The sequence below is a fragment of the Hypanus sabinus genome, chromosome 1, assembly GCF_030144855.1.
Source record: "Hypanus sabinus isolate sHypSab1 chromosome 1, sHypSab1.hap1, whole genome shotgun sequence".
Taxonomy (NCBI): domain Eukaryota; kingdom Metazoa; phylum Chordata; class Chondrichthyes; order Myliobatiformes; family Dasyatidae; genus Hypanus; species Hypanus sabinus.
In genome coordinates this window covers 134,664,019-134,736,107 of record NC_082706.1, presented here as the reverse complement: position 1 = coordinate 134,736,107, position 72,089 = coordinate 134,664,019, and positions in this window count along the sequence as shown.

Sequence of the window (72,089 nt, the reverse complement as noted above, 5' to 3'; positions counted from 1 at the left end):
TGTCAAACTGCCCTGAACTTCATTTTTCTAACTTCACTGCACTTGATTTGACTAACTGCCCTGAAGTTCTTTCTTCAAACTTCTCTGCACTACTTTTGTCTAACTTCACTGCACTTCATTTGTCTAACTTTGCTGCACTTCATTTGTCTAATTGACCTTCACTTCATTTGTCTGACTTCGCTGCACTTCATTTGTCTAACTTCACTGCACTTCATTCGACTAACTGCCCTGCACTTCATTTTTCTCACTTCATTGCACTTCATTTGCCTAACTTCACTGTATTTCATTTGTCTAACTTCTCTGCACTTCATTTGTCTAACTTCAGTGCACTTCTTCTGTAAACTTCACTGCACTTCAGTTGTCAATCTGCCTTGTAGCTCATTTGACAAACTTCACAGCAATTAATTTGTCTAACTTCACTGCACTTCATTTGTCTAATTTCGCTCTCTTAATTTGTCTAACTTCGCTGCGCTTCACTTGTCTAATTGACCTTCACTTCATTTGTCTGACTTCGCTGCACTTCATTTGTCTAACTTCACTGCACTTCATTCCACTAACTGCCCTGCACTTCATTTTTCTCACTTCATTCATTTGTCTAACTGCCCTGCCATTCATTTTCCTCACTTCATTCATTTGTCAAACTGCCCTGAACTTCATTTTTCTAACTTCACTGCACTTGATTTGACTAACTGCCCTGAAGTTCTTTCTTCAAACTTCTCTGCACTACTTTTGTCTAACTTCACTGCACTTCATTTGTCTAACTTTGCTGCACTTCATTTGTCTAACTTTGCTGCACTTCATTTGTCTAACTTCGCTCACTTAATTTGTCTAACTTCGCTGCACTTCACTTGTCTAATTGACCTTCACTTCATTTGTCTGACTTTGCTGCACTTCATTTTTCTAACTTCACTGCACTTCATTCGACTAACTGCCCTGCACTTCATTTTTCTCACTTCATTCATTTGTCTAACTGCCCGGCAATTCATTTTTCTAACTTCATTGCACTTCATTTGCCTAACTTCACTGTATTTCATTTGTCTAACTTCTCTGCACTTCATTTGTCTAACTTCAGTGCACTTCTTCTGTCTAACTTCACTGCACTTCAGTTGTCAATCTGCCTTGTACCTCATTTGACTAACTTCACAGCAATTAATTTGTCTAACTTCACTGCACTTCATTTGTCTAATTTCGCTCACTTAATTTGTCTAACTTCGCTGCGCTTCACTTGTCTAATTGACCACTTCATTTGTCTGACTTCGCTGCACTTCATTTGTCTGACTTCGCTGCACTTCATTTGTCTAACTTCACTGCACTTCATTCGACTAACTGCCCTGCACTTCATTTTTCTCATTTCATTCATTTGTCTAACTGCCCTGCCATTCATTTTTCTCACTTCATTCATTTGTCAAACTGCTCTGAACTTCATTTTTCTAACTTCACTGCACTTGATTTGACTAACTGCCCTGAAGTTCTTTCTTCAAACTTCTCTGCACTACTTTTGTCTAACTTCACTGCACTTCATTTGTCTAACTTTGCTGCACTTCATTTGTCTAATTGACCTTCACTTCATTTGTCTGACTTCGCTGCACTTCATTTGTCTAACTTCACTGCACTTCATTCGACTAACTGCCCTGCACTTCATTTTTCTCACTTCATTGCACTTCATTTGCCTAACTTCACTGTATTTCATTTGTCTAACTTCTCTGCACTTCATTTGTCTAACTTCAGTGCACTTCTGCTGTCTAACTTCTCTGCACTTCATTTGTCTAATTTCGCTTACTTAATTTGTCTAACTTCGCTGCGCTTCATTCGGCTAACTGCCCTGCACTTCATTTTTCTCACTTCATTCATTTGTCTAACTGCCCTGCACTTCATTTTTCTCACTTCATTCATTTGTCAAACTGCCCTGAACTTCATTTTTCTAACTTCACTGCACTTGACTTGACTAACTGCCCTGAAGTTCTTTCTTCAAACTTCTCTGCACTACTTTTGTCTAACTTCACTGCAATTCATTTGTCTAACTTCAGTGCATTTCTTCTGTCTAACTTCACTACACTTCAGTTGTCAATCTGCCTTGTACCTCATTTGACTAACTTCACAGCAATTAATTTGTCTAAATTCACTGCGCTTCACTTGTCTAATTGACCTTCACTTCATTTGTCTGACTTCGCTGCACTTCACTTGTCTAACTGACCTTCACTTCATTTGTCTGACTTCGCTGTACTTCATTTGTCTAACTGCCCTGCACTTCATTTTTCTCACTTCATTCATTCGACTAACTGCCCTGCACTTCATTTTTCTCACTTCATTGCACTTCATTTGCCTAACTTCACTGTATTTCATTTGTCTAACTTCTCTGCACTTCATTTGTCTAACTTCAGTGCACTTCTTCTGTCTAACTTCACTGCACTTCAGTTGTCAATCTGCCTTGTACCTCATTTGACTAACTTCACAGCAATTAATTTGTCTAACTTCACTGCACTTCATTTGTCTAATTTCGCTCACTTAATTTGTCTAACTTCACTGCACTTCATTCGACTAACTGCCCTGCACTTCATTTTTCTCATTTCATTCATTTGTCTAACTGCCCTGCCATTCATTTTTCTCACTTCATTCATTTGTCAAACTGCCCTGAACTTCATTTTTCTAACTTCACTGCACTTGATTTGACTAACTGCCCTGAAGTTCTTTCTTCAAACTTCTCTGCACTACTTTTGTCTAACTTCACTGCACTTCATTTGTCTAACTTTGCTGCACTTCATTTGTCTAACTTCGCTCACTTAATTTGTCTAACTTCGCTGCACTTCACTTGTCTAATTGACCTTCACTTCATTTGTCAGACTTCGCTGCAATTCATTTGTCTAACTTCATTGCACATCATTTGCCTAACTTCACTGTATTTCATTTGTCTAACTTCTCTGCACTTCATTTGTCTAACATCAGTGCACTTCTTCTGTCTAACTTCACTGAACTTCAGTTTTCAATCTGCCTTGTACCTCATTTGACTAACTTCACAGCAATTAATTTGTCTAACTTCACTGCACTTCATTTGTCTAATTTCGATCACTTAATTTGTCTAACTTCGCTGCGCTTCACTTGTCTAATTGACCTTCACTTCATTTGTCTGACTTCGCTGCAATTCATTTGTCTAACTTCACTGCACTTCATTCGACTAACTGCCCTGCACTTCATTTTTCTCACTTCATTCATTTGACTAACTGCCCTGCACTTCATTTTTCTCACTTCATTCATTTGTCAAACGGCCCTGAACTTCATTTTTCTCACTTCATTCATTTGTCTAACTGCCCTGAAGTTCTTTCTTCAAACTTCTCTGCACTTCATTTTTCTCACTTCATTGCACTTCATTTGCCTAACTTCACTGTATTTCATTTGTCTAACTTCTCTGCACTTCATTTGTCTAACTTCAGTGCACTTCTTCTGTCTAACTTCACTGCACTTCAGTTGTCAATCTGCCTTGTACCTCATTTGACTAACTTCACAGCAATTAATTTGTCTAACTTCACTGCACTTCATTTGTCTAATTTCGCTCACTTAATTTGACTAACTTCGCTGCGCTTCACTTGTCTAATTGACCTTCACTTCATTTGTCTGACTTCGCTGCACTTCATTTGTCTAACTTCACTGCACTTCATTCGACTAACTGCCCTGCACTTCATTTTTCTCACTTCATTCATTTGTCTAACTGCCCTGCACTGCATTTTTCTCACTTCATTCATTTGTCAAACGGCCCTGAACTTCATTTTTCTCACTTCATTCATTTGTCTAACTGCCCTGAAGTTCTTTCTTCAAACTTCTCTGTACTACTTTTGTCTAACTTCACTGCACTTCATTTGTCTAACTTCAGTGCATTTCTTCTGTCTAACTTCACTGCACTTCAGTTGTCAATCTGCCTTGTACCTCATTTGACTAACTTCACAGCAATTAATTTGTCTAACTTCACTGCACGTCATTTGTCTAATTTCGCTCTCTTAATTTGTCTAACTTCGCTGCGCTTCTCTTGTCTAATTGACCTTCACTTCATTTGTCTGACTTCGCTGCACTTCATTTGTCTAACTTCACTGCACTTCATTCCACTAACTGCCCTGCACTTCATTTTTCTCACTTCATTCATTTGTCTAACTGCCCTGCCATTCATTTTTCTCACTTCATTCATTTGTCAAACTGCCCTGAACTTCATTTTTCTAACTTCACTGCACTTGATTTGACTAACTGCCCTGAAGTTCTTTCTTCAAACTTCTCTGCACTACTTTTGTCTAACTTCGCTCACTTAATTTGTCTAACTTCGCTGCACTTCACTTGTCTAATTGACCTTCACTTCATTTGTCTAACTTCACTGCACTTCATTCGACTAACTGCCCTGCACTTTATTTTTCTCACTTCATTCATTTCTCTAACTGCCCGGCAATTCATTTTTCTAACTTCATTGCACTTCATTTGCCTAACTTCACTGTATTTCATTTGTCTAACTTCTCTGCACTTCATTTGTCTAACTTCAGTGCACTTCTTCTGTCTAACTTCACTGAACTTCAGTTTTCAATCTGCCTTGTACCTCATTTGACTAACTTCACAGCAATTAATTTGTCTAACTTCACTGCACTTCAATTGTCTAATTTCGATCACTTAATTTGTCTAACTTCGCTGCACTTCACTTGTCTAATTGACCTTCACTTCATTTGTCTGACTTCGCTGCAATTCATTTGTCTAACTTCACTGCACTTCATTCGACTAACTGCCCTGCACTTCATTTTTCTCACTTCATTCATTTGTCTAACTGCCCTGCACTTCATTTTTCTCACTTCATTCATTTGTCAAACGGCCCTGAACTTCATTTTTCTCACTTCATTCATTTGTCTAACTGCCCTGAAGTTCTTTCTTCAAACTTCTCTGTACTACTTTTGTCTGACTTCGCTGCACTTCATTTGTCTAACTTCACTGCACTTCATTCCACTAACTGCCCTGCACTTCATTTTTCTCACTTCATTCATTTGTCTAACTGCCCTGCCATTCATTTTTCTCACTTCATTCATTTGTCAAACTGCCCTGAACTTCATTTTTCTAACTTCACTGCACTTGATTTGACTAACAGCCCTGATGTTCTTTCTTCAAACTTCTCTGCACTACTTTTGTCTAACTTCACTGCACTTCATTTGTCTAACTTCAGTGCATTTCTTCTGTCTAACTTCACTGCACTTCAGTTGTCAATCTGCCTTGTACCTCATTTGACTAACTTCACAGCAATTAATTTGTCTAACTTCACTGCACTTCATTTGTCTACTTTCGCTCACTTAATTTGTCTAACTTCGCTGCGCATCACTTGTCTAATTGACCTTCACTTCATTTGTCTGACTTCGCTGCACTTCATTTGTCTAACTTCACTGCACTTCATTCGACTAACTGCCCTGCACTTCATTTTTCTCATTTCATTCATTTGTCTAACTGCCCGGCAATTCATTTTTCTAACTTCATTGCACTTCATTTGCATAACTTCGCTGTATTTCATTTGTCTAACTTCTCTGCACTTCATTTGTCTAACTTCACTGCACTTCATTTGTCTAACTTCAGTGCACTTCTTCTGTCTAACTTCACTGCACTTCAGTTTTCAATCTGCCTTGTTCCTCATTTGACTAACTTCACAGCAATTAATTTGTCTAACTTCACTGCACTTCATTTGTCTAATTTCGCTCACTTAATTTGTCTAACTTCGCTGCGCTTCACTTGTCTAATTGACCTTCACTTCATTTGTCTGACTTCGCTGCACTTCATTTGTCTAACTTCACTGCACTTCATTCGACTAACTGCCCTGCACTTCATTTTTCTCACTTCATTGCACTTCATTTGCCTAACTTCACTGTATTTCATTTGTCTAACTTCTCTGCACTTCATTTGTCTAACTTCAGTGCACTTCTTCTGTCTAACTTCACTGCACTTCAGTTGTCAATCTGCCTTGTACCTCATTTGACTAACTTCACAGCAATTAATTTGTCTAACTTCACTGCACTTCATTTGTCTAATTTCGCTCTCTTAATTTGTCTAACTTCGCTGCGCTTCACTTGTCTAATTGACCTTCACTTCATTTGTCTGACTTCGCTGCACTTCATTTGTCTAACTTCACTGCACTTCATTCCACTAACTGCCCTGCACTTCATTTTTCTCACTTCATTCATTTGTCTAACTGCCCTGCCATTCATTTTTCTCACTTCATTCATTTGTCAAACTGCCCTGAACTTCATTTTTCTAACTTCACTGCACTTGATTTGACTAACTGCCCTGAAGTTTTTTCTTCAAACTTCTCTGCACTACTTTTGTCTAACTTCGCTCACTTAATTTGTCTAACTTCGCTGCACTTCACTTGTCTAATTGACCTTCACTTCATTTGTCTGACTTCGCTGCACTTCATTTGTCTAACTTCACTGCACTTCATTCGACTAACTGCCCTGCACTTTATTTTTCTCACTTCATTCATTTCTCTAACTGCCCGGCAATTCATTTTTCTAACTTCATTGCACTTCATTTGCCTAACTTCACTGTATTTCATTTGTCTAACTTCTCTGCACTTCATTTGTCTAACTTCAGTGCACTTCTTCTGTCTAACTTCACTGAACTTCAGTTTTCAATCTGCCTTGTACCTCATTTGACTAACTTCACAGCAATTAATTTGTCTAACTTCACTGCACTTCAATTGTCTAATTTCGATCACTTAATTTGTCTAACTTCGCTGCACTTCACTTGTCTAATTGACCTTCACTTCATTTGTCTGACTTCGCTGCAATTCATTTGTCTAACTTCACTGCACTTCATTCGACTAACTGCCCTGCACTTCATTTTTCTCATTTCATTCATTTGACTAACTGCCCTGCACTTCATTTTTCTCACTTCATTCATTTGTCTAACGGCCCTGAACTTCATTTTTCTCACTTCATTCATTTGTCTAACTGCCCTGAAGTTCTTTCTTCAAACTTCTCTGCACTTCATTTTTCTCACTTCATTGCACTTCATTTGCCTAACTTCACTGTATTTCATTTGTCTAACTTCTCTGCACTTCATTTGTCTAACTTCAGTGCACTTCTTCTGTCTAACTTCACTGCACTTCAGTTGTCAATCTGCCTTGTACCTCATTTGACTAACTTCACAACAATTAATTTGTCTAACTTCACTGCACTTCATTTGTCTAATTTCGCTCACTTAATTTGACTAACTTCGCTGCGCTTCACTTGTCTAATTGACCTTCACTTCATTTGTCTGACTTCGCTGCACTTCATTTGTCTAACTTCACTGCACTTCATTCGACTAACTGCCCTGCACTTCATTTTTCTCACTTCATTCATTTGACTAACTGCCCTGCACTTCATTTTTCTCACTTCATTCATTTGTCTAACTGCCCTGCCATTCATTTTTCTCACTTCATTCATTTGTCAAACTGCCCTGAACTTCATTTTTCTAACTTCACTGCACTTGATTTGACTAACTGCCCTGAAGTTCTTTCTTCAAACTTCTCTGCACTACTTTTGTCTAACTTCACTGCACTTCATTTGTCTAACTTTGCTGCACTTCATTTGTCTAACTTCGCTCACTTAATTTGTCTAACTTCGCTGCACTTCACTTGTCTAATTGACCTTCACTTCATTTGTCAGACTTCGCTGCAATTCATTTGTCTAACTTCATTGCACATCATTTGCCTAACTTCACTGTATTTCATTTGTCTAACTTCTCTGCACTTCATTTGTCTAACATCAGTGCACTTCTTCTGTCTAACTTCACTGAACTTCAGTTTTCAATCTGCCTTGTACCTCATTTAACTAACTTCACAGCAATTAATTTGTCTAACTTCACTGCACTTCATTTGTCTACTTTCGCTCACTTAATTTGTCTAACTTCGCTGCGCATCACTTGTCTAATTGACCTTCACTTCATTTGTCTAACTTCACTGCACTTCATTCGACTAACTGCCCTGCACTTCATTTTTCTCACTTCATTCATTTGACTAACTGCCCTGCACTTCATTTTTCTCACTTCATTCATTTGTCAAACGGCCCTGAACTTCATTTTTCTCACTTCATTCATTTGTCTAACTGCCTTGAAGTTCTTTCTTCAAACTTCTCTGCACTACTTTTGTCTAACTTCACTGCACTTCTTTTGTCTAACTTCAGTGCATTTCTTCTGTCTAACTTCACTGCACTTCAGTTGTCAATCTGCCTTGTACCTCATTTGACTAACTTCACAGCAATTAATTTGTCTAACTTCACTGCACTTCATTTGTCTAACTTCAGTGCATTTCTTCTGTCTAACTTCACTGCACTTCAGTTGTCAATCTGCCTTGTACCTCATTTGACTAACTTCACAGCAATTAATTTGTCTAACTTCACTGCACTTCATTTGTCTAACTTCAGTGCATTTCTTCTGTCTAACTTCACTGCACTTCAGTTGTCAATCTGCCTTGTACCACATTTGACTAACTTCACAGCAATTAATTTGTCTAACATCACTGCAATTCATTTGTCTAATTTCGCTCACTTAATTTGTCTAACTTCGCTGCGCTTCACTTGTCTAATTGACCTTCACGTCATTTGTCTGACTTCGCTGCACTTCATTTGTCTAACTTCACTGCACTTCAATCGACTAACTGCCCTGCACTTCATTTTTCTCACTTCATTCATTTGTCTAACTGCCCTGCCATTCATTTTTCTCACTTCATTCATTTGTCAAACTGCCCTGAACTTCATTTTTCTAACTTCACTGCACTTGATTTGACTAACAGCCCTGATGTTCTTTCTTCAAACTTCTCTGCACTACTTTTGTCTAACTTCACTGCACTTCATTTGTCTAACTTCAGTGCATTTCTTCTGTCTAACTTCACTGCACTTCAGTTGTCAATCTGCCTTGTACCTCATTTGACTAACTTCACAGCAATTAATTTGTCTAACTTCACTGCACTTCATTTGTCTAACTTCAGTGCATTTCTTCTGTCTAACTTCACTGCACTTCAGTTGTCAATCTGCCTTGTACCTCATTTGACTAACTTCACAGCAATTAATTTGTCTAACTTCACTGCACTTCATTTGTCTAACTTCACTGCACTTCATTCGACTAACTGCCCTGCACTTCATTTTTCTCACTTCATTGCACTTCATTTGCCTAACTTCACTGTATTTCATTTGTCTAACTTCTCTGCACTTCATTTGTCTAACTTCAGTGCACTTCTTCTGTCTAACTTCACTGCACTTCAGTTGTCAATCTGCCTTGTACCTCATTTGACTAACTTCACAGCAATTAATTTGTCTAACTTCACTGCACTTCATTTGTCTAACTTCAGTGCATTTCTTCTGTCTAACTTCACTGCACTTCAGTTGTCAATCTGCCTTGTACCTCATTTGACTAACTTCACAGCAATTAATTTGTCTAACTTCACTGCACTTCATTTGTCTAATTTCGCTCACTTAATTTGTCTAACTTCGCTGCGCTTCACTTGTCTAATTGACCTTCACTTCATTTGTCTGACTTCGCTGCACTTCATTTATCTAACTTCACTGCACTTCATTCCACTAACTGCCCTGCACTTCATTTTTCTCATTTCATTCATTTGTCTAACTGCCCTGCCATTCATTTTTCTCACTTCATTCATTTGTCAAACTGCCCTGAACTTCATTTTTATAACTTCACTGCACTTGATTTGACTAACTGCCCTGAAGTTCTTTCTTCAAACTTCTCTGCACTACTTTTGTCTAACTTCACTGCACTTCATTTGTCTAACTTTGCTGCACTTCATTTGTCTAATTTCGCTGCACTAAATTTGTCTAACTTCGCTGCACTTCACTTGTCTAATTGACCTTCACTTCATTTGTCTGACTTCGCTGCACTTCATTTGTCTAACTTCACTGCACTTCATTCGACTAACTGCCCTGCACTTCATTTTTCTCACTTCATTGCACTTCATTTGCCTAACTTCACTGTATTTCATTTGTCTAACTTCTCTGCACTTCATTTGTCTAACTTCAGTGCACTTCTTCTGTCTAACTTCACTGCACTTCAGTTGTCAATCTGCCTTGTAGCTCATTTGACTAACTTCACAGCAATTAATTTGTCTAACTTCACTGCACTTCATTTGTCTAATTTCGCTCTCTTAATTTGTCTAACTTCGCTGCGCTTCACTTGTCTAATTGATCTTCACTTCATTTGTCTGACTTCGCTGCACTTCATTTGTCTAACTTCACTGCACTTCATTCCACTAACTGCCCTGCCCTTCATTTTTCTCACTTCATTCATTTGTCTAACTGCCCTGCCATTCATTTTTCTCACTTCATTCATTTGTCAAACTGCCCTGAACTTCATTTTTCTAACTTCACTGCGCTTGATTTGACTAACTGCCCTGAAGTTCTTTCTTCAAATTTCTCTGCACTACTTTTGTCTAACTTCACTGCACTTCATTTGTCTAACTTTACTGCACTTCATTTGTCTAACTTCGCTCACTTAATTTGTCTAACGTCGCTGCACTTCACTTGTCTAATTGACCTTCACTTCATTTGTCTGACTTCGCTGCACTTCATTTGTCTAACTTCACTGCACTTCATTCGACTAACTGCCCTGCACTTCATTTTTCACACTTCATTCATTTGTCTAACTGCCCGGCAATTCATTTGTCTAACTTTACTGCACTTCATTTGTCTAACTTCGCTCACTTAATTTGTCTAACTTCGCTGCACTTCAATTGTCTAATTGACCTTCACTTCATTTGTCTGACTTTGCAGCACTTCATTTGTCTAACTTCACTGCACTTCATTCGACTAACTGCCCTGCACTTCATTTTTCACACTTCATTCATTTGTCTAACTGCCCGGCAATTCATTTTTCTAACTTCATTGCACTTCATTTGCCTAACTTCACTGTATTTCATTTGTCTAACTTCTGTGCACTTCATTTGTCTAACTTCAGTGCACTTCTTCTGTCTAACTTCACTGCACTTCAGTTTTCAATCTGCCTTGTACCTCATTTGACTAACTTCACAGCAATTAATTTGTCTAACTTCACTGCACTTCATTTGTCTAATTTCGCTCACTTAATTTGTCTAACTTCGCTGAGCTTCACTTGTCTAATTGACCTTCACTTCATTTGTCTGACTTCGCTGCAATTCATTTGTCTAACTTCACTGCACTTCATTCGACTAACTGCCCTGCACTTCATTTTTCTCACTTCATTCATTTGTCTAACTGCCCTGCCATTCATTTTTCTCACTTCATTCATTTGTCAAACTGCCCTGAACTTCATTTTTCTAACTTCACTGCACTTGATTTGACTAACAGCCCTGATGTTCTTTCTTCAAACTTCTCTGCACTACTTTTGTCTAACTTCACTGCACTTCATTTGTCTAACTTCAGTGCATTTCTTCTGTCTAACTTCACTGCACTTCAGTTGTCAATCTGCCTTGTACCTCATTTGACTAACTTCACAGCAATTAATTTGTCTAACTTCACTGCACTTCATTTGTCTAACTTCAGTGCATTTCTTCTGTCTAACTTCACTGCACTTCAGTTGTCAATCTGCCTTGTACCTCATTTGACTAACTTCACAGCAATTAATTTGTCTAACTTCACTGCACTTCATTTGTCTAATTTCGCTCACTTAATTTGTCTAACTTCGCTGCGCTTCACTTGTCTAATTGACCTTCACTTCATTTGTCTGACTTCGCTGCACTTCCTTTATCTAACTTCACTGCACTTCATTCCACTAACTGCCCTGCACTTCATTTTTCTCACTTCATTCATTTGTCTAACTGCCCTGCCATTCATTTTTCTCACTTCATTCATTTGTCAAACTGCCCTGAACTTCATTTTTCTAACTTCACTGCACTTGATTTGACTAACTGCCCTGAAGTTCTTTCTTCAAACTTCTCTGCACTACTTTTGTCTAACTTCACTGCACTTCATTTGTCTAACTTTGCTGCACTTCATTTGTCTAATTTCGCTGCACTAAATTTGTCTAACTTCGCTGCACTTCACTTGTCTAATTGACCTTCACTTCATTTGTCTGACTTCGCTGCACTTCATTTGTCTAACTTCACTGCACTTCATTCGACTAACTGCCCTGCACTTCATTTTTCTCACTTCATTGCACTTCATTTGCCTAACTTCACTGTATTTCATTTGTCTAACTTCTCTGCACTTCATTTGTCTAACTTCAGTGCACTTCTTCTGTCTAACTTCACTGCACTTCAGTTGTCAATCTGCCTTGTAGCTCATTTGACTAACTTCACAGCAATTAATTTGTCTAACTTCACTGCACTTCATTTGTCTAATTTCGCTCTCTTAATTTGTCTAACTTCGCTGCGCTTCACTTGTCTAATTGATCTTCACTTCATTTGTCTGACTTCGCTGCACTTCATTTGTCTAACTTCACTGCACTTCATTCCACTAACTGCCCTGCCCTTCATTTTTCTCACTTCATTCATTTGTCTAACTGCCCTGCCATTCATTTTTCTCACTTCATTCATTTGTCAAACTGCCCTGAACTTCATTTTTCTAACTTCACTGCGCTTGATTTGACTAACTGCCCTGAAGTTCTTTCTTCAAATTTCTCTGCACTACTTTTGTCTAACTTCACTGCACTTCATTTGTCTAACTTTACTGCACTTCATTTGTCTAACTTCGGTCACTTAATTTGTCTAACTTCGCTGCACTTCAATTGTCTAATTGACCTTCACTTCATTTGTCTGACTTCGCTGCACTTCATTTGTCTAACTTCACTGCACTTCATTCGACTAACTGCCCTGCACTTCATTTTTCACACTTCATTCATTTGTCTAACTGCCCGGCAATTCATTTTTCTAACTTCATTGCACTTCATTTGCCTAACTTCACTGTATTTCATTTGTCTAACTTCTCTGCACTTCATTTGTCTAACTTCAGTGCACTTCTTCTGTCTAACTTCACTGCACTTCAGTTTTCAATCTGCCTTGTACCTCATTTGACTAACTTCACAGCAATTAATTTGTCTAACTTCACTGCACTTCATTTGTCTAATTTCGCTCACTTAATTTGTCTAACTTCGCTGAGCTTCACTTGTCTAATTGACCTTCACTTCATTTGTCTGACTTCGCTGCAATTCATTTGTCTAACTTCACTGCACTTCATTCGACTAACTGCTCTGTACTTCATTTTTCTCACTTCATTCATTTGTCTAACTAACCTGCACTTCATTTTTCTCACTTCATTCATTTGTCAAACGGCCCTGAACTTCATTTTTCTCACTTCATTCATTTGTCTAACTGCCCTGAAGTTCTTTCTTCAAACTTCTCTGCACTACTTTTGTCTAACTTCACTGCACTTCATTTGTCTAACTTCAGTGCACTTCTTCTGTCTAACTTCACTGCACTTCAGTTGTCAATCTGCCTTGTAGCTCATTTGACTAACTTCACAGCAATTAATTTGTCTAACTTCACTGCACTTCATTTGTCTAATTTCGCTCTCTTAATTTGTCTAACTTCGCTGCGCTTCACTTGTCTAATTGATCTTCACTTCATTTGTCTGACTTCGCTGCACTTCATTTGTCTAACTTCACTGCACTTCATTCCACTAACTGCCCTGCCCTTCATTTTTCTCACTTCATTCATTTGTCTAACTGCCCTGCCATTCATTTTTCTCACTTCATTCATTTGTCAAACTGCCCTGAACTTCATTTTTCTAACTTCACTGCACTTGATTTGACTAACTGCCCTGAAGTTCTTTCTTCAAACTTCTCTGCACTACTTTTGTCTAACTTCACTGCACTTCATTTGTCTAACTCTGCTGCACTTCATTTGTCTAATTTCGCTGCACTAAATTTGTCTAACTTCGCTGCACTTCACTTGTCTAATTGACCTTCACTTCATTTGTCTGACTTCGCTGCACTTCATTTGTCTAACTTCACTGCACTTCATTCGAATAACTGCCCTGCACTTCATTTTTCTCACTTCATTGCACTTCATTTGCCTAACTTCACTGTATTTCATTTGTCTAACTTCTCTGCACTTCATTTGTCTAACTTCAGTGCACTTCTTCTGTCTAACTTCACTGCACTTCAGTTGTCAATCTGCCTTGTAGCTCATTTGACTAACTTCACAGCAATTAATTTGTCTAACTTCACTGCACTTCATTTGTCTAATTTCGCTCTCTTAATTTGTCTAACTTCGCTGCGCTTCACTTGTCTAATTGATCTTCACTTCATTTGTCTGACTTCGCTGCACTTCATTTGTCTAACTTCACTGCACTTCATTCCACTAACTGCCCTGCCCTTCATTTTTCTCACTTCATTCATTTGTCTAACTGCCCTGCCATTCATTTTTCTCACTTCATTCATTTGTCAAACTGCCCTGAACTTCATTTTTCTAACTTCACTGCGCTTGATTTGACTAACTGCCCTGAAGTTCTTTCTTCAAATTTCTCTGCACTACTTTTGTCTAACTTCACGGCACTTCATTTGTCTAACTTTACTGCACTTCATTTGTCTAACTTCGCTCACTTAATTTGTCTAACTTCGCTGCACTTCAATTGTCTAATTGACCTTCACTTCATTTGTCTGACTTTGCTGCACTTCATTTGTCTAACTTCACTGCACTTCATTCGACTAACTGCCCTGCACTTCATTTTTCACACTTCATTCATTTGTCTAACTGCCCGGCAATTCATTTTTCTAACTTCATTGCACTTCATTTGCCTAACTTCACTGTATTTCATTTGTCTAACTTCTGTGCACTTCATTTGTCTAACTTCAGTGCACTTCTTCTGTCTAACTTCACTGCACTTCAGTTTTCAATCTGCCTTGTACCTCATTTGACTAACTTCACAGCAATTAATTTGTCTAACTTCACTGCACTTCATTTGTCTAATTTCGCTCACTTAATTTGTCTAACTTCGCTGAGCTTCACTTGTCTAATTGACCTTCACTTCATTTGTCTGACTTCGCTGCAATTCATTTGTCTAACTTCACTGCACTTCATTCGACTAACTGCTCTGTACTTCATTTTTCTCACTTCATTCATTTGTCTAACTAACCTGCACTTCATTTTTCTCACTTCATTCATTTGTCAAACGGCCCTGAACTTCATTTTTCTCACTTCATTCATTTGTCTAACTGCCCTGAAGTTCTTTCTTCAAACTTCTCTGCACTACTTTTGTCTAACTTCACTGCACTTCATTTGTCTAACTTCAGTGCACTTCTTCTGTCTAACTTCACTGCACTTCAGTTGTCAATCTGCCTTGTAGCTCATTTGACTAACTTCACAGCAATTAATTTGTCTAACTTCACTGCACTTCATTTGTCTAATTTCGCTCTCTTAATTTGTCTAACTTCGCTGCGCTTCACTTGTCTAATTGATCTTCACTTCATTTGTCTGACTTCGCTGCACTTCATTTGTCTAACTTCACTGCACTTCATTCCACTAACTGCCCTGCCCTTCATTTTTCTCACTTCATTCATTTGTCTAACTGCCCTGCCATTCATTTTTCTCACTTCATTCATTTGTCAAACTGCCCTGAACTTCATTTTTCTAACTTCACTGCGCTTGATTTGACTAACTGCCCTGAAGTTCTTTCTTCAAATTTCTCTGCACTACTTTTGTCTAACTTCACTGCACTTCATTTGTCTAACTTTACTGCACTTCATTTGTCTAACTTCGCTCACTTAATTTGTCTAACTTCGCTGCACTTCAATTGTCTAATTGACCTTCACTTCATTTGTCTGACTTCGCTGCACTTCATTTGTCTAACTTCACTGCACTTCATTCGACTAACTGCCCTGCACTTCATTTTTCACACTTCATTCATTTGTCTAACTGCCCGGCAATTCATTTTTCTAACTTCATTGCACTTCATTTGCCTAACTTCACTGTATTTCATTTGTCTAACTTCTCTGCACTTCATTTGTCTAACTTCAGTGCACTTCTTCTGTCTAACTTCACTGCACTTCAGTTTTCAATCTGCCTTGTACCTCATTTGACTAACTTCACAGCAATTAATTTGTCCTACTTCACTGCACTTCATTTGTCTAATTTCGCTCACTTAATTTGTCTAACTTCGCTGAGCTTCACTTGTCTAATTGACCTTCACTTCATTTGTCTGACTTCGCTGCAATTCATTTGTCTAACTTCACTGCACTTCATTCGACTAACTGCTCTGTACTTCATTTTTCTCACTTCATTCATTTGTCTAACTAACCTGCACTTCATTTTTCTCACTTCATTCATTTGTCAAACGGCCCTGAACTTCATTTTTCTCACTTCATTCATTTGTCTAACTGCCCTGAAGTTCTTTCTTCAAACTTCTCTGCACTACTTTTGTCTAACTTCACTGCACTTCATTTGTCTAACTTCAGTGCATTTCTTCTGTCTAACTTCACTGCACTTCAGTTGTCAATCTGCCTTGTACCTCATTTGACTAACTTCACAGCAATTAATTTGTCTAACTTCACTGCACTTCATTTGTCTAATTTCGCTCACTTAATTTGTCTAACTTCGCTGCGCTTCACTTGTCTAATTGACCTTCACTTCATTTGTCTGACTTTGCTGCACTTCATTTGTCTAACTTCGCTGCACTTCTCTTGTCTAATTGACCTTCACTTCATTTGTCTAACTTCACTGTATTTCATTTGTCTAACTTCTCTGCACTTCATTTGTCTAACTTCAGTGCACTTCATTTGTCTAACTTCAGTGCACTTCAGTTGTCAATCTGCCTTGTACCTCATTTGACTAACTTCACAGCAATTAATTTGTCTAACTTCACTGCACTTCATTTGTATAACTGACCTTCACTTCATTTGTCTAACTTCGCTGCACTTCATTTGTCTAACTGACATTCATTTCATTTGTCTAAATGCCCTGCATTTTATTCGTCAAACTGCCCTGAACTTCATTTTACTAACTTCACTGCACTTCATTTGTCAAAATGCCCTGAACTTCATTTTTCTAACTTCACTGCACTTGATTTGACTAACTGCCCTGAAGTTCTTTCTTCAAACTTCTCTGCACTACTTTTGTCTAACTTCACTGCACTTCATTTGTCTAACTTTGCTGCACTTCATTTGTCTAATTTCGCTGCACTAAATTTGTCTAACTTCGCTGCGCTTCACTTGTCTAATTGACCTTCACTTCATTTGTCTGACTTTGCTGCACTTCATTTGTCTAACTTCACTGCACTTCATTCGACTAACTGCTCTGTACTTCATTTTTCTCACTTCATTCATTTGTCTAACTGCCCAGCAATTCATTTTTCTAACTTCATTGCACATCATTTGCCTAACTTCACTGTATTTCATTTGTCTAACTTCAGTGCACTTCTTCTGTCAAACTTCTCTGCACTTCAGTTTTCAATCTGCCTTGTACCTCATTTGACTAACTTCACAGCAATTAATTTGTCTAACTTCACTGCACTTCATTTGTCTAATTTCGCTGCGCTTCACTTGTCTAATTGACCTTCACTTCATTTGTCTGACTTCGCTGCACGTCATTTGTCTAACTTCACTGCACTTCTTTCGACTAACTGCCCTGCACTTCATTTTTCTCACTTCATTGCACTTCATTTGTCTTACTGCCCTGCCCTTCACTTGTCTCACTTCTCTGCACTTCATTTGTCTAACATCACTGCACTTCATTTGCCTAACTACACTGTAATTCATTTGTCTAAATTTAAAGCACTTCATCTGTGTAAATTCACTACATTTCATTTGTCTAACTGACCTTCACTTCATTTGTCTAATATCGCTGCACTTAATTTTTGTAACTTCACTGCACTTCATTTGTCAAACTGCAATGATCTTCATTTGTATAACTTCACTGCACTTCATTTGCCTAACTTCACTGTAATTCATTTGTCTAAATTTAAAGCACTTCATCTGTGTAAATTCACTACATTTCATTTGTATAACTTCACTGCACTTCATTTGTATAACTTCACTGCACTTCATTTGTCTAACTGGCATTCACTTCATTTGTCTAAATGCCCTGCATTTTATTTGTCAAACTGCCCGGAACTTCATTTTACTAACTCCACTGCACTTCATTTGTATAACTGACCTTCACTTCATTTGTCTAATATCGCTGCACTTAATTTTTGTAACTTCACTGCACTTCATTTGTCAAACTGCAATGATCTTCATTTGTATATCTTCACTGCACTTCATTTGTCAAACTGCCCTGATCTTCATTTTACTAACTTCACTGCACTTCATTTGTCTTACTGCCCTGGCCTTCACTTGTCTCACTTCTCTGCACTTCATTTGTCTAACTTCACTGCACTTCATTTGCCTAACTTCACTGTAATTCATTTGTCTAAATTCACTGCACATCATTTATCCAGCTTCCCTGCAATTCATTTGTCTAAATTTAAAGCACTTCATCTGTGTAAATTCACTATATTTCATTTGTCTAACTTCGCTGCACTTCATTTGTATAACTGACCTTCACTTCATTTGTCTAACTTCGCTGCACTTCATTTGTCTAACTGACATTCATTTCATTTGTCTAAATGCCCTGCATTTTATTCGTCAAACTGCCCTGAACTTCATTTTACTAACTTCACTGCACTTCATTTGTCAAAATGCCCTGAACTTCATTTTTCTAACTTCACTGCACTTGATTTGACTAACTGCCCTGAAGTTCTTTCTTCAAACTTCTCTGCACTACTTTTGTCTAACTTCACTGCATTTCATTTGTCAAACTGCACTATACTTCATTTTTGTAACTTCACTGCACTTCATTTGTCTAACTTCAGTGCACTTCTTCTGTCTAACTTCACTGCACTTCAGTTGTCAATCTGCCTTGTAGCTCATTTGACTAACTTCACAGCAATTAATTTGTCTAACTTCACTGCACTTCATTTGTCTAATTTCGCTCTCTTAATTTGTCTAACTTCGCTGCGCTTCACTTGTCTAATTGATCTTCACTTCATTTGTCTGACTTCGCTGCACTTCATTTGTCTACCTTCACTGCACTTCATTCCACTAACTGCCCTGCCCTTCATTTTTCTCACTTCATTCATTTGTCTAACTGCCCTGCCATTCATTTTTCTCACTTCATTCATTTGTCAAACTGCCCTGAACTTCATTTTTCTAACTTCACTGCGCTTGATTTGACTAACTGCCCTGAAGTTCTTTCTTCAAATTTCTCTGCACTACTTTTGTCTAACTTCACTGCACTTCATTTGTCTAACTTTACTGCACTTCATTTGTCTAACTTCGCTCACTTAATTTGTCTAACTTCGCTGCACTTCAATTGTCTAATTGACCTTCACTTCATTTGTCTGACTTCGCTGCACTTCATTTGTCTAACTTCACTGCACTTCATTCGACTAACTGCCCTGCACTTCATTTTTCACACTTCATTCATTTATCTAACTGCCCGGCAATTCATTTTTCTAACTTCATTGCACTTCATTTGCCTAACTTCACTGTATTTCATTTGTCTAACTTCTCTGCACTTCATTTGTCTAACTTCAGTGCACTTCTTCTGTCTAACTTCACTGCACTTCAGTTTTCAATCTGCCTTGTACCTCATTTGACTAACTTCACAGCAATTAATTTGTCTAACTTCACTGCACTTCATTTGTCTAATTTCGCTCACTTAATTTGTCTAACTTCGCTGAGCTTCACTTGTCTAATTGACCTTCACTTCACTTGTCTGACTTCTCTGCAATTCATTTGTCTAACTTCACTGCACTTCATTCGACTAACTGCTCTGTACTTCATTTTTCTCACTTCATTCATTTGTCTAACTAACCTGCACTTCATTTTTCTCACTTCATTCATTTGTCAAACGGCCCTGAACTTCATTTTTCTCACTTCATTCATTTGTCTAACTGCCCTGAAGTTCTTTCTTCAAACTTCTCTGCACTACTTTTGTCTAACTTCACTGCACTTCATTTGTCTAACTTCAGTGCATTTCCTCTGTCTAACTTCACTGCACTTCAGTTGTCAATCTGCCTTGTACCTCATTTGACTAACTTCACAGCAATTAATTTGTCTAACTTCACTGCACTTCATTTGTCTAATTTCGCTCACTTAATTTGTCTAACTTCGCTGCGCTTCACTTGTCTAATTGACCTTCACTTCATTTGTCTGACTTTGCTGCACTTCATTTGTCTAACTTCGCTGCACTTCTCTTGTCTAATTGACCTTCACTTCATTTGTCTAACTTCACTGTATTTCATTTGTCTAACTTCTCTGCACTTCATTTGTCTAACTTCAGTGCACTTCATTTGTCTAACTTCAGTGCACTTCAGTTGTCAATCTGCCTTGTACCTCATTTGACTAACTTCACAGCAATTAATTTGTCTAACTTCACTGCACTTCATTTGTCTAATTTCGCTCACTTAATTTGTCTAACTTCGCTGCGCTTCACTTGTCTAATTGACCTTCAATTCATTTGTCTGACTTCGCTGCACTTCATTTGTCTAACTTCACTGCACTTCATTCCACTAACTGCCCTGCACTTCATTTTTCTCACTTCATTGCACTTCATTTGCCTAACGTCACTGTATTTCATTTGTCTAACTTTTCTGCACTTCATTTGTCTAACTTCAGTGCACTTCTTCTGTCTAACTTCACTGCACTTCAGTTGTCAATCTGCCTTGTACCTCATTTGACAAGCTTCACAGCAATTAATTTGTCTAACTTCACTGCACTTCATTTGTCTAAATTCGCTCACTTAATTTGTCTAACTTCGCTGCGCTTCACTTGTCTAATTGACCTTCACTTCATTTGTCTGACTTCGCTGCACTTCATTTGTCTAACTTCACTGCACTTCATTCGACTAACTGCCCTGCACTTCATTTTTCTCACTTCATTCATTTGACTAACTGCCCTGCACTTCATTTTTCTCACTTCATTCATTTGTCAAACGGCCCTGAACTTCATTTTTCTCACTTCATTCACTTGTCTAACTGCCCTGAAGTTCTTTCTTCAAACTCTCTGCACTTCATTTTTCTCACTTCAGTGCACTTCTTCTGTCTAACTTCACTGCACTTCAGTTGTCAATCTGCCTTGTACCTCATTTGACTAGCTTCACAGCAATTAATTTGTCTAACTTCACTGCACTTCATTTGTCTAATTTCGCTCTCTTAATTTGTCTAACTTCGCTGTGCTTCACTTGTCTAATTGACCTTCACTTCATTTGTCTAATATCGCTGCACTTAATTTTTGTAACTTCACTGCACTTCATTTGTCAAACTGCCCTGATCTTCATTTGTCTAACTTCACTGCACTTCATTTGTCTAATTTCGCTCACTAAATTTGTCTAACTTCGCTGCGCTTCACTTGTCTAATTGACCTTCACTTCATTTGTCTGACTTCGCTGCACGTCATTTGTCTAACTTCACTGCACTTCATTCGACTAACTGCCCTGCACTTCATTTTTCTCACTTCATTGCACTTCATTTGTCTTACTGCCCTGCCCTTCACTTGTCTCACTTCTCTGCACTTCATTTGTCTAACATCACTGCACTTCATTTGCCTAACTTCACTGTAATTCATTTGTCTAAATTTAAAGCACTTAATCTGTGTAAATTCACTACATTTCATTTGTCTAACTGACCTTCACTTCATTTGTCTAATATCACTGCACTTAATTTTTGTAACTTCGCTGCACTTCATTTGTATAACTGACCTTCACTTCATTTGTCTAATATCGCTGCACTTAATTTTTGTAACTTCACTGCACTTCATTTGTCAAACTGCAATGATCTTCATTTGTATATCTTCACTGCACTTCATTTGTCAAACTGCCCTGATCTTCATTTTTCTAACTTCACTGCACTTCATTTGTCTTACTGCCCTGCCCTTCACTTGTCTCACTTCTCTGCACTTCATTTGTCTAACTTCACTGCACTTCATTTGCCTAACTTCACTGTAATTCATTTGTCTAAATTCACTGCACAACACTTATCCAGCTTCCCTGCAATTCATTTGTCTAAATTTAAAGCACTTCATCTGTGTAAATTCACTATATTTCATTTGTCTAACTTCGCTGCACTTCATTTGAATAACTGACCTTCACTTCATTTGTCTAATATCGCTGCACTTAATTTTTGTAACTTCACTGCACTTCATTTGTCAAACTGGCATTCACTTCATTTGTCTAAATGCCCTGCATTTTATTTGTCAAACTGCCCAGAACTTCATTTTACTAACTTCACTGCACTTCATTTGTCTTACTGCCCTGCCCTTCACTTGTCTCACTTCTCTGCACTTCATTTGTCTAACTTCACTGCACTTCATTTGCCTAACTTCACTGTAATTCATTTGTCTAAATTCACTGCATATCATTTATCCAACTTCCCTGCAATTCATTTGTCTAAATTTAAAGCACTTCATCTGTGTAAATTCACTATATTTCATTTCTCTAACTTCGCTGCAATTCATTTGTATATCTTCACTGCACTTCATTTGTCTAACTGAACTTCACTTCATTTGACTAACTTCCCTGCACTTCATTTGTCTAACTTCACTGCATTTCATTTGTCAAACTGCCCTATACTTCATTTTTGTAACTTCACTGCACTTCATTTGTCAAACTTCCCTGAACTTCATTTTTCGAACTTCACTGCAATTCATTCATGTAACTGACCTTCTTTTCACTTGTCTAATTTCACTACACTCCATTTGTCTAACTTCACTGCAATGAACTTGTTTAGCTTCACTGCACTTCATTTGTCAATCTGCCTTGTACTTAATTTGACTAACTTCACAGCAATTAATTTGTCTAACTTCACTGCACTTCATTCGACTAACTGCCCTGCACTTCATTTTTCTCACTTCATTGCACTTCATTTGTCTTACTGCCCTGCCCTTCACTTGTCTCACTTCTCTGCACTTCATTTGTCTAACATCACTGCACTTCATTTGCCTGACTTCACTGTAATTCATTTGTCTAAATTTAAAGCACTTCATCTGTGTTAATTCACTACATTTCATTTGTCTAACTGACCTTCACTTCATTTGTCTAATATCGCTGCACTTAATTTTTGTAACTTCACTGCACTTCATTTGTCAAACTGCAATGATCTTCATTTGTATAACTTCACTGCACTTCATTTGTATAACTGACCTTCACTTCATTTGTCTAATATCGCTGCACTTAATTTTTGTAACTTCACTGCACTTCATTTGTCAAACTGCAATGATCTTCATTTGTATATCTTCACTGCACTTCATTTGTCAAACTGCCCTGATCTTCATTTTTCTAACTTCACTGCACTTCATTTGTCTAAATGCCCTACATTTTATTTGTCAAACTGCCCGGAACTTCATTTTACTAACTTCACTGCACTTCATTTGTCTTACTGCCCTGCCCTTCACTTGTCTCACTTCTCTGCACTTCATTTGTCTAACTTCACTGCACTTCATTTGCCTAACTTCACTGTAATTCATTTGTCTAAATTCACTGCACATCATTTATCCAGCTTCCCTGCAATTCATTTGTCTAAATTTAAAGCACTTCATCTGTGTAAATTCACTATATTTCATTTGTCTAACTTCGCTGCACTTCATTTGTATAACTGACCTTCACTTCATTTGTCTAACTTCGCTGCACTTCATTTGTCTAACTGACATTCATTTCATTTGTCTAAATGCCCTGCATTTTATTCGTCAAACTGCCCTGAACTTCATTTTACTAACTTCACTGCACTTCATTTGTCAAAATGCCCTGAACTTCATTTTTCTAACCACTGCACTTGATTTGACTAACTGCCCTGAAGTTCTTTCTTCAAACTTCTCTGCACTACTTTTGTCTAACTTCACTGCACTTCATTTGTCTAACTTTGCTGCACTTCATTTGTCTAATTTCGCTGCACTAAATTTGTCTAACTTCGCTGCGCTTCACTTGTCTAATTGACCTTCACTTCATTTGTCTGACTTTGCTGCACTTCATTTGTCTAACTTCACTGCACTTCATTCGACTAACTGCTCTGTACTTCATTTTTCTCACTTCATTCATTTGTCTAACTGCCCAGCAATTCATTTTTCTAACTTCATTGCACTTCATTTGCCTAACTTCACTGTATTTCATTTGTCTAACTTCACTGCACTTCATTTGTCTAACTTCAGTGCACTTCTTCTGTCTAACTTCACTGCACTTCAGTTTTCAATCTGCCTTGTACCTCATTTGACTAACTTCACAGCAATTAATTTGTCTAACTTCACTGCACTTCATTTGTCTAATTTCGCTGCGCTTCACTTGTCTAATTGACCTTCACTTCATTTGTCTGACTTCGCTGCACGTCATTTGTCTAACTTCACTGCACTTCATTCGACTAACTGCCCTGCACTTCATTTTTCTCACTTCATTGCACTTCATTTGTCTTAATGCCCCGCCCTTCACTTGTCTCACTTATCTGCACTTCATTTGTCTAACATCACTGCACTTCATTTGCCTAACTTCACTGTAATTCATTTGTCTAAATTTAAAGCACTTCATCTGTGTAAATTCACTACATTTCATTTGTCTAACTGACCTTCACTTCATTTGTCTAATATCGCTGCACTTAATTTTTGTAACTTCACTGCACTTCATTTGTCAAACTGCAATGATCTTCATTTGTATAACTTCACTGCACTTCATTTGCCTAACTTCACTGTAATTCATTTGTCTAAATTTAAAGCACTTCATCTGTGTAAATTCACTACATTTCATTTGTATAACTTCACTGCACTTCATTTGTATAACTTCACTGCACTTCATTTGTATAACTGACCTTCACTTCATTTGTCTAATATCGCTGCACTTAATTTTTGTAACTTCACTGCACTTCATTTGTCAAACTGCAATGATCTTCATTTGTATAACTTCACTGCACTTCATTTGCCTAACTTCACTGTAATTCATTTGTCTAAATTTAAAGCACTTCATCTGTGTAAATTCACTACATTTCATTTGTATAACTTCACTGCACTTCATTTGTATAACTTCACTGCACTTCATTTGTCTAACTGGCATTCACTTCATTTGTCTAAATGCCCTGCATTTTATTTGTCAAACTGCCCGGAACTTCATTTTACTAACTCCACTGCACTTCATTTGTATAACTGACCTTCACTTCATTTGTCTAATATCGCTGCACTTAATTTTTGTAACTTCACTGCACTTCATTTGTCAAACTGCAATGATCTTCATTTGTATATCTTCACTGCACTTCATTTGTCAAACTGCCCTGATCTTCATTTTACTAACTTCACTGCACTTCATTTGTCTTACTGCCCTGGCCTTCACTTGTCTCACTTCTCTGCACTTCATTTGTCTAACTTCACTGCACTTCATTTGCCTAACTTCACAGTAATTCATTTGTCTAAATTCACTGCACATCATTTATCCAGCTTCCCTGCAATTCATTTGTCTAAATTTAAAGCACTTCATCTGTGTAAATTCACTATATTTCATTTGTCTAACTTCGCTGCACTTCATTTGTATAACTGACCTTCACTTCATTTGTCTAACTTCGCTGCACTTCATTTGTCTAACTGACATTCATTTCATTTGTCTAAATGCCCTGCATTTTATTCGTCAAACTGCCCTGAACTTCATTTTACTAACTTCACTGCACTTCATTTGTCAAAATGCCCTGAACTTCATTTTTCTAACTTCACTGCACTTGATTTGACTAACTGCCCTGAAGTTCTTTCTTCAAACTTCTCTGCACTACTTTTGTCTAACTTCACTGCATTTCATTTGTCAAACTGCACTATACTTCATTTTTGTAACTTCACTGCACTTCATTTGTCTAACTTCAGTGCACTTCTTCTGTCTAACTTCACTGCACTTCAGTTGTCAATCTGCCTTGTAGCTCATTTGACTAACTTCACAGCAATTAATTTGTCTAACTTCACTGCACTTCATTTGTCTAATTTCGCTCTCTTAATTTGTCTAACTTCGCTGCGCTTCACTTGTCTAATTGATCTTCACTTCATTTGTCTGACTTCGCTGCACTTCATTTGTCTACCTTCACTGCACTTCATTCCACTAACTGCCCTGCCCTTCATTTTTCTCACTTCATTCATTTGTCTAACTGCCCTGCCATTCATTTTTCTCACTTCATTCATTTGTCAAACTGCCCTGAACTTCATTTTTCTAACTTCACTGCGCTTGATTTGACTAACTGCCCTGAAGTTCTTTCTTCAAATTTCTCTGCACTACTTTTGTCTAACTTCACTGCACTTCATTTGTCTAACTTTACTGCACTTCATTTGTCTAACTTCGCTCACTTAATTTGTCTAACTTCGCTGCACTTCAATTGTCTAATTGACCTTCACTTCATTTGTCTGACTTCGCTGCACTTCATTTGTCTAACTTCACTGCACTTCATTCGACTAACTGCCCTGCACTTCATTTTTCACACTTCATTCATTTATCTAACTGCCCGGCAATTCATTTTTCTAACTTCATTGCACTTCATTTGCCTAACTTCACTGTATTTCATTTGTCTAACTTCTCTGCACTTCATTTGTCTAACTTCAGTGCACTTCTTCTGTCTAACTTCACTGCACTTCAGTTTTCAATCTGCCTTGTACCTCATTTGACTAACTTCACAGCAATTAATTTGTCTAACTTCACTGCACTTCATTTGTCTAATTTCGCTCACTTAATTTGTCTAACTTCGCTGAGCTTCACTTGTCTAATTGACCTTCACTTCACTTGTCTGACTTCTCTGCAATTCATTTGTCTAACTTCACTGCACTTCATTCGACTAACTGCTCTGTACTTCATTTTTCTCACTTCATTCATTTGTCTAACTAACCTGCACTTCATTTTTCTCACTTCATTCATTTGTCAAACGGCCCTGAACTTCATTTTTCTCACTTCATTCATTTGTCTAACTGCCCTGAAGTTCTTTCTTCAAACTTCTCTGCACTACTTTTGTCTAACTTCACTGCACTTCATTTGTCTAACTTCAGTGCATTTCTTCTGTCTAACTTCACTGCACTTCAGTTGTCAATCTGCCTTGTACCTCATTTGACTAACTTCACAGCAATTAATTTGTCTAACTTCACTGCACTTCATTTGTCTAATTTCGCTCACTTAATTTGTCTAACTTCGCTGCGCTTCACTTGTCTAATTGACCTTCACTTCATTTGTCTGACTTTGCTGCACTTCATTTGTCTAACTTCGCTGCACTTCTCTTGTCTAATTGACCTTCACTTCATTTGTCTAACTTCACTGTATTTCATTTGTCTAACTTCTCTGCACTTCATTTGTCTAACTTCAGTGCACTTCATTTGTCTAACTTCAGTGCACTTCAGTTGTCAATCTACCTTGTACCTCATTTGACTAACTTCACAGCAATTAATTTGTCTAACTTCACTGCACTTCATTTGTCTAATTTCGCTCACTTAATTTGTCTAACTTCGCTGCGCTTCACTTGTCTAATTGACCTTCAATTCATTTGTCTGACTTCGCTGCACTTCATTTGTCTAACTTCACTGCACTTCATTCCACTAACTGCCCTGCACTTCATTTTTCTCACTTCATTGCACTTCATTTGCCTAACGTCACTGTATTTCATTTGTCTAACTTTTCTGCACTTCATTTGTCTAACTTCAGTGCACTTCTTCTGTCTAACTTCACTGCACTTCAGTTGTCAATCTGCCTTGTACCTCATTTGACAAGCTTCACAGCAATTAATTTGTCTAACTTCACTGCACTTCATTTGTCTAAATTCGCTCACTTAATTTGTCTAACTTCGCTGCGCTTCACTTGTCTAATTGACCTTCACTTCATTTGTCTGACTTCGCTGCACTTCATTTGTCTAACTTCACTGCACTTCATTCGACTAACTGCCCTGCACTTCATTTTTCTCACTTCATTCATTTGACTAACTGCCCTGCACTTCATTTTTCTCACTTCATTCATTTGTCAAACGGCCCTGAACTTCATTTTTCTCACTTCATTCATTTGTCTAACTGCCCTGAAGTTCTTTCTTCAAACTTCTCTGCACTTCATTTTTCTCACTTCAGTGCACTTCTTCTGTCTAACTTCACTGCACTTCAGTTGTCAATCTGCCTTGTACCTCATTTGACTAACTTCACAGCAATTAATTTGTCTAACTTCACTGCACTTCATTTGTCTAATTTCGCTCTCTTAATTTGTCTAACTTCGCTGTGCTTCACTTGTCTAATTGACCTTCACTTCATTTGTCTAATATCGCTGCACTTAATTTTTGTAACTTCACTGCACTTCATTTGTCAAACTGCCCTGATCTTCATTTGTCTAACTTCACTGCACTTCATTTGTCTAATTTCGCTCACTAAATTTGTCTAACTTCGCTGCGCTTCACTTGTCTAATTGACCTTCACTTCATTTGTCTGACTTCGCTGCACGTCATTTGTCTAACTTCACTGCACTTCATTCGACTAACTGCCCTGCACTTCATTTTTCTCACTTCATTGCACTTCATTTGTCTTACTGCCCTGCCCTTCACTTGTCTCACTTCTCTGCACTTCATTTGTCTAACATCACTGCACTTCATTTGCCTAACTTCACTGTAATTCATTTGTCTAAATTTAAAGCACTTAATCTGTGTAAATTCACTACATTTCATTTGTCTAACTGACCTTCACTTCATTTGTCTAATATCACTGCACTTAATTTTTGTAACTTCGCTGCACTTCATTTGTATAACTGACCTTCACTTCATTTGTCTAATATCGCTGCACTTAATTTTTGTAACTTCACTGCACTTCATTTGTCAAACTGCAATGATCTTCATTTGTATATCTTCACTGCACTTCATTTGTCAAACTGCCCTGATCTTCATTTGTCTAACTTCACTGCACTTCATTTGCCTAACTTCACTGTAATTCATTTGTCTAAATTCACTGCACAACACTTATCCAGCTTCCCTGCAATTCATTTGTCTAAATTTAAAGCACTTCATCTGTGTAAATTCACTATATTTCATTTGTCTAACTTCGCTGCACTTCATTTGAATAACTGACCTTCACTTCATTTGTCTAATATCGCTGCACTTAATTTTTGTAACTTCACTGCACTTCATTTGTCAAACTGGCATTCACTTCATTTGTCTAAATGCCCTGCATTTTATTTGTCAAACTGCCCAGAACTTCATTTTACTAACTTCACTGCACTTCATTTGTCTTACTGCCCTGCCCTTCACTTGTCTCACTTCTCTGCACTTCATTTGTCTAACTTCACTGCACTTCATTTGCCTAACTTCACTGTAATTCATTTGTCTAAATTCACTGCATATCATTTATCCAACTTCCCTGCAATTCATTTGTCTAAATTTAAAGCACTTCATCTGTGTAAATTCACTATATTTCATTTCTCTAACTTCGCTGCAATTCATTTGTATATCTTCACTGCACTTCATTTGTCTAACTGAACTTCACTTCATTTGACTAACTTCCCTTCACTTCATTTGTCTAACTTCACTGCATTTCATTTGTCAAACTGCCCTATACTTCATTTTTGTAACTTCACTGCACTTCATTTGTCAAACTTCCCTGAACTTCATTTTTCGAACTTCACTGCACTTCATTCATGTAACTGACCTTCTTTTCACTTGTCTAATTTCACTACACTCCATTTGTCTAACTTCACTGCAATGAACTTGTTTAGCTTCACTGCACTTCATTTGTCAATCTGCCTTGTACTTAATTTGACTAACTTCACAGCAATTAATTTGTCTAACTTCACTGCACTTCATTCGACTAACTGCCCTGCACTTCATTTTTCTCACTTCATTGCACTTCATTTGTCTTACTGCCCTGCCCTTCACTTGTCTCACTTCTCTGCACTTCATTTGTCTAACATCACTGCACTTCATTTGCCTGACTTCACTGTAATTCATTTGTCTAAATTTAAAGCACTTCATCTGTGTAAATTCACTACATTTCATTTGTCTAACTGACCTTCACTTCATTTGTCTAATATCGCTGCACTTAATTTTTGTAACTTCACTGCACTTCATTTGTCAAACTGCAATGATCTTCATTTGTATAACTTCACTGCACTTCATTTGTATAACTGACCTTCACTTCATTTGTCTAATATCGCTGCACTTAATTTTTGTAACTTCACTGCACTTCATTTGTCAAACTGCAATGATCTTCATTTGTATATCTTCACTGCACTTCATTTGTCAAACTGCCCTGATCTTCATTTTTCTAACTTCACTGCACTTCATTTGTCTAAATGCCCTACATTTTATTTGTCAAACTGCCCGGAACTTCATTTTACTAACTTCACTGCACTTCATTTGTCTTACTGCCCTGCCCTTCACTTGTCTCACTTCTCTGCACTTCATTTGCCTAACTTCACTGTAATTCATTTGTCTAAATTCACTGCACATCATTTATCCAGCTTCCCTGCAATTCATTTGTCTAAATTTAAAGCACTTCATCTGTGTAAATTCACTATATTTCATTTGTCTAACTTCGCTGCACTTCATTTGTATAACTGACCTTCACTTCATTTGTCTAACTTCGCTGCACTTCATTTGTCTAACTGACATTCATTTCATTTGTCTAAATGCCCTGCATTTTATTCGTCAAACTGCCCTGAACTTCATTTTACTAACTTCACTGCACTTCATTTGTCAAAATGCCCTGAACTTCATTTTTCTAACCACTGCACTTGATTTGACTAACTGCCCTGAAGTTCTTTCTTCAAACTTCTCTGCACTACTTTTGTCTAACTTCACTGCACTTCATTTGTCTAACTTTGCTGCACTTCATTTGTCTAATTTCGCTGCACTAAATTTGTCTAACTTCGCTGCGCTTCACTTGTCTAATTGACCTTCACTTCATTTGTCTGACTTTGCTGCACTTCATTTGTCTAACTTCACTGCACTTCATTCGACTAACTGCTCTGTACTTCATTTTTCTCACTTCATTCATTTGTCTAACTGCCCAGCAATTCATTTTTCTAACTTCATTGCACTTCATTTGCCTAACTTCACTGTATTTCATTTGTCTAACTTCACTGCACTTCTTCTGTCTAACTTCACTGCACTTCAGTTTTCAATCTGCCTTGTACCTCATTTGACTAACTTCACAGCAATTAATTTGTCTAACTTCACTGCACTTCATTTGTCTAATTTCGCTGCGCTTCACTTGTCTAATTGACCTTCACTTCATTTGTCTGACTTCGCTGCACGTCATTTGTCTAACTTCACTGCACTTCATTCGACTAACTGCCCTGCACTTCATTTTTCTCACTTCATTGCACTTCATTTGTCTTAATGCCCCGCCCTTCACTTGTCTCACTTATCTGCACTTCATTTGTCTAACATCACTGCACTTCATTTGCCTAACTTCACTGTAATTCATTTGTCTAAATTTAAAGCACTTCATCTGTGTAAATTCACTACATTTCATTTGTCTAACTGACCTTCACTTCATTTGTCTAATATCGCTGCACTTAATTTTTGTAACTTCACTGCACTTCATTTGTCAAACTGCAATGATCTTCATTTGTATAACTTCACTGCACTTCATTTGCCTAACTTCACTGTAATTCATTTGTCTAAATTTAAAGCACTTCATCTGTGTAAATTCACTACATTTCATTTGTATAACTTCACTGCACTTCATTTGTATAACTTCACTGCACTTCATTTGTATAACTGACCTTCACTTCATTTGTCTAATATCGCTGCACTTAATTTTTGTAACTTCACTGCACTTCATTTGTCAAACTGCCCTGATCTTCATTTTTCTAACATCACTGCACTTCATTTGTCTAACTGGCATTCACTTCATTTGTCTAAATGCCCTGCATTTTATTTGTCAAACTGCCCGGAACTTCATTTTACTAACTTCACTGCACTTCATTTGTCTAATATCGCTGCACTTAATTTTTGTAACTTCACTGCACTTCATTTGTCAAACTGCAATGATCTTCATTTGTATATCTTCACTGCACTTCATTTGTCAAACTGCCCTGATCTTCATTTTTCTAACTTCACTGCACTTCATTTGTCTAAATGCCCTGCATTTTATTTGTCAAACTGCCCGGAACTTCATTTTACTAACTTCACTGCACTTCATTTGTCTTACTGCCCTGGCCTTCACTTGTCTCACTTCTCTGCACTTCATTTGTCTAACTTCACTGCACTTCATTTGCCTAACTTCACTGTAATTCATTTGTCTAAATTCACTGCACATCATTTATCCAGCTTCCCTGCAATTCATTTGTCTAAATTTAAAGCACTTCATCTGTGTAAATTCACTATATTTCATTTGTCTAACTTCGCTGCACTTCATTTGTATAACTGACCTTCACTTCATTTGTCTAACTTCGCTGCACTTCATTTGTCTAACTGACATTCATTTCATTTGTCTAAATGCCCTGCATTATATTCGTCAAACTGCCCTGAACTTCATTTTACTAACTTCACTGCACTTCATTTGTCAAAATGCCCTGAACTTCATTTTTCTAACTTCACTGCACTTGATTTGACTAACTGCCCTGAAGTTCTTTCTTCAAACTTCTCTGCACTACTTTTGTCTAACTTCACTGCACTTCATTTGTCTAACTTTGCTGCACTTCATTTGTCTAATTTCGCTGCACTAAATTTGTCTAACTTCGCTGCGCTTCACTTGTCTAATTGACCTTCACTTCATTTGTCTGACTTTGCTGCACTTCATTTGTCTAACTTCACTGCACTTCATTCGACTAACTGCTCTGTACTTCATTTTTCTCACTTCATTCATTTGTCTAACTGCCCAGCAATTCATTTTTCTAACTTCATTGCACATCATTTGCCTAACTTCACTGTATTTCATTTGTCTAACTTCTCTGCACTTCTTCTGTCTAACTTCTCTGCACTTCAGTTTTCAATCTGCCTTGTACCTCATTTGACTAACTTCACAGCAATTAATTTGTCTAACTTCACTGCACTTCATTTGTCTAATTTCGCTGCGCTTCACTTGTCTTACTGCCCTGGCCTTCACTTGTCTCACTTCTCTGCACTTCATTTGTCTAACTTCACTGCACTTCATTTGCCTAACTTCACTGTAATTCATTTGTCTAAATTCACTGCACATCATTTATCCAGCTTCCCTGCAATTCATTTGTCTAAATTTAAAGCACTTCATCTGTGTAAATTCACTATATTTCATTTGTCTAACTTCGCTGCACTTCATTTGTATAACTGACCTTCACTTCATTTGTCTAACTTCGCTGCACTTCATTTGTCTAACTGACATTCATTTCATTTGTCTAAATGCCCTGCATTTTATTCGTCAAACTGCCCTGAACTTCATTTTACTAACTTCACTGCACTTCATTTGTCAAAATGCCCTGAACTTCATTTTTCTAACTTCACTGCACTTGATTTGACTAACTGCCCTGAAGTTCTTTCTTCAAACTTCTCTGCACTACTTTTGTCTAACTTCACTGCACTTCATTTGTCTAACTTTGCTGCACTTCATTTGTCTAATTTCGCTGCACTAAATTTGTCTAACTTCGCTGCGCTTCACTTGTCTAATTGACCTTCACTTCATTTGTCTGACTTTGCTGCACTTCATTTGTCTAACTTCACTGCACTTCATTCGACTAACTGCTCTGTACTTCATTTTTCTCACTTCATTCATTTGTCTAACTGCCCAGCAATTCATTTTTCTAACTTCATTGCACATCATTTGCCTAACTTCACTGTATTTCATTTGTCTAACTTCTCTGCACTTCTTCTGTCTAACTTCTCTGCACTTCAGTTTTCAATCTGCCTTGTACCTCATTTGACTAACTTCACAGCAATTAATTTGTCTAACTTCACTGCACTTCATTTGTCTAATTTCGCTGCGCTTCACTTGTCTAATTGACCTTCACTTCATTTGTCTGACTTCGCTGCACGTCATTTGTCTAACTTCACTGCACTTCATTCGACTAACTGCCCTGCACTTCATTTTTCTCACTTCATTGCACTTCATTTGTCTTACTGCCCTGCCCTTCACTTGTCTCACTTCTCTGCACTTCATTTGTCTAACATCACTGCACTTCATTTGCCTAACTTCACTGTAATTCATTTGTCTAAATTTAAAGCACTTCATCTGTGTAAATTCACTACATTTCATTTGTCTAACTGACCTTCACTTCATTTGTCTAATATCGCTGCACTTAATTTTTGTAACTTCACTGCACTTCATTTGTCAAACTGCAATGATCTTCATTTGTATAACTTCACTGCACTTCATTTGCCTAACTTCACTGTAATTCATTTGTCTAAATTTAAAGCACTTCATCTGTGTAAATTCACTACATTTCATTTGTATAACTTCACTGCACTTCATTTGTATAACTTCACTGCTCTTCATTTGTATAACTGACCTTCACTTCATTTGTCTAATATCGCTGCACTTAATTTTTGTAACTTCACTGCACTTCATTTGTCAAACTGCCCTGATCTTCATTTTTCTAACTTCACTGCACTTCATTTGTCTAACTGGCATTCACTTCATTTGTCTAAATGCCCTGCATTTTATTTGTCAAACTGCCCGGAACTTCATTTTACTAACTCCACTGCACTTCATTTGTATAACTGACCTTCACTTCATTTGTCTAATATCGCTGCACTTAATTTTTGTAACTTCACTGCACTTCATTTGTCAAACTGCAATGATCTTCATTTGTATATCTTCACTGCACTTCATTTGTCAAACTGCCCTGATCTTCATTTTTCTAACTTCACTGCACTTCATTTGTCTAAATGCCCTGCATTTTATTTGTCAAACTGCCCGGAACTTCATTTTACTAACTTCACTGCACTTCATTTGTCTTACTGCCCTGCCCTTCACTTGTCTCACTTCTCTGCACTTCATTTGTCTAACTTCACTGCACTTCATTTGCCTAACTTCACTGTAATTCATTTGTCTAAATTCACTGCACATCATTTATCCAGCTTCCCTGCAATTCATTTGTCTAAATTTAAAGCACTTCATCTGTGTAAATTCACTATATTTCATTTGTCTAACTTCGCTGCACTTCATTTGTATAACTGACCTTCACTTCATTTGTCTAATATCGCTGCACTTGATTTTTCTAACTTCACTGCACTTCATTTGTCTAACTGGCATTCACTTCATTTGTCTAAATGCCCTGCATTTTATTTGTCAAACTGCCCAGAACGTCATTTTACTAACTTCACTGCACTTCATTTGTCTTACTGCCCTGCCCTTCAATTGTCTCACTTCTCTGCACTTCATTTGTCTAACTTCACTGCACTTCATTTGCCTAACTTCACTGTAATTCATTTGTCTAAATTCACTGCATATCATTTATCCAACTTCCCTGCAATTCATTTGTCTAAATTTAAAGCCCTTCATCTGTGTAAATTCACTATATTTCATTTCTCTAACTTCGCTGCAATTCATTTGTATATCTTCACTGCACTTCATTTGTCTAACTGAACTTCACTTCATTTGACTAACTTCCCTGCACTTCATTTGTCTAACTTCACTGCATTTCATTTGTCAAACTGCCCTATACTTCATTTTTGTAACTTCACTGCACTTCATTTGTCAAACTGCCCTCAACTTCATTTTTCGAACTTCACTGCACTTCATTCATGTAACTGACCTTCACTTCACTTGTCTAATTTCACTACACTCCATTTGTCTAACTTCACTGCAATGAACTTGTTTAACTTCACTGCACTTCATTTGTCAATCTGCCTTGTACTTCATTTGACTAACTTCACATCAATTAATTTGTCTAACTTCACTGCACTTCATTTGTCTAACTTCGCTGCACTTCATTTGTCTAACTGACATTCATTTCATTTGTCTAAATGCCCTGCATTTTATTCGTCAAACTGCCCTGAACTTCATTTTACTAACTTCACTGCACTTCATTTGTCAAAATGCCCTGAACTTCATTTTTCTAACTTCACTGCACTTGATTTGACTAACTGCCCTGAAGTTCTTTCTTCAAACTTCTCTGCACTACTTTTGTCTAACTTCACTGCACTTCATTTGTCTAACTTTGCTGCACTTCATTTGTCTAACTTCGCTGCACTTCACTTGTCTAATTGACCTTCACTTCATTTGTCTGACTTCGCTGCACTTCATTTGTCTAACTTCACTGCACTTCATTCGACTAACTGCCCTGCACTTCATTTTACTCACTTCATTGCACTTCATTTGCCTAACTTCACTGTATTTCATTTGCCTAACTTCTCTGCACTTCATTTGTCTAACTTCAGTGCACTTCTTCTGTCTAACTTCACTGCACTTCAGTTGTCAATCTGCCTTGTACCTCATTTGACTAAATTCACAGCAATTAATTTGTCTAACTTCACTGCACTTCATTTGTCTAATTTCGCTCACTTAATTTGTCTAACTTCGCTGCGCTTCACTTGTCTAATTGACCTTCACTTCATTTGTCTGACTTCGCTGCACTTCACTTGTCTCACTTCTCTGCACTTCATTTGTCTAACTTCACTGCACTTCATTTGCCTAACTTCACTGTAATTCATTTGTCTAAATTCACTGCATATCATTTATCCAACTTCCCTGCAATTCATTTGTCTAAATTTAAAGCACTTCATCTGTGTAAATTCACTATATTTCATTTCTCTAACTTCGCTGCAATTCATTTGTATAACTTCACAGCACTTCATTTGTCTAACTGAACTTCACTTCATTTGTCTAATTTCGCTGCACTTAATTTGTCTAACTGACCTTCACTTCATTTGACTAACTTCACTGCACTTCATTCGACTAACTGCCCTGCACTTCATTTTTCTAACTTCATTGCACTTCATTTGTCTAACTTCACTGCATTTCATTTGTCAAATTGCCCTATACTTCATTTTTGTAACTTCACTGCACTTCATTTGTCAAACTGCCCTGAACTTCATTTTTCTAACTTCAATGCACTTCATTCATGTAACTGACCTTCACTTTACTTGTCTAATTTCACTGCACTCCATTTGTCTAACTTCACTGCAATGAACTTGTTTAACTTCACTGCACTTCATTTGTCAAATTGCCCTGCACTTCATTTTTCTAACTTCACTGCAATTTGTCTAACTTCACTGCACTTCATTTGTCTAGCTTCACTGCACTTCATTTGTCTAACTGACCTTCACTTCATTTGCCTAACATCCCTGCTCTTCATTTGTCTAAGTTAACTGCACTTCATTTGTCTAACTTCACTGCAAATTGTCTAACTTTGCTGCTCTTCATTTGTCTAACTTCATTTCACTTCATTTGTCTAACTGCCCTGCATTTTATTTGTCAAACTGCCCAGAACTTCATTTTACTAACTTCACTGCACTTCATTGGTCTTACTGCCCTGCCCTTCACTTGTCTCACTTCTCTGCACTTCATTTGTCTAACTTCACTGCACTTCATTTGCCTAACTTCACTGTAATTCATTTGTCTAAATTCACTGCATATCATTTATCCAACTTCCCTGCAATTCATTTGTCTAAATTTAAAGCCCTTCATCTGTGTAAATTCACTATATTTCATTTCTCTAACTTCGCTGCAATTCATTTGTATATCTTCACTGCACTTCATTTGTCTAACTGAACTTCACTTCATTTGACTAACTTCCCTGCACTTCATTTGTCTAACTTCACTGCATTTCATTTGTCAAACTGCCCTATACTTCATTTTTGTAACTTCACTGCACTTCATTTGTCAAACTGCCCTCAACTTCATTTTTCGAACTTCACTGCACTTCATTCATGTAACTGACCTTCACTTCACTTGTCTAATTTCACTACACTCCATTTGTCTAACTTCACTGCAATGAACTTGTTTAACTTCACTGCACTTCATTTGTCAATCTGCCTTGTACTTCATTTGACTAACTTCACATCAATTAATTTGTCTAACTTCACTGCACTTCATTTGTCTAACTTCGCTGCACTTCATTTGTCTAACTGACATTCATTTCATTTGTCTAAATGCCCTGCATTTTATTCGTCAAACTGCCCTGAACTTCATTTTACTAACTTCACTGCACTTCATTTGTCAAAATGCCCTGAACTTCATTTTTCTAACTTCACTGCACTTGATTTGACTAACTGCCCTGAAGTTCTTTCTTCAAACTTCTCTGCACTACTTTTGTCTAACTTCACTGCACTTCATTTGTCTAACTTTGCTGCACTTCATTTGTCTAACTTCGCTGCACTTCACTTGTCTAATTGACCTTCACTTCATTTGTCTGACTTCGCTGCACTTCATTTGTCTAACTTCACTGCACTTCATTCGACTAACTGCCCTGCACTTCATTTTACTCACTTCATTGCACTTCATTTGCCTAACTTCACTGTATTTCATTTGCCTAACTTCTCTGCACTTCATTTGTCTAACTTCAGTGCACTTCTTCTGTCTAACTTCACTGCACTTCAGTTGTCAATCTGCCTTGTACCTCATTTGACTAAATTCACAGCAATTAATTTGTCTAACTTCACTGCACTTCATTTGTCTAATTTCGCTCACTTAATTTGTCTAACTTCGCTGCGCTTCACTTGTCTAATTGACCTTCACTTCATTTGTCTGACTTCGCTGCACTTCACTTGTCTCACTTCTCTGCACTTCATTTGTCTAACTTCACTGCACTTCATTTGCCTAACTTCACTGTAATTCATTTGTCTAAATTCACTGCATATCATTTATCCAACTTCCCTGCAATTCATTTGTCTAAATTTAAAGCACTTCATCTGTGTAAATTCACTATATTTCATTTCTCTAACTTCGCTGCAATTCATTTGTATAACTTCACTGCACTTCATTTGTCTAACTTCACTGCACTTCATTTGACTAACTGCCCTGCACTTCATTTTTCTAACTTCATTGCACTTCATTTGTCTAACTTCACTGCATTTCATTTGTCAAACTGCCCTATACTTCATTTTTGTAACTTCACTGCACTTCATTTGTCAAACTGCCCTGAACTTCATTTTACTAACTTCACTGCACTTCATTCATGTAACTGACCTTCACTTTACTTGTCTAATTTCACTGCACGCCATTTGTCTAACTTCACTGCAATGAACTTGTTTAACTTCACTGCACTTCATTTGTCAAACTGCCCTATACTTCATTTTACTCACTTCATTGCACTTCATTTGCCTAACTTCACTGTATTTCATTTGTCTAACTTCTCTGCACTTTATTTGTCTAACTTCAGTGCACTTCTTCTGTCTAACTTCACTGCACTTCAGTTTTCAATCTGCCTTGTACCTCATTTGACTAACTTCACAGCAATTAATTTGTCTAACTTCACTGCACTTCATTTGTCTAATTTCGCTCACTTAATTTGTCTAACTTCGCTGCGCTTCACTTGTCTAATTGACCTTCACTTCATTTGTCTGACTTCGCTGCACTTCACTTGTCTCACTTCTCTGCACTTCATTTGTCTAACTTCACTGCACTTCATTTGCCTAACTTCACTGTAATTCATTTGTCTAAATTCACTGCATATCATTTATCCAACTTCCCTGCAATTCATTTGTCTAAATTTAAAGCACTTCATCTGTGTAAATTCACTATATTTCATTTCTCTAACTTCGCTGCAATTCATTTGTATAACTTCACAGCACTTCATTTGTCTAACTGAACTTCACTTCATTTGTCTAATTTCGCTGCACTTAATTTGTCTAACTGACCTTCACTTCATTTGACTAACTTCACTGCACTTCATTCGACTAACTGCCCTGCACTTCATTTTTCTAACTTCATTGCACTTCATTTGTCTAACTTCACTGCATTTCATTTGTCAAATTGCCCTATACTTCATTTTTGTAACTTCACTGCACTTCATTTGTCAAACTGCCCTGAACTTCATTTTTCTAACTTCAATGCACTTCATTCATGTAACTGACCTTCACTTTACTTGTCTAATTTCACTGCACTCCATTTGTCTAACTTCACTGCAATGAACTTGTTTAACTTCACTGCACTTCATTTGTCAAATTGCCCTGCACTTCATTTTTCTAACTTCACTGCAATTTGTCTAACTTCACTGCACTTCATTTGTCTAGCTTCACTGCACTTCATTTGTCTAACTGACCTTCACTTCATTTGCCTAACATCCCTGCTCTTCATTTGTCTAAGTTAACTGCACTTCATTTGTCTAACTTCACTGCAAATTGTCTAACTTTGCTGCTCTTCATTTGTCTAACTTCATTTCACTTCATTTGTCTAACTGCCCTGCATTTTATTTGTCAAACTGCCCAGAACTTCATTTTACTAACTTCACTGCACTTCATTGGTCTTACTGCCCTGCCCTTCACTTGTCTCACTTCTCTGCACTTCATTTGTCTAACTTCACTGCACTTCATTTGCCTAACTTCACTGTAATTCATTTGTCTAAATTCACTGCACATCATTTATCCAGCTTCCCTGCAATTCATTTGTCTAAATTTAAAGCACTTCATCTGTGTAAATTCACTATATTTCATTTGTCTAACTTCGCTGCACTTCATTTGTATAACTGACCTTCACTTCATTTGTCTAACTTCGCTGCACTTCATTTGTCTAACTGACATTCATTTCATTTGTCTAAATGCCCTGCATTTTATTCGTCAAACTGCCCTGAACTTCATTTTACTAACTTCACTGCACTTCATTTGTCAAAATGCCCTGAACTTCATTTTTCTAACTTCACTGCACTTGATTTGACTAACTGCCCTGAAGTTCTTTCTTCAAACTTCTCTGCACTACTTTTGTCTAACTTCACTGCATTTCATTTGTCAAACTGCACTATACTTCATTTTTGTAACTTCACTGCACTTCATTTGTCAAACTTCCCTGAACTTCATTTTTCGAACTTCACTGCACTTCATTCATGTAACTGACCTTCTTTTCACTTGTCTAATTTCACTACACTCCATTTGTCTAACTTCACTGCACTTCATTCGACTAACTGCCCTGCACTTCATTTGTATAACTGCCCTGCACTTCATTTTACTCACTTCATTGCACTTCATTTGCCTAACTTCACTGTATTTCATTTGTCTAACTTCTCTGCACTTCATTTGTCTAACTTCAGTGCACTTCTTCTGTCTAACTTCACTGCACTTCATTTGTCTAACTTCACTGCACTTCATTTGCCTAACTTCACTGTAATTCATTTGTCTAAATTCACTGCATATCATTTATCCAACTTCCCTGCAATTCATTTGTCTAAATTTAAAGCACTTCATCTGTGTAAATTCACTATATTTCATTTCTCTAACTTCGCTGCAATTCATTTGTATATCTTCACTGCACTTCATTTGTCTAACTGACCTTCACTTCATTTGTCTAATTTCGCTGCACTTAATTTGTCTAACTGACCTTCACTTCATTTGACTAACTGCCCTGCACTTCATTTCTCTAACTTCACTGCACTTCATTCGACTAACTGCCCTGCACTTCATTTTACTCACTTCATTGCACTTCATTTGCCTAACTTCACTGTATTTCATTTGTCTAACTTCTCTGCACTTCATTTGTCTAACTTCAGTGCACTTCTTCTGTCTAACTTCACTGCACTTCAGTTGTCAATCTGCCTTGTAGCTCATTTGTCTAACTTCACTGCACTTCATTTGCCTAACTGCCCTGCACTTCATTTTACTCACTTCATTGCACTTCATTTGCCTAACTTCACTGTATTTCATTTGTCTAACTTCTCTGCACTTCATTTGTCTAACTTCAGTGCACTTCTTCTGTCTAACTTCACTGCACTTCAGTTGTCAATCTGCCTTGTACCTCATTTGACTAACTTCACAGCAATTAATTTGTCTAACTTCACTGCACTTCATGTGTCTAATTTCGCTCACTTAATTTGACTAACTTTGCTGCGCTTCACTTGTCTAATTGACCTTCACTTCATTTGTCTGACTTCGCTGCACTTCATTTGTCTAACTTCACTGCACTTCATTCGACTAACTGCCCTGCACTTCATTTTTCTCACTTCATTCATTTGTCTAACTGCCCGGCAATTCATTTTTCTAACTTCATTGCACTTCATTTGTCTTACTGCCCTGCCCTTCACTTGTCTCACTTCTCTGCACTTCATTTGTCTAACTTCACTGCACTTCATTTGTCAAACTGCCCTGATCTTCATTTTTCTAACTTCACTGCACTTCATTTGTCTAACTGGCATTCACTTCATTTGTCTAAATGCCCTGCATTTTATTTGTCAAACTGCCCGGAACTTCATTTTACTAACTTCACTGCACTTCATTTGTCTTACTGCCCTGCCCTTCACTTGTCTCACTTCTCTGCACTTCATTTGTCTAACTTCACTGCACTTCATTTGCCTAACTTCACTGTAATTCATTTGTCTAAATTCACTGCATATCATTTATCCAACTTCCCTGCAATTCATTTGTCTAAATTTAAAGCACTTCATCTGTGTAAATTCACTATATTTCATTTCTCTAACTTCGCTGCAATTCATTTGTATAACTTCACTGCACTTCATTTGTCTAACTGAACTTCACTTCATTTGTCTAATTTCGCTGCACTTAATTTGTCTAACTGACCTTCACTTCATTCGACTAACTGCCCTGCACTTCATTTTTCTCACTTCATTGCACTTCATTTGTCTAACTTCACGGCATTTCATTTGTCAAACTGCCCTATACTTCATTTTTGTAACTTCACTGCACTTCATTTGTCAAACTGCCCTGAACTTCATTTTTTCTAACTTCACTGCACTTCATTCAAGTAACTGACCTTCACTTTACTTGTCTAATTTCACTGCACTCCATTTGTCTAACTTCACTGCAATGAACTTGTTTAACTTCACTGCACTTCATTTGTCAAATTGCCCTGCACTTCATTTTTCTAACTTCACTGCAATTTGTCTAACTTCACTGCACTTCATTTGTCTAGCTTCACTGCACTTCATTTGTCTAACTGACCTTCACTTCATTTGCCTAACATCCCTGCTCTTCATTTGTCTATGTTAACTGCACTTCATTTGTCTAACTTCACTGCAAATTGTCTAACTTTGCTGCTCTTCATTTGTCTAACTTCACTTCACTTCATTTGTCTAACTGCCCTGCACTTCTTTTGTCTAAGTTCACTGCACTTCATTTGTCGAACTTCAGTACAATTAATTTGTCTAACTACACTGCAATTAATTTGTCTTACTGCCCTGCACTTCATTTCTCTAACTTCTCTGCAATTAATTTGTCTAACTTCAGTGCACTTCATTTGTCTAACTGACCTTCACGTCAGTTGTCTAAATGCCCTGCATTTTATTTGTCAAACTGCCCGGAACTTCATTTTACTAACTTCACTGCACTTCATTTGTCCTACTGCCCTGCCCTTCACTTGTCTCACTTCTCTGCACTTCATTTGTCTAACTTCACTGCACTCCATTTGCCTAACTTCACTGTAATTCATTTGTCTAAATTCACTGCACATCATTTATCCAGCTTCCCTGCAATTCATTTGTCTAAATTTAAAGCACTTCATCTGTGTAAATTCACTAAATTTCATTTCTCTAACTTCGCTGCAATTCATTTGTATAACTTCACTGCACTTCATTTGTCTAACTGGCATTCACATCATTTGTCTAAATGCCCTGCATTTTATTCCTCAAACTGCCCTGAACTTCATTTTACTAACTTCACTGCACTTCATTTGTCAAAATGCCCTGAACTTCATTTTTCTAACTTCACTGCACTTGATTTGACTAACTGCCCTGAAGTTCTTTCTTCAAACTTCTCTGCACTACTTTTGTCTAACTTCACTGCACTTCATTCGACTAACTGCCCTGCACTTCATTTTACTCACTTCATTGCACTTCATTTGCCTAACTTCACTGTATTTCATTTGTCTAACTTCTCTGCACTTCATTTGTCTAACATCAGTGCACTTCTTCTGTCTAACTTCACTGCACTTCAGTTGTCAATCTGCCTTGTACCTCATTTGACTAACTTCACAGCAATTAATTTGTCTAACTTCACTGCACTTCATTTGTCTAATTTCGCTCACTTAATTTGTCTAACTTCGCTGCGCTTCACTTGTCTAATTGACCTTCACTTCATTTGTCTGACTTCGCTGCACTTCATTTGTCTAACTTCACTGCACTTCATTCGACTAACTGCCCTGCACTTCATTTTTCTCACTTCATTCATTTGTCTAACTGCCCGGCAATTCATTTTTCTAACTTCATTGCACTTCATTTGTCTTACTGCCCTGCCCTTCACTTGTCTCACTTCTCTGCACTTCATTTGTCTAACTTCACTGCACTTCATTTGCCTAACTGCCCTGCACTTCATTTTACTCACTTCATTGCACTTCATTTGCCTAACTTCACTGTATTTCATTTGTCTAACTTCTCTGCACTTCATTTGTCTAACTTCAGTGCACTTCTTCTGTCTAACTTCACTGCACTTCATTTGTCTAACTTCACTGCACTTCATTTGCCTAACTTCACTGTAATTCATTTGTCTAAATTCACTGCACATCATTTATCCAGCTTCCCTGCAATTCATTTGTCTAAATTTAATGCACATCATCTGTGTAAATTCACTACATTTCATTTGTCTAACTTCGCTGCACTTCATTTGTATAACTTCACTGCACTTCATTTGTATAACTGACCTTCACTTCATTTGTCTAATATCGCTGCACTTAATTTTTGTAACTTCACTGCACTTCATTTGTCTAACTGGCATTCACTTCATTTGTCTAAATGCCCTACATTTTATTTGTCAAAATGCCAGGAACTTCATTTGTCTAACTTCACTGCACTTCATTTGCCTAACTTCACTGTAATTCATTTTTCTAACTTCACTGCACTTCATTCAAGTAACTGACCTTCACTTTACTTGTCTAATTTCACTGCACTCCATTTGTCTAACTTCACTGCAATGAACTTGTTTAACTTCACTGCACTTCATTTGTCAAATTGCCCTGCACTTCATTTTTCTAACTTCACTGCAATTTGTCTAACTTCACTGCACTTCATTTGTCTAGCTTCACTGCACTTCATTTGTCTAACTGACCTTCACTTCATTTGCCTAACATCCCTGCTCTTCATTTGTCTATGTTAACTGCACTTCATTTGTCTAACTTCACTGCAAATTGTCTAACTTTGCTGCTCTTCATTTGTCTAACTTCACTTCACTTCATTTGTCTAACTGCCCTGCACTTCTTTTGTCTAAGTTCACTGCACTTCATTTGCCTAACTTCACTGTAATTCATTTGTCTAAATTCACTGCATATCATTTATCCAACTTCCCTGCAATTCATTTGTCTAAATTTAAAGCACTTCATCTGTGTAAATTCACTATATTTCATTTCTCTAACTTCGCTGCAATTCATTTGTATAACTTCACTGCACTTCATTTGTCTAACTGACCTTCACTTCATTTGTCTAATTTCGCTGCACTTAATTTGTCCAACTGACCTTCACTTCATTTGTCTGACTTCGCTGCACTTCATTTGTCTAACTTCATTGCATTTCATTTGTCAAACTGCCCTATACTTCATTTTTGTAACTTCACTGCACTTCATTTGTCAAACTGCCCTCAACTTCATTTTTCTAACTTCACTGCACTTCATTCATATAACTGACCTTCTTTTCACTTGTCTAATTTCACTACACTCCATTTGTCTAACTTCACTGCAATGAACTTGTTTAGCTTCACTGCACTTCATTTGTCAATCTGCCTTGTACTTCATTTGACTAACTTCACAGCAATTAATTTGTCTAACTTCACTGCACTTCATTTGTCTAACTTCGCTGTACTTCATTTATCTAACTGACATTCATTTTATTTGTCTAAATGCCCTGCATTTTATTCCTCAAACTGCCCTGAACTTCATTTTACTAACTTCACTGCACTTCATTTGTCAAAATGCCCTGAACTTCATTTTTGTAACTTCACTGCACTTCATTTGTCAAACTGCCCTGATCTTCATTTGTATAACTTCACTGCACTTCATTTGTATAACTGACATTCACTTCATTTGTCTAATATCGCAGCACTTAATTTTTGTAACTTCACTGCACTTCATTTGTCAAACTGCCCTGATCTTCATTTTTCTAACTTCACTGCACTTCATTTGTCTAACTGGCATTCACTTCATTTGTCTAAATGCCCTGCATTTTATTTGTCAAACTGCCCGGAACTTCATTTTACTAACTTCACTGCACTTCATTTGTCTTACTGCCCTGCCCTTCACTTGTCTCACTTCTCTGCACTTCATTTGTCTAACTTCACTGCACTTCATTTGCCTAACTTCACTGTAATTCATTTGTCTAAATTCACTGCACATCATTTATCCAACTTCCCTGCAATTCATTTGTCTAAATTTAAAGCACTTCATCTGTGTAAATTCACTATATTTCATTTCTCTAACTTCGCTGCAATTCATTTGTATAACTTCACTGCACTTCATTTGTCTAACTGAACTTCACTTCATTTGTCTAATTTCGCTGCACTTAATTTGTCTAACTGACCTTCACTTCATTCGACTAACTGCCCTGCACTTCATTTTTCTAACTTCATTGCACTTCATTTGTCTAACTTCACTGCATTTCATTTGTCAAACTGCCCTATACTTCATTTTTGTAACTTCACTGCACTTCATTTGTCAAACTGCCCTGAACTTCATTTTTTCTAACTTCACTGCACTTCATTCAAGTAACTGACCTTCACTTTACTTGTCTAATTTCACTGCACTCCATTTGTCTAACTTCACTGCAATGAACTTGTTTAACTTCACTGCACTTCATTTGTCAAATTGCCCTGCACTTCATTTTTCTAACTTCACTGCAATTTGTCTAACTTCACTGCACTTCATTTGTCTAGCTTCACTGCACTTCATTTGTCTAACTGACCTTCACTTCATTTGCCTAACATCCCTGCTCTTCATTTGTCTATGTTAACTGCACTTCATTTGTCTAACTTCACTGCAAATTGTCTAACTTTGCTGCTCTTCATTTGTCTAACTTCACTTCACTTCATTTGTCTAACTGCCCTGCACTTCTTTTGTCTAAGTTCACTGCACTTCATTTGTCTAACTTCAGTACAATTAATTTGTCTAACTACACTGCAATTAATTTGTCTTACTGCCCTGCACTTCATTTGTCTAACTTCTCTGCAATTAATTTGTCTAACTTCAGTGCACTTCATTTGTCTAACTGACCTTCACGTCAGTTGTCTAAATGCCCTGCATTTTATTTGTCAAACTGCCCGGAACTTCATTTTACTAACTTCACTGCACATCATTTGTCTTACTGCCCTGCCCTTCACTTGTCTCACTTCTCTGCACTTCATTTGTCTAACTTCACTGCACTTCATTTGCCTAACTTCACTGTAATTCATTTGTCTAAATTCACTGCACATCATTTATCCAGCTTCCCTGCAATTCATTTGTCTAAATTTAAAGCACTTCATCTGTGTAAATTCACTATATTTAATTTCTCTAACTTCGCTGCAATTCATTTGTATAACTTCACTGCACTTCATTTGTCTAACTGACCTTCACTTCATTTGTCTGACTTCGCTGCACTTCATTTGTCTAACTTCATTGCACTTCATTTGTCAAACTGCCCTATACTTCATTTTTGTAACTTCACTGCACTTCATTTGTCAAACTGCCCTCAACTTCATTTTTCTAACTTCACTGCACTTCATTCATATAACTGACCTTCTTTTCACTTGTCTAATTTCACTACACTCCATTTGTCTAACTTCACTGCAATGAACTTGTTTAGCTTCACTGCACCTCATTTGTCAATCTGCCTTGTACTTCATTTGTCTAACTTCACAGCAATTAATTTGTCTAACTTCACTGCACTTCATTTGTCTAACTTCGCTGCACTTCATTTGTCTAACTGACATTCATTTTATTTGTCTAAATGCCCTGCATTTTATTCCTCAAACTGCCCTGAACTTCATTTTACTAACTTCACTGCACTTCATTTGTCAAAATGCCCTGAACTTCATTTTTCTAACTTCACTGCACTTGATTTGACTAACTGCCCTGAAGTTCTTTCTTCAAACTTCTCTGCACTACTTTTGTCTAACTTCACTGCACTTCATTCGACTAACTGCCCTGCACTTCATTTTTCTCACTTCATTCATTTGTCTAACTGCCCAGCAATTCATTTTTCTAACTTCATTGCACTTCATTTGCCTAACTTCACTGTATTTCATTTGTCTAACTTCTCTGCACTTCATTTGTCTAACTTCAGTGCACTTCTTCTGTCTAACTTCACTGCACTTCAGTTGTCAATCTGCCTTGTACCTCATTTGACTAACTTCACAGCAATTAATTTGTCTAACTTCACTGCACTTCATTTGTCTGATTTCGCTCACTTAATTTGTCTAACTTCGCTGCGCTTCACTTGTCTAATTGACCTTCACTTCATTTGTCTGACTTCGCTGCACTTCATTTGTCTAACTTCACTGCACTTCATTCGACTAACTGCCCTGCACTTCATTTTTCTCACTTCATTCATTTGTCTAACTGCCCGGCAATTCATTTTTCTAACTTCATTGCACTTCATTTGTCTTACTGCCCTGCCCTTCACTTGTCTCACTTCTCTGCACTTCATTTGTCTAACTTCACTGCACTTCATTTGCCTAACTGCCCTGCACTTCATTTTACTCACTTCATTGCACTTCATTTGCCTAACTTCACTGTATTTCATTTGTCTAACTTCTCTGCACTTCATTTGTCTAACTTCAGTGCACTTCTTCTGTCTAACTTCACTGCACTTCATTTGTCTAACTTCACTGCACTTCATTTGCCTAACTTCACTGTAATTCATTTGTCTAAATTCACTGCACATCATTTATCCAGCTTCCCTGCAATTCATTTGTCTAAATTTAAAGCACTTCATCTGTGTAAATTCACTACATTTCATTTGTCTAACTTCCCTGCACTTCATTTGTATAACTTCACTGCACTTCATTTGTATAACTGACCTTCACTTCATTTGTCTAATATCGCTGCACTTAATTTTTGTAACTTCACTGCACTTCATTTGTCTAACTGGCATTCACTTCATTTGTCTAAATGCCCTGCATTTTATTTGTCAAACTGCCCGGAACTTCATTTGTCTAACTTCACTGCACTTCATTTGCCTAACTTCACTGTAATTCATTTTTCTAACTTCACTGCACTTCATTCAAGTAACTGACCTTCACTTTACTTGTCTAATTTCACTGCACTCCATTTGGCTAACTTCACTGCAATGAACTTGTCTAACTACACTGCAATTAATTTGTCTTACTGCCCTGCACTTCATTTGTCTAACTTCTCTGCAATTAATTTGTCTAACTTCAGTGCACTTCATTTGTCTAACTGACCTTCACGTCAGTTGTCTAAATGCCCTGCATTTTATTTGTCAAACTGCCCGGAACTTCATTTTACTAACTTCACTGCACTTCATTTGTCTTACTGCCCTGCCCTTCACTTGTCTCACTTCTCTGCACTTCATTTGTCTAACTTCACTGCACTTCATTTGCCTAACTTCACTGTAATTCATTTGTCTAAATTCACTGCACATCATTTATCCAGCTTCCCTGCAATTCATTTGTCTAAATTTAAAGCACTTCATCTGTGTAAATTCACTATATTTCATTTCTCTAACTTCGCTGCAATTCATTTGTATAACTTCACTGCACTTCATTTGTCTAACTGACCTTCACTTCATTTGTCTGACTTCGCTGCACTTCATTTGTCTAACTTCATTGCACTTCATTTGTCAAACTGCCCTATACTTCATTTTTGTAACTTCACTGCACTTCATTTGTCAAACTGCCCTCAACTTCATTTTTCTAACTTCACTGCACTTCATTCATATAACTGACCTTCTTTTCACTTGTCTAATTTCACTACACTCCATTTGTCTAACTTCACTGCAATGAACTTGTTTAGCTTCACTGCACTTCATTTGTCAATCTGCCTTGTACTTCATTTGTCTAACTTCACAGCAATTAATTTGTCTAACTTCACTGCACTTCATTTGTCTAACTTCGCTGCACTTCATTTGTCTAACTGACATTCATTTTATTTGTCTAAATGCCCTGCATTTTATTCCTCAAACTGCCCTGAACTTCATTTTACTAACTTCACTGCACTTCATTTGTCAAAATGCCCTGAACTTCATTTTTCTAACTTCACTGCACTTGATTTGACTAACTGCCCTGAAGTTCTTTCTTCAAACTTCTCTGCACTACTTTTGTCTAACTTCACTGCACTTCATTCGACTAACTGCCCTGCACTTCATTTTTCTCACTTCATTCATTTGTCTAACTGCCCAGCAATTCATTTTTCTAACTTCATTGCACTTCATTTGCCTAACTTCACTGTATTTCATTTGTCTAACTTCTCTGCACTTCATTTGTCTAACTTCAGTGCACTTCTTCTGTCTAACTTCACTGCACTTCAGTTGTCAATCTGCCTTGTACCTCATTTGACTAACTTCACAGCAATTAATTTGTCTAACTTCACTGCACTTCATTTGTCTAATTTCGCTCACTTAATTTGTCTAACTTCGCTGCGCTTCACTTGTCTAATTGACCTTCACTTCATTTGTCTGACTTCGCTGCACTTCATTTGTCTAACTTCACTGCACTTCATTCGACTAACTGCCCTGCACTTCATTTTTCTCACTTCATTCATTTGTCTAACTGCCCGGCAATTCATTTTTCTAACTTCATTGCACTTCATTTGTCTTACTGCCCTGCCCTTCACTTGTCTCACTTCTCTGCACTTCATTTGTCTAACTTCACTGCACTTCATTTGCCTAACTGCCCTGCACTTCATTTTACTCACTTCATTGCACTTCATTTGCCTAACTTCACTGTATTTCATTTGTCTAACTTCTCTGCACTTCATTTGTCTAACTTCAGTGCACTTCTTCCGTCTAACTTCACTGCACTTCATTTGTCTAACTTCACTGCACTTCATTTGCCTAACTTCACTGTAATTCATTTGTCTAAATTCACTGCACATCATTTATCCAGCTTCCCTGCAATTCATTTGTCTAAATTTAAAGCACTTCATCTGTGTAAATTCACTACATTTCATTTGTCTAACTTCCCTGCACTTCATTTGTATAACTTCACTGCACTTCATTTGTATAACTGACCTTCACTTCATTTGTCTAATATCGCTGCACTTAATTTTTGTAACTTCACTGCACTTCATTTGTCTAACTGGCATTCACTTCATTTGTCTAATTGCCCTGCATTTTATTTGTCAAACTGCCCGGAACTTCATTTGTCTAACTTCACTGCACTTCATTTGCCTAACTTCACTGTAATTCATTTTTCTAACTTCACTGCACTTCATTCAAGTAACTGACCTTCACTTTACTTGTCTAATTTCACTGCACTCCATTTGGCTAACTTCACTGCAATGAACTTGTCTAACTTCACTGCACTTCATTTGTCAAATTGCTCTGCACTTCATTTTTCTAACTTCACTGCAATTTGTCTAACTTCACTGCACTTCATTTGTCTAGCTTCACTGCACTTCATTTGTCTAACTGACCTTCACTTCATTTGCCTAACATCCCTGCTCTTCATTTGTCTATGTTAACTGCACTTCATTTGTCTAACTTCACTTCACTTCATTTGTCTAACTGCCCTGCACTTCTTTTGTCTAAGTTCACTGCACTTCATTTGTCTAACTTCAGTACAATTAATTTGTCTAACTACACTGCAATTAATTTGTCTTACTGCCCTGCACTTCATTTCTCTAACTTCTCTGCAATTAATTTGTCTAACTTCAGTGCACTTCATTTGTCTAACTGACCTTCACGTCAGTTGTCTAAATGCCCTGCATTTTATTTATCAAACTGCCCGGAACTTCATTTTACTAACTTCACTGCACTTCATTTGTCTTACTGCCCTGCCCCTCACTTGTCTCACTTCTCTGCACTTCATTTGTCTAACTTCACTGCACTTCATTTGCCTAACTTCACTGTAATTCATTTGTCTAAATTCACTGCATATCATTTATCCAACTTCCCTGCAATTCATTTGTCTAAATTTAAAGCACTTCATCTGTGTAAATTCACTATATTTCATTTCTCTAACTTCGCTGCAATTCATTTGTATAACTTCACTGCACTTCATTTGTCTAACTGACCTTCACTTCATTTGTCTAATTTCGCTGCACTTAATTTGTCCAACTGACCTTCACTTCATTTGTCTGACTTCGCTGCACTTCATTTGTCTAACTTCATTGCATTTCATTTGTCAAACTGCCCTATACTTCATTTTTGTAACTTCACTGCACTTCATTTGTCAAACTGCCCTCAACTTCATTTTTCTAACTTCACTGCACTTCATTCATATAACTGACCTTCTTTTCACTTGTCTAATTTCACTACACTCCATTTGTCTAACTTCACTGCAATGAACTTGTTTAGCTTCACTGCACTTCATTTGTCAATCTGCCTTGTACTTCATTTGACTAACTTCACAGCAATTAATTTGTCTAACTTCACTGCACTTCATTTGTCTAACTTCGCTGCACTTCATTTGTCTAACTGACATTCATTTTATTTGTCTAAATGCCCTGCATTTTATTCCTCAAACTGCCCTGAACTTCATTTTACTAACTTCACTGCACTTCATTTGTCAAAATGCCCTGAACTTCATTTTTCTAACTTCACTGCACTTGATTTGACTAACTGCCCTGAAGTTCTTTCTTCAAACTTCTCTGCACTACTTTTGTCTAACTTCACTGCACTTCATTCGACTAACTGCCCTGCACTTCATTTTTCTCACTTCATTCATTTGTCTAACTGCCCAGCAATTCATTTTTCTAACTTCATTGCACTTCATTTGCCTAACTTCACTGTATTTCATTTGTCTAACTTCTCTGCACTTCATTAGTCTAACTTCAGTGCACTTCTTCTGTCTAACTTCACTGCACTTCAGTTGTCAATCTGCCTTGTACCTCATTTGACTAACCTCACAGCAATTAATTTGTCTAACTTCACTGCACTTCATTTGTCTAATTTCGCTCACTTAATTTGTCTAACTTCACTGCACTTCATTTGTCTAGCTTCACTGCACTTCATTTGTCTAACTGACCTTCACTTCATTTGCCTAACATCCCTGCTCTTCATTTGTCTATGTTAACTGCACTTCATTTGTCTAACTTCACTGCAAATTGTCTAACTTTGCTGCTCTTCATTTGTCTAACTTCACTTCACTTCATTTGTCTAACTGCCCTGCACTTCTTTTGTCTAAGTTCACTGCACTTCATTTGTCTAACTTCACTGCAAATTGTCTAACTTTGCTGCTCTTCATTTGTCTTACTTCACTTCACTTCATTTGTCTAACTGCCCTGCACTTCTTTTGTCTAAGTTCACTGCACTTCATTTGTCTAACTTCAGTACAATTAATTTGTCTAACTACACTGCAATTAATTTATCTTACTGCCCTGCACTTCATTTCTCTAACTTCTCTGCAATTAATTTGTCTAACTTCAGTGCACTTCATTTGTCTAACTGACCTTCACGTCAGTTGTCTAAATGCCCTGCATTTTATTTGTCAAACTGCCCGGAACTTCATTTTACTAACTTCACTGCACTTCATTTGTCTTACTGCCCTGCCCTTCACTTGTCTCACTTCTCTGCAATTCATTTGTCTAACTTCACTGCACTTCATTTGCCTAACTTCAGTACAATTAATTTGTCTAACTACACTGCAATTAATTTGTCTTACTGCCCTGCACTTCATTTGTCTAACTTCTCTGCAATTAATTTGTCTAACTTCAGTGCACTTCATTTGTCTAACTGACCTTCACGTCAGTTGTCTAAATGCCCTGCATTTTATTTGTCAAACTGCCCGGAACTTCATTTTACTAACTTCACTGCACTTCATTTGTCTTACTGCCCTGCCCTTCACTTGTCTCACTTCTCTGCACTTCATTTGTCTAACTTCACTGCACTTCATTTGCCTAACTTCACTGTAATTCATTTGTCTAAATTCACTGCATATCATTTATCCAACTTCCCTGCAATTCATTTGTCTAAATTTAAAGCACTTCATCTGTGTAAATTCACTATATTTCATTTCTCTAACTTCGCTGCAATTCATTTGCATAACTTCACTGCACTTCATTTGTCTAACTGACCTTCACTTCATTTGTCTAATTTCGCTGCACTTAATTTGTCCAACTGACCTTCACTTCATTTGTCTGACTTCGCTGCACTTCATTTGTCTAACTTCATTGCATTTCATTTGTCAAACTGCCCTATACTTCATTTTTGTAACTTCACTGCACTTCATTTGTCAAACTGCCCTCAACTTCATTTTTCTAACTTCACTGCACTTCATTCATATAACTGACCTTCTTTTCACTTGTCTAATTTCACTACACTCCATTTGTCTAACTTCACTGCAATGAACTTGTTTAGCTTCACTGCACTTCATTTGTCAATCTGCCTTGTACTTCATTTGACTAACTTCACAGCAATTAATTTGTCTAACTTCACTGCACTTCATTTGTCTAACTTCGCTGCACTTCATTTGTCTAACTGACATTCATTTTATTTGTCTAAATGCCCTGCATTTTATTCCTCAAACTGCCCTGAACTTCATTTTACTAACTTCACTGCACTTCATTTGTCAAAATGCCCTGAACTTCATTTTTCTAACTTCACTGCACTTGATTTGACTAACTGCCCTGAAGTTCTTTCTTCAAACTTCTCTGCACTACTTTTGTCTAACTTCACTGCACTTCATTCGACTAACTGCCCTGCACTTCATTTTTCTCACTTCATTCATTTGTCTAACTGCCCAGCAATTCAGTTTTCTAACTTCATTGCACTTCATTTGCCTAACTTCACTGTATTTCATTTGTCTAACTTCTCTGCACTTCATTTGTCTAACTTCAGTGCACTTCTTCTGTCTAACTTCACTGCACTTCAGTTGTCAATCTGCCTTGTACCTCATTTGACTAACTTCACAGCAATTAATTTGTCTAACTTCACTGCACTTCATTTGTCTAATTTCGCTCACTTAATTTGTCTAACTTCGCTGCGCTTCACTTGTCTAATTGACCTTCACTTCATTTGTCTGACTTCGCTGCACTTCATTTGTCTAACTTCACTGCACTTCATTCGACTAACTGCCCTGCACTTCATTTTTCTCACTTCATTCATTTGTCTAACTGCCCGGCAATTCATTTTTCTAACTTCATTGCACTTCATTTGTCTTACTGCCCTGCCCTTCACTTGTCTCACTTCTCTGCACTTCATTTGTCTAACTTCACTGCACTTCATTTGCCTAACTGCCCTGCACTTCATTTTACTCACTTCATTGCACTTCATTTGCCTAACTTCACTGTATTTCATTTGTCTAACTTCTCTGCACTTCATTTGTCTAACTTCAGTGCACTTCTTCTGTCTAACTTCACAGCACTTCATTTGTCTAACTTCACCGCACTTCATTTGCCTAACTTCACTGTAATTCATTTGTCTAAATTCACTGCACATCATTTATCCAGCTGCCCTGCAATTCATTTGTCTAAATTTAAAGCACTTCATCTGTGTAAATTCACTACATTTCATTTGTCTAACTTCGCTGCACTTCATTTGTATAACTGACCTTCACTTCATTTGTCTAATATCGCTGCACTTAATTTTTGTAACTTCACTGCACTTCATTTGTCTAACTGGCATTCACTTCATTTGTCTAAATGCCCTGCATTTTATTTTTCTAACTTCACTGCAATTTGTCTAACTTCACTGCACTTCATTTGTCTAGCTTCACTGCACTTCATTTGTCTAACTGACCTTCACTTCATTTGCCTAACATCCCTGCTCTTCATTTGTCTATGTTAACTGCACTTCATTTGTCTAACTTCACTGCAAATTGTCTAACTTTGCTGCTCTTCATTTGTCTAACTTCACTTCACTTCATTTGTCTAACTGCCCTGCACTTCTTTTGTCTAAGTTCACTGCACTTCATTTGTCTAACTTCAGTACAATTAATTTGTCTAACTACACTGCAATTAATTTGTCTTACTGCCCTGCACTTCATTTCTCTAACTTCTCTGCAATTAATTTGTCTAACTTCAGTGCACTTCATTTGTCTAACTGACCTTCACGTCAGTTGTCTAAATGCCCTGCATTTTATTTGTCAAACTGCCCGGAACTTCATTTTACTAACTTCACTGCACTTCATTTGTCTTACTGCCCTGCCCTTCACTTGTCTCACTTCTCTGCACTTCATTTGTCTAACTTCACTGCATTTCATTTGCCTAACTTCACTGTAATTCATTTGTCTAAATTCACTGCATATCATTTATCCAACTTCCCTGCAATTCATTTGTCTAAATTTAAAGCACTTCATCTGTGTAAATTCACTATATTTCATTTCTCTAACTTCGCTGCAATTCATTTGTATAACTTCACTGCACTTCATTTGTCTAACTGACCTTCACTTCATTTGTCTAATTTCGCTGCACTTCATTTGTCTAACTTCATTGCATTTCATTTGTCAAACTGCCCTATACTTCATTTTTGTAACTTCACTGCACTTCATTTGTCAAACTGCCCTCAACTTCATTTTTCTAACTTCACTGCACTTCATTCATATAACTGACCTTCTTTTCACTTGTCTAATTTCACTACACTCCATTTGTCTAACTTCACTGCAATGAACTTGTTTAGCTTCACTGCACTTCATTTGTCAATCTGCCTTGTACTTCATTTGACTAACTTCACAGCAATTAATTTGTCTAACTTCACTGCACTTCCTTTGTCTAACTTCGCTGCACTTCATTTATCTAACTGACATTCATTTTATTTGTCTAAATGCCCTGCATTTTATTCCTCAGACTGCCCTGAACTTCATTTTACTAACTTCACTGCACTTCATTTGTCAAAATGCCCTGAACTTCATTTTTCTAACTTCACTGCACTTGATTTGACTAACTGCCCTGAAGTTCTTTCTTCAAACTTCTCTGCACTACTTTTGTCTAACTTCACTGCACTTCATTCGACTAACTGCCCTGCACTTCATTTTTCTCACTTCATTCATTTGTCTAACTGCCCAGCAATTCATTTTTCTAACTTCATTGCACTTCATTTGCCTAACCTCACTGTATTTCATTTGTCTAACTTCGCTGCGCTTCACTTGCCTAATTGACCTTCACTTCATTTGTCTGACTTCGCTGCACTTCATTTGTCTAACTTCACTGCACTTCATTCGACTAACTGCCCTGCACTTCATTTTTCTCACTTCATTCATTTGTCTAACTGCCCGGCAATTCATTTTTCTAACTTCATTGCACTTCATTTGTCTTACTGCCCTGCCCTTCACTTGTCTCACTTCTCTGCACTTCATTTGTCTAACATCACTGCACTTCATTTGCCTAACTTCACTGTAATTCATTTGTCTAAATTTAAAGCACTTCATCTGTGTAAATTCACTACATTTCATTTGTCTAACTTCTCTGCACTTCATTTGTCTAACTTCAGTGCACTTCTTCTGTCTAACTTCACAGCACTTCATTTGTCTAACTTCACCGCACTTCATTTGCCTAACTTCACTGTAATTCATTTGTCTAAATTCACTGCACATCATTTATCCAGCTGCCCTGCAATTCATTTGTCTAAATTTAAAGCACTTCATCTGTGTAAATTCACTACATTTCATTTGTCTAACTTCGCTGCACTTCATTTGTATAACTGACCTTCACTTCATTTGTCTAATATCGCTGCACTTAATTTTTGTAACTTCACTGCACTTCATTTGTCTAACTGGCATTCACTTCATTTGTCTAAATGCCCTGCATTTTATTTGTCAAACTGCCCGGAACATCATTTGTCTAACTTCACTGCACTTCATTTGCCTAACTTCACTGTAATTCATTTTTCTATCTTCACTGCACTTCATTCAAGTAACTGACCTTCACTTTACTTGTCTAATTTCACTGCACTCCATTTGTCTAACTTCACTGCAATGAACTTGTTTAACTTCACTGCACTTCATTTGTCAAATTGCCCTGCACTTCATTTTTCTAACTTCACTGCAATTTGTCTAACTTCACTGCACTTCATTTGTCTAGCTTCACTGCACTTCATTTGTCTAACTGACCTTCACTTCATTTGCCTAACATCCCTGCTCTTCATTTGTCTATGTTAACTGCACTTCATTTGTCTAACTTCACTGCAAATTGTCTAACTTTGCTGCTCTTCATTTGTCTAACTTCACTTCACTTCATTTGTCTAACTGCCCTGCACTTCTTTTGTCTAAGTTCACTGCACTTCATTTGTCTAACTTCAGTACAATTAATTTGTCTAACTACACTGCAATTAATTTGTCTTACTGCCCTGCACTTCATTTCTCTAACTTCTCTGCAATTAATTTGTCTAACTTCAGTGCACTTCATTTGTCTAACTGACCTTCACGTCAGTTGTCTAAATGCCCTGCATTTTATTTGTCAAACTGCCCGGAACTTCATTTTACTAACTTCACTGCACTTCATTTGTCTTACTGCCCTGCCCTTCACTTGTCTCACTTCTCTGCACTTCATTTGTCTAACTTCACTGCATTTCATTTGCCTAACTTCACTGTAATTCATTTGTCTAAATTCACTGCATATCATTTATCCAACTTCCCTGCAATTCATTTGTCTAAATTTAAAGCACTTCATCTGTGTAAATTCACTATATTTCATTTCTCTAACTTCGCTGCAATTCATTTGTATAACTTCACTGCACTTCATTTGTCTAACTGACCTTCACTTCATTTGTCTAATTTCGCTGCACTTCATTTGTCTAACTTCATTGCATTTCATTTGTCAAACTGCCCTATACTTCATTTTTGTAACTTCACTGCACTTCATTTGTCAAACTGCCCTCAACTTCATTTTTCTAACTTCACTGCACTTCATTCATATAACTGACCTTCTTTTCACTTGTCTAATTTCACTACACTCCATTTGTCTAACTTCACTGCAATGAACTTGTTTAGCTTCACTGCACTTCATTTGTCAATCTGCCTTGTACTTCATTTGACTAACTTCACAGCAATTAATTTGTCTAACTTCACTGCACTTCCTTTGTCTAACTTCGCTGCACTTCATTTATCTAACTGACATTCATTTTATTTGTCTAAATGCCCTGCATTTTATTCCTCAGACTGCCCTGAACTTCATTTTACTAACTTCACTGCACTTCATTTGTCAAAATGCCCTGAACTTCATTTTTCTAACTTCACTGCACTTGATTTGACTAACTGCCCTGAAGTTCTTTCTTCAAACTTCTCTGCACTACTTTTGTCTAACTTCACTGCACTTCATTCGACTAACTGCCCTGCACTTCATTTTTCTCACTTCATTCATTTGTCTAACTGCCCAGCAATTCATTTTTCTAACTTCATTGCACTTCATTTGCCTAACCTCACTGTATTTCATTTGTCTAACTTCGCTGCGCTTCACTTGCCTAATTGACCTTCACTTCATTTGTCTGACTTCGCTGCACTTCATTTGTCTAACTTCACTGCACTTCATTCGACTAACTGCCCTGCACTTCATTTTTCTCACTTCATTCATTTGTCTAACTGCCCGGCAATTCATTTTTCTAACTTCATTGCACTTCATTTGTCTTACTGCCCTGCCCTTCACTTGTCTCACTTCTCTGCACTTCATTTGTCTAACATCACTGCACTTCATTTGCCTAACTTCACTGTAATTCATTTGTCTAAATTTAAAGCACTTCATCTGTGTAAATTCACTGCATTTCATTTGTCTAACTGACCTTCACTTCATTTGTCTAATATCGCTGCACTTAATTTTTGTATCTTCACTGCACTTCATTTGTCAAACTGCCCTGATCTTCATTTGTATAACTTCACTGCACTTCATTTGTATAACTGACCTTCACTTCATTTGTCTAATATCGCAGCACTTAATTTTTGTAACTTCACTGCACTTCATTTGTCAAACTGCCCTGATCTTCATTTTTCTAACTTCGCTGCAATTCATTTGTATAACTTCACTGCACTTCATTTGTCAAACTGCCCTCAACTTCATTTTTCTAACTTCACTGCACTTCATTCATATAACTGACCTTCTTTTCACTTGTCTAATTTCACTACACTCCATTTGTCTAACTTCACTGCAATGAACTTGTTTAGCTTCACTGCACTTCATTTGTCAATCTGCCTTGTACTTCATTTGTCTAACTTCACTGCACTTCCTTTGTCTAACTTCGCTGCACTTCATTTATCTAACTGACATTCATTTTATTTGTCTAAATGCCCTGCATTTTATTCCTCAGACTGCCCTGAACTTCATTTTACTAACTTCACTGCACTTCATTTGTCAAAATGCCCTGAACTTCATTTTTCTAACTTCACTGCACTTGATTTGACTAACTGCCCTGAAGTTCTTTCTTCAAACTTCTCTGCACTACTTTTGTCTAACTTCACTGCACTTCATTCGACTAACTGCCCTGCACTTCATTTTTCTCACTTCATTCATTTGTCTAACTGCCCAGCAATTCATTTTTCTAACTTCATTGCACTTCATTTGCCTAACCTCACTGTATTTCATTTGTCTAACTTCAGTGCACTTCTTCTGTCTAACTTCACTGCACTTCAGTTGTCTAATTTCGCTCACTTAATTTGTCTAACTTCGCTGCGCTTCACTTGTCTAATTGACCTTCACTTCATTTGTCTGACTTCGCTGCACTTCATTTGTCTAACTTCACTGCACTTCATTCGACTAACTGCCCTGCACTTCATTTTTCTCACTTCATTCATTTGTCTAACTGCCCGGCAATTCATTTTTCTAACTTCATTGCACTTCATTTGTCTTACTGCCCTGCCCTTCACTTGTCTCACTTCTCTGCACTTCATTTGTCTAACATCACTGCACTTCATTTGCCTAACTTCACTGTAATTCATTTGTCTAAATTTAAAGCACTTCATCTGTGTAAATTCACTGCATTTCATTTGTCTAACTGACCTTCACTTCATTTGTCTAATATCGCTGCACTTAATTTTTGTATCTTCACTGCACTTCATTTGTCAAACTGCCCTGATCTTCATTTGTATAACTTCACTGCACTTCATTTGTCTAACTGGCATTCACTTCATTTGTCTAAATGCCCTGCATTTTATTTGTCAAACTGCCCGGAACTTCATTTTACTAACTTCACTGCACTTCATTTGTCTTACTGCCCTGCCCTTCACTTGTCTCACTTCTCTGCACTTCATTTGTCTAACTTCACTGCACTTCATTTGCCTAACTGACCTGCACTTCATTTTACTCACTTCATTGCACTTCATTTGCCTAACTTCACTGTATTTCATTTGTCTAACTTCTCTGCACTTCATTTGTCTAACTTCAGTGCACTTCTTCTGTCTAACTTCACTGCACTTCATTTGTCTAACTTCACTGCACTTCATTTGCCTAACTTCACTGTAATTCATTTGTCTAAATTCACTGCACATCATTTATCCAGCTTCCCTGCAATTCATTTGTCTAAATTTAAAGCACTTCATCTGTGTAAATTCACTACATTTCATTTGTCTAACTTCGCTGCACTTCATTTGTCTAACTGACCTTCACTTCATTTGTCTAATATCGCTGCATTTAATTTTTGTAACTTCACTGCAATTCATTTGTCTAACTGGCATTCACTTCATTTGTCTAAATGCCCTGCATTTTATTTGTCAAACTGCCCGGAACTTCATTTTACTAACTTCACTGCACTTCAGTTGTCAATCTGCCTTGTACCTCATTTGACTAACTTCACAGCAATTAATTTGTCTAACTTCACTGCACTTCATTTGTCTAATTTCGCTCACTTAATTTGTCTAACTTCGCTGCGCTTCACTTGTCTAATTGACCTTCACTTCATTTGTCTGACTTCGCTGCACTTCATTTGTCTAACTTCACTGCAGTTCATTCGACTAACTGCCCTGCACTTCATTTTTCTCACTACATTCATTTGTCTAACTGCCCGGCAATTCATTTTTCTAACTTCATTGCACTTCTTTTGTCTTACTGCCCTGCCCTTCACTTGTCTCACTTCTCTGCACTTCATTTGTCTAACATCACTGCACTTCATTTGCCTAACTTCACTGTAATTCATTTGTCTAAATTTAAAGCACTTCATCTGTGTAAATTCACTACATTTCATTTGTCTAACTGACCTTCACTTCATTTGTCTAATATCGCTGCACTTAATTTTTGTAACTTCACTGCACTTCATTTGTCAAACTGCCCTGATCTTCATTTGTATAACTTCACTGCACTTCATTCGTCTAACTGGCATTCACTTCATTTGTCTAAATGCGCTGCATTTTATTTGTCAAACTGCCCGGAACTTCATTTTACTAACTTCACTGCACTTCATTTGTCTTACTGCCCTGCCCTTCACTTGGCTCACTTCTCTGCACTTCATTTGTCTAACTTCACTGCACTTCATTTGCCTAACTGCCCTGCACTTCATTTGTCTAACTTCATTGCACTTCATTTGCCTAACTTCACTGTATTTCATTTGTCTAACTTCTCTGCACTTCATTTGTCTAACTTCAGTGCACTTCTTCTGTCTAACTTCACTGCACTTCATTTGTCTAACTTCACTGCACTTCATTTGCCTAACTTCTCTGTAATTCATTTGTCTAAATTCACTGCACATCATTTATCCAGCTTCCCTGCAATTCATTTGTCTAAATTTAAAGCACTTCATCTGTGTAAATTCACTACATTTCATTTGTCTAACTTCGCTGCACTTCATTTGTATAACTTCACTGCACTTCATTTGTATAACTGACCTTCACTTCATTTGTCTAATATCGCTGCACTTAAATTTTGTAACTTCACTGCACTTCATTTGTCTAACTGGCATTCACTTCATTTGTCTAAATGCCCTGCATTTTATTTGTCAAACTGCCCGGAACTTCATTTTACTAACTTCACTGCACTTCATTTGTCTTACTGCCCTGCCCTTCACTTGTCTCACTTCTCTGCACTTCATTTGTCTAACATCACTGCACTTCATTTGCCTAACGTCACTGTAATTCATTTTTCTAAATTCACTGCATATCATTTATCCAACTTCCCTGCAATTCATTTGTCTAAATATAAAGCACATCATCTGTGTAAATTCACTATATTTCATTTCTCTAACTTCGCTGCAATTCATTTGTATATCTTCACTGCACTTCAATTGTCTAATTTCGCTGCACTTAATTTGTCTAACTGACCTTCACTTCATTTGTCTGACTTTGCTGCACTTCATTTGTCTAACTTCACTGCACTTCATTTGACTAACTGCCCTGCACTTCATTTTTCTAACTTCATTGCACTTCATTTGTCTAACTTCACTGCATTTCATTTGTCAAACTGCCCTATACTTCATTTTTGTAACTTCACTGCACTTCATTTGTCAAACTGCCCTGAACTTCATTTTTCTAACTTCACTGCACTTCATTCATGTAACTGACCTTCACTTCACTTGTCTAATTTCACTACACTCCATTTGTCTAACTTCACTGCAATGAACTTGTTTAACTTCACTGCACTTCATTTGTCAATCTGCCTTGTACTTCATTTGACTAACTTCACAGCAATTAATTTATCTAACTTCACTGCACTTCATTTGTCTAACTTCGCTGCACTTCATTTGTCTAACTGACATTCATTTAATTTGTCTAAATGCCCTGCATTTTATTCGTCAAACTGCCCTGAACATCATTTTACCAACTTCACTGCACTTCATTTGTCAAAATGCCCTGAACTTCATTTTTCTAACTTCACTGCACTTGATTTGACTAACTGCCCTGAAGTTCTTTCTTCAAACTTCTCTGCACTACTTTTGTCTAACTTCACTGCACTTCATTTGTCTAACTTTGCTGCACTTCATTTGTCTAATTTCGCTGCACTAAATTTGTCTAACTTCGCTGCACTTCACTTGTCTAATTGACCTTCACTTCATTTGTCTGACTTCGCTGCACTTCATTTGTCTAACTTCACTGCACTTCATTCGACTAACTGCCCTGCACTTCATTTTACTCACTTCATTGCACTTCATTTGCCTAACTTCACTGTATTTCATTTGTCTAACTTCTCTGCACTTCATTTGTCTAACTTCAGTGCACTTCTTCTGTCTAACTTCACTGCACTTCAGTTGTCAATCTGCCTTGTACCTCATTTGACTAACTTCACAGCAATTAATTTGTCTAACTTCACTGCACTTCATTTGTCTAATTTCGCTCACTTAATTTGACTAACTTCGCTGCGCTTCACTTGTCTAATTGACCTTCACTTCATTTGTCTGACTTCGCTGCACTTCATTTGTCTAACTTCACTGCACTTCATTCGACTAACTGCCCTGCACTTCATTTTTCTCACTTCATTCATTTGTCTAACTGCCCAGCAATTCAATTTTCTAACTTCATTGCACTTCATTTGCCTAACTTCACTGTATTTCATTTGTCTAACTTCTCTGCACTTCATTTGTCTAACTTCAGTGCACTTCTTCTGTCTAACTTCACTGCACTTCAGTTGTCAATCTGCCTTGTACCTCATTTGACTAACTTCACAGCAATTAATTTGTCTAACTTCACTGCACTTCATTTGTCTAATTTCGCACACTTAATTTGTCTAACTTAGCTGCGCTTCACTTGTCTAATTGACCTTCACTTCATTTGTCTGACTTCGCTGCACTTCATTTGTCTAACTTCACTGCACTTCATTCGACTAACTGCCCTGCACTTCATTTTTCTCACTTCATTCATTTGTCTAACTGCCCGGCAATTCATTATTCTAACTTCATTGCACTTCATTTGTCTTACTGCCCTGCCCTTCACTTGTCTCACTTCTCTGCACTTCATTTGTCTAACATCACTGCACTTCATTTGCCTAACTTCACTGTAATTCATTTGTCTAAATTTAAAGCACTTCATCTGTGTAAATTCACTACATTTCATTTGTCTAACTGAACTTCACTTCATTTGTCTAATATCACTGCACTTACTTTTTGTAACTTCACTGCACTTCATTTGTCAAACTGCCCTGATCTTCATTTGTATAACTTCACTGCACTTCATTTGTATAACTGACCTTCACTTCATTTGTCTAATATCGCAGCACTTAATTTTTGTAACTTCACTGCACTTCATTTGTCAAACTGCCCTGATCTTCATTTTTCTAACTTCACTGCACTTCATTTGTCTAACTGGCATTCACTTCATTTGTCTAAATGCCCTGCATTTTATTTGTCAAACTGCCCGGAACTTCATTTTACTAACTTCACTGCACTTCATTTGTCTTACTGCGCTGCCCTTCACTTGTCTCACTTCTCTGCACTTCATTTGTCTAACTTCACTGCACTTCATTTGCCTAACTGCCCTGCACTTCATTTTACTCACTTCATTGCACTTCATTTGCCTAACTTCACTGTATTTCATTTGTCTAACTTCTCTGCACTTCATTTGTCTAACTTCAGTGCACTTCTTCTGTCTAACTTCACTGCACTTCATTTGTCTAACTTCACTGCACTTCATTTGCCTAACTTCACTGTAATTCATTTGTCTAAATTCACTGCACATCATTTATCCAGCTTCCCTGCAATTCATTTGTCTAAATTTAAAGCACTTCATCTGTGTAAATTCACTACATTTCATTTGTCTAACTTCGCTGCACTTCATTTGTATAACTTCACTGCACTTCATTTGTATAACTGACATTCACTTCATTTGTCTAATATCGCTGCACTTAATTTTTGTAACTTCACTGCACTTCATTTGTCAAACTGCCCTGATCTTCATTTTTCTAACTTCACTGCACTTCATTTGTCTAACTGGCATTCACTTCATTTGTCTAAATGCCCTGCATTTTATTTGTCAAACTGCCCGGAACTTCATTTTACTAACTTCACTGCACTTCATTTGTCTTACTGCCCTGCCCTTCACTTGTCTCACTTCTCTGCACTTCATTTGTCTAACTTCACTGCACTTCATTTGCCTAACGTCACTGTAATTCATTTGTCTAAATTCACTGCATATCATTTATCCAACTTCCCTGCAATTCATTTGTCTAAATTTAAAGCACTTCATCTGTGTAAATTCACTATATTTCATTTCTCTAACTTCGCTGCAATTCATTTGTATATCTTCACTGCACTTCATTTGTCTAACTGACCTTCACTTCATTTGTCTGACTTCGCTGCACTTCATTTGTCTAATTTCGCTCACTTAATTTGACTAACTTCGCTGCGCTTCACTTGTCTAATTGACCTTCACTTCATTTGTCTGACTTCGCTGCACTTCATTTGTCTAACTTCACTGCACTTCATTCGACTAACTGCCCTGCACTTCATTTTTCTCACTTCATTCATTTGTCTAACTGCCCAGCAATTCAATTTTCTAACTTCATTGCACTTCATTTGCCTAACTTCACTGTATTTCATTTGTCTAACTTCTCTGCACTTCATTTGTCTAACTTCAGTGCACTTCTTCTGTCTAACTTCACTGCACTTCAGTTGTCAATCTGCCTTGTACCTCATTTGACTAACTTCACAGCAATTAATTTGTCTAACTTCACTGCACTTCATTTGTCTAATTTCGCACACTTAATTTGTCTAACTTAGCTGCGCTTCACTTGTCTAATTGACCTTCACTTCATTTGTCTGACTTCGCTGCACTTCATTTGTCTAACTTCACTGCACTTCATTCGACTAACTGCCCTGCACTTCATTTTTCTCACTTCATTCATTTGTCTAACTGCCCGGCAATTCATTATTCTAACTTCATTGCACTTCATTTGTCTTACTGCCCTGCCCTTCACTTGTCTCACTTCTCTGCACTTCATTTGTCTAACATCACTGCACTTCATTTGCCTAACTTCACTGTAATTCATTTGTCTAAATTTAAAGCACTTCATCTGTGTAAATTCACTACATTTCATTTGTCTAACTGAACTTCACTTCATTTGTCTAATATCACTGCACTTACTTTTTGTAACTTCACTGCACTTCATTTGTCAAACTGCCCTGATCTTCATTTGTATAACTTCACTGCACTTCATTTGTATAACTGACCTTCACTTCATTTGTCTAATATCGCAGCACTTAATTTTTGTAACTTCACTGCACTTCATTTGTCAAACTGCCCTGATCTTCATTTTTCTAACTTCACTGCACTTCATTTGTCTAACTGGCATTCACTTCATTTGTCTAAATGCCCTGCATTTTATTTGTCAAACTGCCCGGAACTTCATTTTACTAACTTCACTGCACTTCATTTGTCTTACTGCGCTGCCCTTCACTTGTCTCACTTCTCTGCACTTCATTTGTCTAACTTCACTGCACTTCATTTGCCTAACTGCCCTGCACTTCATTTTACTCACTTCATTGCACTTCATTTGCCTAACTTCACTGTATTTCATTTGTCTAACTTCTCTGCACTTCATTTGTCTAACTTCAGTGCACTTCTTCTGTCTAACTTCACTGCACTTCATTTGCCTAACTTCACTGCACTTCATTTGCCTAACTTCACTGTAATTCATTTGTCTAAATTCACGGCACATCATTTATCCAGCTTCCCTGCAATTCATTTGTCTAAATTTAAAGCACTTCATCTGTGTAAATTCACTACATTTCATTTGTCTAACTTCGCTGCACTTCATTTGTATAACTTCACTGCACTTCATTTGTATAACTGACATTCACTTCATTTGTCTAATATCGCTGCACTTAATTTTTGTAACTTCACTGCACTTCATTTGTCAAACTGCCCTGATCTTCATTTTTCTAACTTCACTGCACTTCATTTGTCTAACTGGCATTCACTTCATTTGTCTAAATGCCCTGCATTTTATTTGTCAAACTGCCCGGAACTTCATTTTACTAACTTCACTGCACTTCATTTGTCTTACTGCCCTGCCCTTCACTTGTCTCACTTCTCTGCACTTCATTTGTCTAACTTCACTGCACTTCATTTGCCTAACGTCACTGTAATTCATTTGTCTAAATTCACTGCATATCATTTATCCAACTTCCCTGCAATTCATTTGTCTAAATTTAAAGCACTTCATCTGTGTAAATTCACTATATTTCATTTCTCTAACTTCGCTGCAATTCATTTGTATATCTTCACTGCACTTCATTTGTCTAACTGACCTTCACTTCATTTGTCTGACTTCGCTGCACTTCATTCGACTAACTGCCCTGCACTTCATTTTTCTCACTTCATTGCACTTCATTTGTCTAACTTCACTGCATTTCATTTGTCAAACTGCCCTATACTTCATTTTTGTAACTTCACTGCACTTCATTTGTCAAACTGCCCTCAACTTCATTTTTCTAACTTCACTGCACTTCATTCATGTAACTGACCTTCACTTCACTTGTCTAATTTCACTGCAACTCCATTTGTCTAACTTCACTGCAATGAACTTGTTTAACTTCACTGCACTTCATTTGTCAATCTGCCTTGTACTTCATTTGACTAACTTCACAGCAATTAATTTGTCTAACTTCACTGCACTTCATTTGTCTAACTGACATTCATTTAATTTGTCTAAATGCCCTGCATTTTATTCGTCAAACTGCCCTGAACTTCATTTTACTAACTTCACTGCACTTCAATTGTCAAAATGCCCTGAACTTCATTTTTCTAACTTCACTGCACTTGATTTGACTAACTGCCCTGAAGTTCTTTCTTCAAACTTCTCTGCACTACTTTTGTCTAACTTCACTGCACTTCATTTGTCTAACTTTGCTGCACTTCATTTGTCTAATTTCGCTGCACTAAATTTGTCTAACTTCGCTGCACTTCACTTGTCTAATTGACCTTCACTTCATTTGTCTGACTTCGCTGCACTTCATTTGTCTAACTTCACTGCACTTCATTCGACTAACTGCCCTGCACTTCATTTTTCTCACTTCATTGCACTTCATTTGTCTAACTTCACTGCACTTCATTTGTCAAACTGCCCTGAAGTTCATTTTTCTAACTTCACTGCACTTCATTCATGTAACTGACCTTCACTTCACTTGTCTAATTTCACTACACTCCATTTGTCTAACTTCACTGCAATGAACTTGTTTAACTTCACTGCACTTCATTTGTCAATCTGCCTTGTACTTCATTTGACTAACTTCACAGCAATTAATTTGTCTAACTTCACTGCACTTCATTTGTCTAACTTCGCTGCACTTCATTTGTCTAACTGACATTCATTTAATTTGTCTAAATGCCCTGCATTTTATTCGTCAAACTGCCCTGAACTTCATTTTACTAACTTCACTGCACTTCATTTGTCAAAATGCCCTGAACTTCATTTTTCTAACTTCACTGCACTTGATTTGACTAACTGCCCTGAAGTTCTTTCTTCAAACTTCTCTGCACTACTTTTGTCTAACTTCACTGCACTTCATTTGTCTAACTTTGCTGCACTTCATTTGTCTAATTTCGCTGCACTAAATTTGTCTAACTTCGCTGCACTTCACTTGTCTAATTGACCTTCACTTCATTTGTCTGACTTCGCTGCACTTCATTTGTCTAACTTCACTGCACTTCATTCGACTAACTGCCCTGCACTTCATTTTACTCACTTCATTGCACTTCATTTGCCTAACTTCACTGTAATTCATTTGTCTAAATTTAAAGCACTTCATCTGTGTAAATTCACTACATTTCATTTGTCTAACTGACCTTCACTTCATTTGTCTAATATCACTGCACTTACTTTTTGTAACTTCACTGCACTTCATTTGTCAAACTGCCCTGATCTTCATTTGTATAACTTCACTGCACTTCATTTGTATAACTGACCTTCACTTCATTTGTCTAATATCGCAGCACTTAATTTTTGTAACTTCACTGCACTTCATTTGTCAAACTGCCCTGATCTTCATTTTTCTAACTTCACTGCACTTCATTTGTCTAACTGGCATTCACTTCATTTGTCTAAATGCCCTGCATTTTATTTGTCAAACTGCCCGGAACTTCATTTTACTAACTTCACTGCACTTCATTTGTCTTACTGCGCTGCCCTTCATTTGCCTAACTGCCCTGCACTTCATTTTACTCACTTCATTGCACTTCATTTGCCTAACTTCACTGTATTTCATTTGTCTAACTTCTCTGCACTTCATTTGTCTAACTTCAGTGCACTTCTTCTGTCTAACTTCACTGCACTTCATTTGTCTAACTTCACTGCACTTCATTTGCCTAACTTCACTGTAATTCATTTGTCTAAATTCACGGCACATCATTTATCCAGCTTCCCTGCAATTCATTTGTCTAAATTTAAAGCACTTCATCTGTGTAAATTCACTACATTTCATTTGTCTAACTTCGCTGCACTTCATTTGTATAACTTCACTGCACTTCATTTGTATAACTGACATTCACTTCATTTGTCTAATATCGCTGCACTTAATTTTTGTAACTTCACTGCACTTCATTTGTCAAACTGCCCTGATCTTCATTTTTCTAACTTCACTGCACTTCATTTGTCTAACTGGCATTCACTTCATTTGTCTAAATGCCCTGCATTTTATTTGTCAAACTGCCCGGAACTTCATTTTACTAACTTCACTGCACTTCATTTGTCTTACTGCCCTGCCCTTCACTTGTCTCACTTCTCTGCACTTCATTTGTCTAACTTCACTGCACTTCATTTGCCTAACGTCACTGTAATTCATTTGTCTAAATTCACTGCATATCATTTATCCAACTTCCCTGCAATTCATTTGTCTAAATTTAAAGCACTTCATCTGTGTAAATTCACTATATTTCATTTCTCTAACTTCGCTGCAATTCATTTGTATATCTTCACTGCACTTCATTTGTCTAACTGACCTTCACTTCATTTGTCTGACTTCGCTGCACTTCATTCGACTAACTGCCCTGCACTTCATTTTTCTCACTTCATTGCACTTCATTTGTCTAACTTCACTGCATTTCATTTGTCAAACTGCCCTATACTTCATTTTTGTAACTTCACTGCACTTCATTTGTCAAACTGCCCTCAACTTCATTTTTCTAACTTCACTGCACTTCATTCATGTAACTGACCTTCACTTCACTTGTCTAATTTCACTGCAACTCCATTTGTCTAACTTCACTGCAATGAACTTGTTTAACTTCACTGCACTTCATTTGTCAATCTGCCTTGTACTTCATTTGACTAACTTCACAGCAATTAATTTGTCTAACTTCACTGCACTTCATTTGTCTATCTTCGCTGCACTTCATTTGTCTAACTGACATTCATTTAATTTGTCTAAATGCCCTGCATTTTATTCGTCAAACTGCCCTGAACTTCATTTTACTAACTTCACTGCACTTCATTTGTCAAAATGCCCTGAACTTCATTTTTCTAACTTCACTGCACTTGATTTGACTAACTGCCCTGAAGTTCTTTCTTCAAACTTCTCTGCACTACTTTTGTCTAACTTCACTGCACTTCATTTGTCTAACTTTGCTGCACTTCATTTGTCTAATTTCGCTGCACTAAATTTGTCTAACTTCGCTGCACTTCACTTGTCTAATTGACCTTCACTTCATTTGTCTGACTTCGCTGCACTTCATTTGTCTAACTTCACTGCACTTCATTCGACTAACTGCCCTGCACTTCATTTTACTCACTTCATTGCACTTCATTTGCCTAACTTCACTGTATTTCATTTGTCTAACTTCTCTGCACTTCATTTGTCTAACTTCAGTGCACTTCTTCTGTCTAACTTCACTGCACTTCAGTTGTCAATCTGCCTTATACCTCATTTGACTAACTTCACAGCAATTAATTTGTCTAACTTCACTGCACTTCATTTGTCTAATTTCGCTCACTTAATTTGTCTAACTTCGCTGCGCTTCACTTGTCTAATTGACCTTCACTTCATTTGTCTAACTTCACTGCACTTCATTTGCCTAACTTCACTGTAATTCATTTGTCTAAATTTAAAGCCCTTCATCTGTGTAAATTCACTATATTTCATTTCTCTAACTTCACTGCACTTCATTTGTCTAATTTCGCTCACTTAATTTGACTAACTTCGCTGCGCTTCACTTGTCTAATTGACCTTCACTTCATTTGTCTGACTTCGCTGCACTTCATTTGTCTAACTTCACTGCACCTCATTCGACTAACTGCCCTGCACTTCATTTTTCTCACTTCATTCA